Source organism: Notamacropus eugenii, chromosome 3 (assembly GCF_028372415.1).
Source record: "Notamacropus eugenii isolate mMacEug1 chromosome 3, mMacEug1.pri_v2, whole genome shotgun sequence".
Lineage (NCBI taxonomy): Eukaryota > Metazoa > Chordata > Mammalia > Diprotodontia > Macropodidae > Notamacropus > Notamacropus eugenii.
Genome location: NC_092874.1, coordinates 221,264,820 through 221,335,134, shown reverse-complemented (window position 1 = coordinate 221,335,134; position 70,315 = coordinate 221,264,820). Strand labels below are relative to the sequence as shown.

Below are 70,315 nucleotides of genomic sequence, written 5' to 3'. Positions count from 1 at the left end.
AGGTAACATCTTAAAGAATGGGTAGGATGTCAACACATAGAGAAGAGCAAGAAGGATATTCCAAGAACTGGAAACAGGGTTAGCAAAAACTTATAGGTAGGAAAGCAGAAGATGGAGTTCTCTTTTGCTGAAGAGTAGACTATGGAAGGGGGACTAATGTGAGAGAAAGCTGGCAGGCAGACTGGAGACAGAAGGTGGAAGGCCTTCCATGCTGGACCAAGAAGTCAACAATTTACTCCATAGACCATGGGGAGCCACTGCAATCTTTTGAGAAACGGAATCGTCATAGTAATAGCTAATGTTTATATGATGTTACTATGTGCCAGACTTTGTACCTTTAAGTACTTTACAATTATTGCCCCATCTGATCCTTACAGCAACCTGGAGGATGGGTGTTACTATTATCCTCATTTTATAGATGAGGAAACTGAGGCAAACAGAGGTTAAACAACTTGCCCAGGGTCACACAGCTAGTAAATGTCTGAGGCTGACTTTGAATTCAAGTCTTCCTGACTCTGGTTCCAGCTGTCTATCCACTGTGCCACCTAGCTGCCCTTAGACCTGTACAATGGTGCTTTAATTTGAATAGGGAAATATATTCCTGGCGTGCTAGGATTTGCCTCCAGTTTTGTCTTCTTATATTCTGACTTGGACATGCACATGGAGGCAGCTGGGTGGTACAATGGCTAGAGCACTGGGCCTGAAGTCAGGAAGATCTAGGTTCAGATCTGGTCTCAGATATTTATTAGCTGTGTGACCCTGGGCAAGTCACTTAGTCTCAGTTTCTTCATCTGTAAAATGGAGATAATAATAGCACCTGCCTCCCAGGTTTGTTGTGAGGATCAGAAGAGATAATAACATTTTAAAATGTAAAATACTTAACACAGTGCCTGGTACACAGTAAGTGCTACATATGTGTTAGCTAGTATTATTATAGTATAATAGTATTATAGTATAATAGCATATTATCAGAGTATATTATATATTATTATAGTATAATAATAATTATCATCAGCATTATTAAAGCTCTTAGCATAGTGCCTGGCACATAGTAAGTGCTATATAAATACCAGCTATTATTATTGTTATTTATTATTACTGTGATGATACTAAGGCACCAGTTCTACGGCTTATCCGTGTAACTATATTATCACTGTCTGGACAATATCTTCATCCACTTAGTTTTTCCTGTGTGGATAGCTTGATCAAATTCTTTTGAATGATTATGGATCTCATTTAGGAAACTCTACTGTGTTTAAGGTCTTGATATAATCAGTAAAATATTATCTACAACTGGGAGCATGGGAAAACCTCATTATATTCCCTTTGGTTTTTGTGCTGAACATCCTATATGACAGTGACAAACACTGTGTACCTTGCCTTGTGTTATGCCTTGATTGAGAAGTCGACCCAAGATGGAATAGAAAGAAGAGAATAAGCTGGGTTACATTTTGGAAACTGTACTGTTATTGTTGTTGAGGCAATCATGGTCAAGTGACTTGCTCAGGGTCACACACCTAGTAAGAGTCTGAGGCTGGATTTGAATGCAGGTCTTTCTGACTCCAAGGCTGAGGCTCTACCCCACTGTGCTACCTAGCTGCCCCTGTACAGTGGTTTTAATGACATACAATAAAGGCTAATCTTTTCAACACCAGTATTCTTCCTGTTATGACTTGTAGGTGTGGATAATAGAATGCCATAGTCTTTAAGGTATTAATAACTGTTCATCCAAAGGTCAATGGAGAGATTTAAAGTTCATATGAATGGGTCACACATAGAAATCAGCAAGTATTTAGTTAGCACTTACTACATACCAGGCATAAAATTAACAACAAACTGTGCACCAAGAGTGACATAAAGGAAACTACCGAGGAGATATATGACTGCAAAAATAGTGGGGTGAAGAGGGGTGGGGTAAGGTGAGGAAAGGCCACATCAGTCATATAATGAGAGGAAAGGATGGATAGTTTGTGCACCCATTTGGTACCAGCACAGTGTCAGGAGATGTAGAGGAAGCATGTTAAATGGTTCTCCTATGAGAGTTTCCCAGATACATGGGCAAGAGTAGAACAAGATGAGGAGGCAAGGATGAGTAGCAATCCTGCCATTTAAAGGAGAACTGGCATCAATCATATCATAGATCCATTGAAGTTAGCTTCCACTTGGAAATATCCATAGGGATAAACTGGTTCAAAGGAGTTGAGGTAAGCCTACACTCAGGAACCTTAGGGAAATGGTTTTCTTTCTAAGTCATGGGCTAGAAGAAGTCATGCAACCAGGTCAACTGGAAATGCTAAAAATTTATGACATTCAATCTCACTGAGTCCCAACCAATGCATAATAATCTTTGATTGATGCTACCATGAGTCGCATGGTGACTTTACCAAACTTTGTTCTCTTTCTTCAAACCAATCTCACTACTGTCTCTCAGCAGATAAACTCTCTGTTTACTTTATTAAGAAAATCAAAGCCTTCTATTGAGTACTCCCTTACCTATTCTACTTAACACCTTACACCCCTTCTATATCTTCCCTTGCCTTGCCCTTCTCCTTGGTTCTCTACTTGTCTCCTTGAATATATCTCCTTAAAGAGATTCTTTCTTTGATCATTCCTTCTCTCATCTCCAGTCTCTCCCTATTTACTGGCTCCTTTCCTATTGACTACTAACACAGTCTGGTTTCCCCATCCTTAAAAAAACAAAACCTTTCAAATAGAATTGGAAGAATAACAAAGTGGATGGGTGAAGGGGATCAATATCAAATTTCATTGTTAAGTCTGATAGCCCAAAAAAACTGACCTAAATTTGTAACTTCAAGAACAATTTCTCAATTGTTTGATTTGCTCAAATGATCAAAGAATATAATAAAGTTTTCAAAAGAAAAAATGAAAGTTTGACATTGAAACATCCTCCAAATCATTAATATTTTGCATTAATTGCAATCATTCTATGAATTGTAATCAATGCAATTAAAACACCTTATATTTCATCTTATGCCATGCAAATTGTCAGAGATTAAAAATATGGAAACATTCAGTCAATGCTGGAGGAGTTATGACAAGATAGGAACATGAGTGCTCTGTTGATGGAACTGTGAAATGGTCCAACCATTTTGAGTTTCAGTTTGAAATTATATGAGAAAAGTGACTAAACTATCCATAGCCTTTGATTCAGAAATGCCACTACTAGTTATATATCCTCAGAGGAGTCAAAACAGAAAGTAAGTTCCAATATGCCAAAATATTAATATCAATAGAGAATAGATGCCCCAAAATTAATAATAATAATAGAATTTATACAGTGCTTTATGAGTAGTATCTCATTTTATCCTTGTAAAAATCCTAGGAGGCAGATGCTAATATTATCCCCATTTTACAGATGAGGAAACAGACACAGAGAGAGATTAAGTGACTTGACCAAGATCACACAAATGTATGGTACAATTTGAAGTCAGGACTTCCTGAGTCCAGGATTCTATTCACTGTGCCACTGATGGGGGTGTAGCAGGAAAAAAAATAATGGTTTATGAATGTAATGGAATGTTATTGTGAGTGAGGAAATATGAGGAATTCAGAGAAATATGGGTAGATTTGTACAAATAGACTGAAGTAAAGGAATGATGGGAGTTGAAGGGGGAGGAAGTTAGCCAATAATGGCCCAGTTCTGGGTGGATGGGCATGAGGCCTGTTGCAAACCTAAATGGGGGGGGGGGGATTATATGAGCTAAGTATGTGATGACATGTGATGGAGGAGTCTTGTTTCTGATCCAAAGTATGAGCAGTGATGCTGTGATTATTTCCTGTCCACTTACTACCTGATGAAGAAAAGCCTTTTAATTGTCTGCTTGGCTTAACTTAGTGTATATACAAAAGAAGTTCAGCTGAGGAGCTTGACCTCTCTTTCCTTCCTGCTGCAAGGTGTAGGAATGATACATTAAGTGCTGACAGGTCCCTGGGAAGGTGTCCTTCCCTCCCACCAAGTCAGCTAGGGAGCCCATAAGCAAGTCTATGACTAGCATGGGGTTACTTCCTCCATCCAGTTTCTTTCTTTTGGACTTTTGAGATCCTAAAAAGTCAAAAAAGCCATCACATGCACAGTGTTGAAGTCCAGGAAGGAGCCAGCCTGAGCAGAATATATGACCTAGCCTAGCACTGCATTGACCCAGAAGTTGAATTATTTTTGTTTAACCACTTTTTCTTTATCACAAAGGATAATTCAATCTGGAGGAATGGATGAGAAATGAAAATGACACAAAAACAAAAGGCAACAATAAAATATTTGGATTTTGTAAGAGAATAAACGAAACACACACACATACCCAAACCCTTCAGTGGACCCTTTCATCATGTCAAGCTACTATTCCCTCTCTGTTTCTTTCACTTACAAACTCCATGAGTCATCTATAGCAATAATCACTCACTATCTTATCTTCCACTCACTTCTCAGCTCCTTGAAATGTAGCTGCACCACTCCACTGATACTGCTTTCTCAAAGGTTACCAAATGACCTCTTAACTGTTAAGTATTGGTGCTCATCTCCAATCTCTCTGCAGCTTTTGACACCACTGATAACCACCTCCTCTCTTGGTTTCCATGACACCATTTTTCCAGGTTCTCCTTCTTTAGTCTTCACTGCTAATTCTTTTTTTTCACTCTCATTCCTTAAATATGAATCTATCCCCCAATGCTCTCTGGAATCTGGCTCTCCAATAAATAGATATGTAGGTAGATAGCTAGAGGGATATATGATGGATAGATAGATAAAGAGATAGATGGATGGATGGATAGAGGAATAGATAGATAGATAGATAGAACAAAGTCTTCCCAGCTTTATTTTAAACTACTTCTCATCATGTACCCCATGTTCTAGTCAAACTGGACCACTAGCATTCCCATAACTCAGTATTTTATCTTCCACTGTGTTTTAAACTGCAACCTAGAATAGAAGCTCTGTCCTATCCCAAGGCTAGCTTCAATCTTAGGAGAAGCTCACAAATCACTCTTTAAAAAAAAAGAAACAAACAAACCTTTTCCCTATCTCCCAGGACTTCCTTTTGGAGCATCAAAATATGTCCAAATCTTTACAGAAAAAGTCAAGGACCCCTGAGGTCACAGACAAGTATTTTGGTTAACAACACATCAACACAGGACTGGTTTCATTGAACTAAGCTGAAACATAAAGACTAAAAAGGATTTGTATCTGAGTCCATAAACAGTCAAGAAAATTCTCTTTCTCTGACCTGTGAGTTTCTACTCTTTCTAGTGACCTACACATCCTGCAGACCCATGCTCTTATCTTAAGGTTCAGGATCTTTACCACTGTCACAAGGGGGAAGCGGTTTGGGTAGTTAGGGAGTCAAAAATCCATTCCCTACAGTGAATCCTTTTACTTCTAGGGGTCTATATGATCCTCTTGTAGCACTACCCTGGTGTGAAGGCTAAGGGAAAGAATCGGGGATCACTAAAGAGCTGACTCTTTTATCCTTAGATCCACCACAGTCCACATATTTCACAGCATTAGAGGAGAGTAAGAAATGGGTAATTATTCTACATTGTGGCTCTATCCCTTGCTATTTCTCCCTCTTGACCCTGGCTTGGTTCTAAAACAACTTCCCATGGTACAGGTCCTTGTAAATATCCAGAACCCCTCTTCTTTCTAGGAGTCATGGACCAAGAGTTCTTTTACTGGTCCATGAACTTCTTTGTGGTTTCTCCTTTTCTTGGACAACATGGTCCTCTAAAGGAAGCACCTTCTTTAAAGATGCAGAGGCTTCCAAAAAACTGGATCTATATGTCTACAAACTTTCTCCTCTAAACTTATTTTCTGCTCTCTAGCTTCCCTTTTCTAAAGTCCAAAGATTAGCTCAGGTGCCTAAAAACTTGCTGTGAATCAAATCACCCAGAACAAGGATAGTTCACATCCCAGGGCTGTACATAGGGTCAGAAAGATCTGGATTCAAATTCCCACTGAAATAGTTATGGGATTATGATCCTGGACAAGTTACCTCTGTCTCTCAGAATTATTGTAAGAATATCGTAAGGTAATATATAAACTGTTTTGCAAACCTTAAAGTACCATAGAAAATGTTTTATCAAGGAAGTATCAATATCAAAACAAAATCTCAAATCTAACATTAAGGGGGATGTTTATCCCTTGCATGAGGAAACATGCTCAATATAAGAATATCTTTTACCTTCCCCTCTCTTAATTATTTCCTTTAAGCTATTATTCTCTCTTTCTATTTCTTTAATTTCCAAACTCTTTGAGTCATCTATAGTCAACAATCACTCACTGCCTTATCACCCACTCAAATTGCTTTACATATATGGATATATATACGTATATATGTATATATATAATATACATGTGTGTATGTATGTATGTATGTATGTATTTGCATATTATTTCCCTCGTTATATTGTAAGCTCCTGAAGAACAAGGACTATCTTTTGACTCTTTTTGTATCCCCAGTGTTTACCAAAGTGCCTGGCACATAGTAGATACTTCATAAATGTTTACTGATTTGTTGGTTAACCTCATAATACCCCCATCTGCCAACTCTCACTCACAGGCTGGGGTCCTCTGCAAGATGACCACTCCAGGTTCAGGATCCTCTGTGGATCTGCACTTCTAAAATTGTAGCTCACAAGACCCCACCAATGCCTCTACCTTTAATAGTCATCCAGAAGGCATAATTAGTTCAAAGTAAATGCATCCTCTGAAATAGAATAGTAAGAGCAGTACTTACAAAACAGTCATCCCCCTTACCCTTCATAAACCTGAGGCACATTCTACCACAAATGCATATAGTATCTCAGTGGAAAAGGTGGGCACACACAGAGAATGCAATAGTAGAGAGGTAAACAGGTAGGAAACACAGGCAGCCAAGGCAACTCACACCTCTGGCTGGTACTGCAAGTCTCTGGTATCTTTTTTCCTCTAATGGTCCTCTGCTGGGAAGATCATTCTGATGGGCTCCCAGGGCCAGCTCCTTTCCACAGCTCAACCTGACTCTTCAGATAGATTCTGGGGGCCTGCTTTTGGCTGTATGCAGCATCTCCTCCTGGGAAAATTGCACTATTATAAGATGCTATTGCCCATGAATGAGGAAAGGAGAAAGAAATCCCCTTCTCTCCACCCCATATTTTAAAAGAGGTACAAGAAAAGAGTAGAATGCTTCCTTTTTGAGAGCTGTGATTTTCTTCCATACCTAGCTCTCTCTTCTCTACTGCCAAAACCGACTTTCTCAAATCTTGCTCTTGCTCATGTTTTTAAGGCCATCAGAGAAATGGCTAATCCTTCAGCCAATAAACAGCAACCCTATAATTCCATCAAGTTGATTGTAGAACTTCATTTTTCCTAAAGGAACACTTCTTTACACTGGCCCACCAAGTCAGAAAACTTACAAGATTCAGATGGGTCAATTTTACTTTTAGAATATCCTCCATGAATATCCTCAGGATGTCAACTCCTCCATGTTTTGTACCCTTTACAAATTAGTAATATAACCATTCAAAGTCCAAAAGGAGCAAAACCTTAAATCTTAACAACTCATTGTATCTGTTACCTGCCCGGTAATCCTGCAACTTCATTGAATGAATGGGGAGATTCAATTGATCACCCTTCCCTTCTAGGAGCTAAGTTCAGCTAGATTCCTCCTTGGGCACACTTGCTGTGGTTTATTCACAATAAGTTCTACCCCATTTCAGGAATGCATCCCTTCCTCATCTTAGCTTCTCAGAAATTTTGTCATCGTTCAAGGATTAATGAAGTCTTTCAGATCACCTCCCAAGTTATTAGTGATTTTCCCCTTCTCACAGTACTTTGGTTTTTTTCTCATCAATGTACATGTTTTATTTCCTCAATAGATTAATCCTAGAGGGCTAATATTATTGTATTTTGGTAGTGCTGTGCAACAGTAGGTGCTTAATAAATGTTTATTGAATTGGTTTTGGTAGATGTGAGCACAACACTGCCACGGAAGAATCATTAGCTCCAAAAAGACATTAACTAACCCAAATCCTTGCCTTAAAGTGGAGGCTTTGGTGAATTGAAAAACAAAAACAAAACCAAACCCAAAAAACCTTACTTGGTAAGCTAGCTGTTGTTTCTCATCCTGAAAGCTTCTGACAAACTCGAACAGCTTTTCCCACTCCTGAAAGGAGATACTGCCAAAACCAGGATTTCCCACCAGAAGCCAGATCTGGTAAGGTAGGATAAGGATAGACTCCATGATGCAGCTGAAGACAGGGAAGAAGGTAAACCAATACAAGAAGGAACCAAGTGTCTCTGTCATACACTGGAGAGTGGCAGCCATGTTGCAGAAGATGTTGTAGGCCACAGGCCCAGTGAAAGCCAGGTAAGCAAGTCCCAGGCGGTAGAGCCGAAGAGTGAGAGTCTCGACCCCCAAAGGGGCCTTGTAGCTCCGATGTCTCTGTGCTGTGATGCTGGCAACCAGGCTGATAGGCAGAATGGCTATGGGGTGGCCATAGAAAAGAGGAGAGGTCAAAAATGCTGCCCCTAAAGTACTCTTAAAGTCTGAAGTCTGGTTGCCCACAGTGGCCACTAACAGCACACCTAAAGCAACCGCTAATGGAAGACCTACAATATAGAAGCTGGTCATGAAGGAGAGGCTAATCAGGGCCACAAAGCCAAAATAGATGCCCACTAGGATCTGGGCAACAAAACGCAATGGACTTAGATTGGGTATCAGTTCTTCATGATTCTTCCTTTGTCTTCGGGCTTGGTTGGCTTGAGCCACAAAGCTGGGGAGCTTCCAGAACTCTAAGAGCCAACCCAACCCACCACCTCCCAAGGTAAGCATCCACAACAAGGCATGGCTATCACGCCCCAGGTATAGATGATGGAGCCCCAAAGGGCCCCCTATTGCCCAAAGAGCATAGGTTACCAGTAACCCCTTGGCCATTTGCTTAGGAAAGGGATCTCAGAAGCTTCACAGGTCCATTTGCAACTCATACAATTCAGAATTCAGTAATGGTTGAGCCCTTGAAAGAAAAATGGTACCATCTTAGTGGAAAGAAATCCTCAGCCTCTGAAGTAGAGAGTAGGAATGGTAGAGTTAAATGGCTAAGTCCAGGTTCTTTGTCATACCCACATCACTTTTCTCTCAACATTAGTCCCACCAAAGGCTAAGCCTAGAATTTCTTAAACCTTCCTAAATGTCATGCTGTCCTTCATTCCATCCTATTGTCTTTTAAACTTACCTTGTTTTACCAGTTCTTGTCTTTACCACCACCATATGTCAAATCTAAGAGCAGGGGCATTTTAAAATTCATTCAGTTCAGTAATGGAAGGCTTATGTGTAGAGAGGCACAAGTTTAAATGTCAGGCTCCAAAACTTAATTTTGTTAAATTATCCCTCTAAGCATACTTAAACACCCCCAAACACTTTCATCAGACATGTGAAAAATCTTTCAATGGTTTGCCCCAAACTCTAAACACCTTTAAAAGCCCTGACTCATAGCCTAAGTCTGTGGCTGCTCTCATCATATATGTTCTTCCTCTCCCCCCAGCTTCCGATACTTTTCCTCATTCTGGGCCCAGGCCAGCAGCATCAGACTGAGTCATAAAGATAAGCAACCTTGTTTATGTAGTGGCAGCTTTCACTTCAAATTCCATCATAGGGGGTAGGGAGAAAAGGTTCTTTCTAGGAGTTGGGGTCTCCCTGAAGGACATAGAAGCTTTTCCACTAAAGAAGCCTTGAAAACCAGCTATAATATGGCCACATTACTACCTCAACCCAATTCCGAAGAGCCATTCTGCCCACCTTCAGAAGCATTCTCCCTCCCCTGCCTCCATTCTAGGCTGCCCACTCTCTCAGGTCCAGTTATGACCTACCTAACACAGACTGAGAAAATCTCTAGGATGACAGGCCTGTGGGTGAAGTATCATTGCTCTTCCTACCCCATTCTACTAGATGTGTTAAAAGTGTAGTCCACTGAAAAAAGATTCAACAATCTCAGTTAAGTTTCTCTTCAGCTTACCCATCAGCTCCCTTAGGTTGAAGAAGCTACAGCCTATTCACTCTCCAGCTCTTCAAATTCTCTCATCTAGTTGGACTTTGTACATCTCAGCCCACTGATACAATGAGCAAAGGTCATCTAGGCCCAGCTTTTCCTGATTCTTCCTCCAACCTAATCTACCCCTCCTCCTTCTCCCCCCTTCTTTGAGAGCTCTCTTCTTTCCCTAAGCTTTCCTTCTGCCCTTCTTGTCACTCTTTTTTTTCAGGGTGTGTACTAACCAGTTGATGTAAGTAAACATTCATTGCTTTCTCTGACCATCCACCTACCTGCCTCAAGTCAGGGCTACCCTTTCCTCCTTTCCTCACTCCCTCTGCTCCAATTTCCTGTCACTACCTCAGTCAGTTAGTTTGATATAAAACAATGGTCTCCACAGTGCTGTGAATACACCTACACAGAGTGTGCAAGATGAACCATGGAGGTGTAGGAAGAAAATATTAGAAGTTCTATTTTAAAATAATAAAATATGCTTTATTAATAATTAACATGTACATTATCACTAGTTCCCTTAGCATAATGCCTGGCACATAGTAGGTACTTAATAAATATCTGATTGACTGATTGATTGTCCTCACTAAGCCTGAATGTCAGATGGTCATGTGCCACATATGGCAAATAAATTATCCCAAGGGAAGAGGAGTTCCACATGGTAGAACAGTTGACAGCGACACACTCATTCATTTGATTTCATTGTGTTTCATTTGTATAGTATTGTAGTTTAAGTGTGCCCAGTTAAGTGGATTTATTAATTATATTAGTCTTAACTAAGCTATCCCTCATAAAATGGATAAGTCGGTTAAAAAGATTCACACAAAGAAAGATAATACTAATTATTACAATACTAATATTGTAAAGTATAAATAAAGGTAAGAAATTGGCAGAGTTGGCACTTCTGTGCCAGATACATGGTAAAAACAATGATAATCTTAATCAGACTGACAGGAAGTCAGCTCCCAAAATTTTGTAATTATCATGAGAATATTATTTGAAATATGAATTTATATCCTGTTTTGTTCATGATGAACCTAAGTCAGGAGTTTTTAATCTTTTTTTGTATCATGTATTCCTTTGGCAGTCTGGTAAAGCCTATGGACTCCTTTTCAGAATCATATTTTTAAAGGCATAAAAAAAATCATAACATTACAAAAAAAAACCAATTACACTGAAATACAGTTATCAAAATTAAACAAACAAACAACTTCACAGACCCCAGGTAAAGAACCTCTGCCCTAATTGTACATTGAGCTATTATTTAATGTTAGTATGAAGCCATCACAGTTAGCAAGACATTTAAAAACTAAGCATTTGTTGCCAAAAAATGATGAGTCACCTATAAAAACTCTTGTAACTGCACACTTTAAAATTTAGAAACATAATTTTCTAGACTGTTTCAAAATCTTCCACAGGAAGAGTTTTCATGAATGTTGAATCTATTTATTAAAGATATAAAAATGCAACACCTATCAATTAATTTGCAAAGATTGATTAAAGTTAGGTAAGATTGGAATTTGACCAGTAAATTTCCAAAAACCTTTGGTGGTTGGAATTGCAAAATCTAGTAAGCACAGACAATGATGCCCTTCTTCCATTTGGCTACACATATTTTATGAGGCTTTTTTTTTAAAGCTATGACAACCTTTAAAACCAAGTATCGAAATAAACTGAATTCAGAACCAGATCTTTAAATTGCTGTATCACATGGTACTAAACTAAGATTTTAAAAAATAATGGAGTCTATGAAATTACATTGGTCTCACTAAAAATATTGTTTTAATAAAATATTATAGTGAGAACAAAGGGTTATTGTATACTAAATAAATAAAATAAAAAATTTTACTTCATTCTTTTAAATTTCTATTTTGTGTGTTAATATACACAATGTATTAGTATATGTATATGATTTCCTCAATTTCTTATCTCTTTTCAATAGGGTTTATAATAGCACCTATTTCACAAGGTTGTTGAAAGGATCAAATGAGATAACAAACCTATGCAAACATTAAAATACAAAATAAATTTTAGTAAATATTACTGATAATAATGTGCAATGAGAAACACATATTAGGTACGTGCTCAATTTTTTTTAATTGATAAGATTTTGAGGTAAAAAATATTTGGAGGCCACTGATTTGAGGACTTGAATATTCCTTAACTAATCTCCCCATTTGCTAAAAGAGGCCAGCAAAGAAGGGCTGAAACTGCCTCATGGCACAGGCTGCATGCAGAATGTCAGGTAGGTCATCTAGTTTCACCTGCACCAGGTCCCAGGGGTGCCTAGTGAATCAAGGTCATCACCCCAGCCAGACAGGAATGTGACTCAAGGGAGCAAGCAATCAAGAAGGAAGTGAGTCTGCCATGTTTAAAAAAAACATACATATACATAAGCATACAACCTCAGAGACATCCTCACCTCCTTACTGCTTCATCCCCTCCCCCAAAACAGTTGCTAAGTGTTGTTGTATCTCTGTCTATCATAACTCTCAAATATGTCCTCTTCTCACTCACAAGGCCACAGTTATAGTTCAGATTGTCATCACCTCTTATCTTAACAATTGCAATATCCTCTTCAATCCATCCCCTTCCTGGCCGCTTCTGTGATATTTTTAAAGCACTGGCCTGACCCTGATCCTTCCCTGCTCTAAAAACTCCAATACTTTCTTATTGCCTCTGGTAATAAAAACAAACTCCTCTTTTTAGCATTTAAAGTCCTTATCAATCTAGTTCCACTCAACCTTTCCAAGCTTATTACTCCATGATGGTCTAACTACGTTGGTCTACAAGCTTGTCCTTACATTCAATATTCCATCTCTCTTGCCTTTTCAAAGTTGTGCTCTCTTCCAGTCTACTGGAATGTCTTCCTCAATTCTGCCTCTCAGAATTCCTATAGATTTTTTTCAAAATTCAGTTTACATACTACCTTCTCCATGAAATTTCCTGATCAGTCAACAAGCATTTATTGAACACCTACACTGTACTGGTCACTGAGGATATAAAGTAAAAAATGAAACTTCCTCTGCCCTCCAGGAGCTTACGTTCAATAAGGGGAAAATATATATTTATATGAACATGAACATGAACACACACACACATATTACCTGTGGTTGGGTGTCCCTTTCTCAGAAAAGCTACTGTTTCAGACTCACAGATTCAATCCTGATGGATTCTGACCCCCAAGATCAGACTTTTCTCAAATTCTCTCATTGCTATTGTGCACACAATCATCTTTACAACACAGTTCCTGTCAGGGTTTCCCCCAAAAGAGACTAAGAAAGTCCATTCTAGTAAATGTATTCAATGTACAAAGTAGATATCAAGTATAGGACAGTTATTTATTCCTCCCACCACAAAAAAAGCTACTTAAAACATTAAAGATTCATAAGTGAGCATTAGCAAATGTTTAAAGCATAAAACAATAACTAATCACATTGAGCATACTCCCCTGGGACATAAAAGAATTTCAGGACAGTGGAATATTCCTTTCAACTTACAGGTGCTTGCTTGAGTAACTCACAAGGTCCACCTGGCCAGAGCCTGACAGGCTTTCTTAGTTGCAGCATCTTTCTGTTGGTGGCCATTTCCTCCTAGAAGTGATGTAGTCCCAGAAAGCACAGACCCATGGGCATCCAGTACTAACTGAGGAAGGCAGGGACCCTTAGGTTTATTAGTTAGCCACCAAGACTGGAAACCCATTTCTCAGAATCAACAGTCTGTAACCTAGGCGGGGGAAAAAACAACAACATAATAGATTCAATATCAAGCTCATCCAAGCAAGCACACATTATCCTGACTATGCTCTAGATTTTTAGTTACCATTACCGATGGGAGTGGGGGGAGAGAGAAGAAATCTCTCTCCTCCTCAGAAGTCCAAGCAACCTGCCCTAGTCCTCAGCAACGTGCTCAATAAAGAGAATAGCTTTTCTCTCTTTATATAACCTACTGAGTAGGCGGCTCTTTATAGATCATTTGACAACCACTTTCAATGCAACACTCCCCCACTACCCGCCCTCCCTTCCCCCTCTAGTTACAGGGACCATCGGACCAACCAGAAAGCTGATCCCCTTTTCCTCTATCAAAGGGCTAGAGCACATGCTCCATGGGATGTGCTCCAGTCCAACCCCTCTATGTAAGCAGAGCATATACAAAAATAAAGTTAACACAAGGTAATTTTAGAGAGGAATGGCTATGGGGGAGATCATAAAAGGCTTCTTGTGGTAGATGTCCTTTCAGCTGAGTTTTGAAGCAAAAGAGTGAGATGAGGCAGAAATAATGTCCAGAACGAGTAAGTGAAAAAGGCACTAAACCCCCAGATATTAATTCCTCCCTGAAATTACCTTGCATATTGACCTTATTTACATTTTGTATTGACTTATATGTGTACATGTTGTATACTCCATTTCTCCATATGATATGCTTAACAAATGCTTGTTGATTGATTGATCCAGTTTATAAATGCCCTTCAGCCGCCCGGCTCCAGCCCCATCCACCAGGGCAAAGCTGATGCCTCTAACCTTTTCACATGCCTCCCTGCTTCGTGTGCTCTTTTATTACTTCCTTTCTCCTTTAAGGATGCTTCTGCTGTTCATTTTAGCCTGATTTCACCTTGATAAAAATGCTGGAGGATAAGGAGCCGGGAGAAGGGCAGATCCTGACTCTCCCCACCCCTGCAGTACTGTGGGCCAGAAGTAGAACTGGCCCACGCAACCCCGAGTTGCCTGGTGAGGTTCCCCTGCTCTGCCGAGGCATACAGACAAGGGGAGGACTGGACCTACTTTCTTCCTCTGACCTTGCGTACAAGGATGGCTACAAGAAAAACAAAAACCAAACTGATACTCCTTGTGTTTTCTAGTCCCACCTATTATTTCCCCCCTCCCATAGCAGTCATTGCTTAGCCTCTAAACCTGTAATTCCCTACTCTCCCAAATCGACCCAGTCTAACCTCTTTTTCTCCACCCCTGAAGAGGGTCCGAGGTTCCCTGGGTGGGGGGGTGGGAGTGAGGAAGGCCTAGTTAGAGGTGGTAGGAAACATCAGAAGTAGCGGGAGGAGGTAGGGAGTCCGAGGTGTCGGGAGGGTGCGAGGCTAGGATGCTGAATAATGAATGAATCCTAATTGGGCAGCCGGCGGCGCAGCGCTGCTCTAAGCTCTGCAAACAACTCGGGCGGCGACGGCGGAAGTTGGGCAAACAAGCCCTCTCCTCACGCTCTGGAACCACAGCCTTGGCACTCACCAGAGCTGGTGGAGGGGGGACTGAGGGAGTGAAAGACGGGGCAGGACCGAAAGATCAGATTGGAGAGGGGGCTTTCACTAGAGTACCTGAGGCCTCTGCCTCAGGCATGGATTACTCGGTGAGACCCAAAGAGGCAGAGGCAGGCAGTCACTTGGACTTGAGGTCGCCTGGATCCTGTACTTCATGGCTGTAATCTGGATATTCACACCCTTAGTGGGACCAGGGAAGGGGGAAATGGGCAGGAGTTCGAGGGTAAGATTCTGTTTCACTCTACTCCTCGGGGTCCCTCCTTGCGGAATCTTTCCGCTCACGAAAGAACCTCTATCGAGGGAAAGTGAGCCTGGAGAACTGAGAGGCAAAGAAGACTGGGCAGTTCTATAAATCTTTGGGAAAGAAAAAAGGATCAGTCTCAGGAAAATCAGGAAAAGGAGAGGGGGTGAGCAGAGACTGAGGCAGTTGAGGGAGAAAGATAAATGCAGAAACAAGTGAAAGAGGATAGAAAGTGGGGGCTAGAAAAAAATAGAACTCTAGGAGGAGAGAAAAAGATAAGAAGGGAGGAGTGGAAATGAAAATTGGTGGGGGGGAGATGTAATTGGAAGAAAAACGATGAAAGATGAGGAAACAAGTGAGGAGATGGGAGATGAACCGTACAAGAAGAAATTAAAAGCGAGGAAGAGTCTGGGAGAGAGAAGGTGATCAGAATGAGAAAAGAGGGATGGAGGGGCAGAAGGGAGGAAACGACGCTGTGAAAAATAATTCTCTCTCTCTCTCTCTCTCTCTCTCTCTCTCTCTCTCTCTCTCTCTCTCTCTCTCTCTCTCTCTCTTTCTCTCTCCACCCGCATTCACTTTGTCACAATTATGGCCCCGTCACTAAGCCCGGATTGTTTTTCCCAAATTGTTCTATAAACAGGCACCTGAGGGAGGAGGGACGTGGATGACAGAAGAAGTAGGGAAGAGACTAGGAGCTACTTAGCTTAACAAGAGATATGGGATTTGAGGAAGGGACCTAGGCTCAGGCTTGAAGGTCTTGTCAGGGGGAGGAAAAAAATGAAGGGAGGACATTTCCAGAGTAGCCTTGCAGAGTGTATTCGGTAAGAATGCTGTCTTCTTCCTGTCACTGACTCTGCCTTTAAACTTCCTGGTTCATCTCCACCTTCCTAACCTCAATTTCCACAGTATATTGAATTACACTAGAAATAGTAGTAATAATGACTGGCATTTAGGTGCAGGCACTTTACAAATATTATCTCATTTTCTCACAACAACTCTGTGAAGAAGGTACTATAGTTTCAGTGAAGGAAACTGAGACAAATAGCAGTTAAGTGACTTGCTCAGATTACACAGTCTCTAAGGTTGAATTTGAACTGAGGTTTTTCTAACTCCAGGCCCAACCTAGCTCTATCCACTGCACCACCTAGTAGTCTGGGAAAGCGAAAGGCAGTACCATTAAAAGTGTAGTCTGGGAAGGGGAAAGGCAGTAACATTAAAAGTCCAGTTATCAGGAGGAGAATGGCAGTTTGGAAACAAACATTTGTGGAAAGGTTAAGGTTCCATATAAACCTTCCTGCAAACATACACCTCTCTTCTTTTTCCATTTTAGCCACTTATTTTGAGTTTCTATCTTTGTATGAATCATTGTCTCTCCTACTCCCCTACTTCAATTAATCATTCTATAAGCATTTATTAAGCATCTACTATGTGCTGGGCACTTGTCTCTGCTTCTCCCAACCTTCTCAAGCCCTACAGCTACCCAGTCTCTGTACTTTCTCCTCAAAAACTGGTCTAGACCTGCAAGAGAGGAAACAAGCAGAATTCTTTGCTCCTCTGTTTAGTCCTTACTGCAAAAGGAAATAGACCCTAAATGTTAGGGGGTCTGGGGGCATTTGGTTTCATCCACAGGTTCTCTCTGCAGTGGCTCAACTTGAGGGTCAGAGTTAGAATCCCTACTCCCCTTCTCCTTAAGTCATAAACCTCTGCAGAGAGCTGAGAAACTTCCCTGAACTGGTTTCAGAGGTGCAGGGTGACTCAGGATCTGAAGCCTTCTCCCATTCTCATTTTGTCTCTCTCCACTCATCTCTGGCTTCCTTTATGTCCTGAGATTATCTCGCTGGTTTCCACTGCTGTCTTTCTGGACCTTTCCTCTAAGTCGGCTGCTTCCTCTAAGAAAGCTGTTTTAGCCCCTTTGCCCCAGCAGTTCCTTTCTTTCACACCCTCCTGTATCTACATCCATTCACTAGTCCTCTATCCTCCCATCTCCCTTTCTCCCTCTCAAATCCACTCCGCCCCCCCACCTTCCACCCCAGAGCCCCAAGTCAGCCTGTCTGCTCAGTGACAGCCGAAACCGCTGCCTTCCCCCCACCCCTGCCACCCCCGGGAGCGGCCAAAGTCGAGGCCGCTGCTTGGCTGGCTTCGACACCGGCCTCCCAAGGGCGGCTCCAGGGGCAGCGGAGGGTGGAGGCTGTTGAAGCGAGACCAGAGCCGGAGCTCGAGAGTTGGCAGAACGAAGGAGAGAAGGCTGAAGGATGGGGGAGGGAGAAAGCGACCCTTCCATATGTTGCTCTTCCAGAATCTTGTTCTCTGTAGCTCCTTTTCTTTCTTCGGGTCTCGGGGTCTCTGCCTTTCTGTCTTTCTCTTCACTCTCTCTTCAGGATTTCTCTGATTCCCTCGACCAATTCCAGATTCTTTCCCCCGCCCCTTTTAATCCTCCCTCCACCCGGGCTCTGGTGATTTACACTCTGGCTTGGCTCTACGGCCTCTTCCCAATCAGGAATATCGACCCCGGGCGGGGCCCTCGGGTCTCATCGATCCCTCTAAGGCTCGGGATTTAAAAATGTCAAACTTGCCTTTTCCAAGCTGGGGGCAGGGGGCCCTGAAAAGAGAAGTGGGGAAGACATCTGAACATCCACCCAGGGCCTATGCCTAAAATGAGAATCGGCCACAGCATTGGCCACAGCCTTGACACTCTTTTCGCTGGGGTCCCCGGGTGGGAGATCCAGGTTATTACCAGAGACAGATTTAAGACAAGGAAAAGAGGCTCTGTATCTCCGGCTTTTCATTTTCCCTCCTCTTTGCCTCCTCCTCAATTACAATGAATCTCCCTTCTGGGTAGAAGGGCCTTCAAGAAGGGATACCTCAGGGATAAAAATTATAGTCTGGGAGCAGCAGAAATACAAATGCATAGACACATAGAAAGAGATGCAAACACAGGTGGATACAAGTTGAAATACACAGGCATAGAGATGAAAATACAGACGTAATAAAGGTACAAGAGGAAGACTGGAAATTTGGAAAGACACAATAGAGACCCAGAGTCGAATTTTTTTTTCAGGGCTTAAGAGATGAGCCCCAAGGGAAAAGAGGCCAAGAACAGAAAATTCTCACTCTGAGAAGGCAATTTACATAAGATCACAAGCATTTGATGCAATTGCTTGTATGACAGTATTTTTCCTAATGTTAATTTAATAAATCCAGAGAGAACTATTTCAAGTATAATCAGCATGAAACAAAACTTAAAGGGATCTTAGAAATTATTTAGTCCACCCACCCCATATTATAGATAAGGAAACTGAGGCCCAAAGAGGTTAAGTGTTTTCCCCAAGGTCATAAAGGTAGGAAGTGGCACAGCTGAGAGTAGAACCCAGGTCCTCTGACTCCAGAGTCAAAGATCATACTATACTGCCTCCCTCCACAAGGATCTATACAAACTTCTACCTTCAAACAACGTACTTAAAGGCCAAATTGACACTAGTCCAGACTGGCATACTCCTAGGCCCTTCTCACCTAAACCTCCCCTAATAAAGGGACCAGTGACAGGATTTAGCCAATCCCAGAAACAGACAGGAGTCACTCTCCAGAGACAGAATTTCTATCTAATCCAGGTACCTATACTCATGCCAGGCTGAACTCTTGCTCCACTTCTCCTTACAAGGTGACCCCATTCCTTCCACTCCCTGCATTAAGCTGTTGTGAACCAGAGCCTTCTCTGAGTCCTTAGTCTGTTTCTTGCTCATCAAAGGAGGGACCTGTCCTAGATAGTTCAATTCTAAGATGCCATGAATCCATCAATCCTTGACCCTTGTTGTCACTAGGGACTGTAACTGAGTCCCAACCTTATAACCAAGCCCTCTTCCTCAACACCCCCCCCCAAAGGGAAAGTGCCTCTTTAGTTCTCTGATCTGGGAGAATGGCCACTTTGGGTCCTAGATCTCTGGTTGTGTCCACAGGGATCCCCTCCTCTATATCTCTGAGAAACTTGGAGCAGAGGAGCTTTAGGGGGGGGAGGAGGATGAGGGAGCAGAGAATCAAGTTTACCTGATGGGCAGATGGATGGGAGGTATGGTCTAGCCCGGCACTCAGACGGTTAACAAGACCCTCCTTCTTCCCACACAACCCCCCCTCCCCCCCAAGCTGTCACCACTTGCGCTGCCATTTCCTCCAGAGCCAGAGACAGGGATCTGACAGCTGAGCAGTGAGGCCATCTACACTGAAGGACTGCGGCTCATATTGAAAGACACACCGACACACTTGGGGACACACATTTACAACGCCCCAATCACACATACACACGCAGGCGCTATCCCTGACACTCTTACATCGAAACACCTTGACCCCTACACACGAGTTTTACACACACACACACTGACCAATTACTCACACACAGGCACACCTCCCAGAACGAACCAAAATCATTGGGCCATACAACAGCTTGAATCAGAGCCACTTGTCCCACCTCTTTCCCACCTCAGTTCCTCCTCTATCCTCCAGAAGACCCCTCCAATTGCCTTTTAATGCCCAAATTTACTCTGACCATGATCTCTGAGAAGAGATGGGACTTGAAGCGGGGCCTAGATGGGAAAAGAGAAATGGATGGAAGGCGCTCCCGAGATAAGGAACAGAAACCTATCAGAAACCCACCCGAGGTGGAAAAATTGAGGTCCAGGGGCTCTAGTAGGAGAAACAGGGGGACAAATCTCAGGAGATGGGGCTGAAAAGGCCTTTCCATTAACGTAAGAAGTAGTCTTCCAAATCACCACCCCTCTGCACACACACAGTTCCCCATCTCCTACCACCGGCCTCACTCTAGGCACGTACGCCTCCTCGTCGGCCCCCCCCCCCCCCAGCTGTCAGTCGGAGTAATGAATGCGCGCTCAGGGCTCGGCCCCCCCCCCCCATCCCCGCCTCGTTCATCACTGCCAGGATCGCCCACCTCCCTCCGCCCGGTGATCAGGGACAGGACCAGGGAGCCCCCTCCCCAGGCCGCGGGTAATTGTCAGATTGAGATGTCGATTTGTCAGGTCGGGGAGGGGCAGAGTGGGGAAAAGCCGCAGTGAAACCCTGACTCTGCTCAGCTCCTCTAGGCTCCACTCCTTTCCAGTTCTACATCTATAACCCAAACTATGCTTGGAAAATCTTTCTTTGCCTCGGTTCAATTTGGTTTCACTTTATAGAATCGGGGGTGGAGTGGGGGAGTAACCCTAGGGCCGAAGTCCTATCTTCTCGTCTCAGAAGGCGGCCCCTGATGGCAGTCCCGCCTGCTTCCCGCAGGAGGCGCCCGGGGGCAGCGGTTCCCCCACTTCCACCCCCAGCGTCCCACCTCCTCCAACTCCTGGGGCCCAGGGCCAAAGTATTCTTCCCTCCTCCCCTCTCTCCAGCCTTCAGCAGGTCCCCGGACGGCCCCGAGTGAGTGACGGGCTGCGCGGTGATTATGCGGAGGAGGGAGCGGGGTGCGGGGGGGCCCGCGGGCGGCAGCGCTGACCCTTCACATTTCCTATCCTCCGGGACCCTCATCCATCCGAAGCTGCTCTTTGTCTGGCCGCCTAATTGCCGGCGGACAGGATGGATGGCTGGACCGACAGCCCTGGAATCCCTAATAAAGGCCGAGGCCGCCAGAGAGGGAGAGGAGGAGGAAGAGGGGAGAGATGGAAGGAGGAGGAACCCGGCGAGCCCTGGCTCTGGGGCTCTGAGCCGCCCGACTGACAGGGATGGATGGAGGATGGGGGGACCCCAGCCAGTGAAGAGAGCCTGGGGAGTCAAGAGTCTGTATCGGTACCAGGACCAGAGAAGGGCTGGGTTTATAACAGAGCAGGAAACAGGCCAGATCCCGGCAGCCTTTCCGACCAAGTAGAAATTAAAAAGGAGAAACGAACTGGGTTCTCATTCCCCTTTCAATCAATGCTTAGAGCCCAACGCCAAAGTATAGGTCCCCGGGACTGAATGCTGGAGACCTCTTGGAGAGAGGCCACAGCCCACAGGGCAGGAGGAGATCTATAGTGCCTGAAGGCATACCTCCAGGCTAATTGCTACTCCTTTCTGGGCAGTTGAGCCCATCTCTGGTCTCACTCTGATTTACTGCACCCACCCCACCTCCATCTATGCACTCTCATCTCCCTCTAATATATCCAATTCTATTTTCGGGGGTCAGAGATCACGAACAACATGGCAAGTTTAAGTCAATAGAGCTCCCATAACATATCCTCCCTCATTCCAGGGCTGATATATTCCATTTATGCCCTATCTTTCTAGCATTTCCCCCTTCCTCTCACCTGTCATTCTGGGATCTATTAATCAGTGAGCCTGGCAGCTGTCTGTGACTTGCACATTTCATTAACAGGAACTACTAGTGAAACGAGTGGGGAGGGATGTTTTGGATGATTTTGAGAAAGGAAAGAGTCAAGAAGTGGAGAGTAGAGAAGTGATGTAGGAATAGATAAGGGTTAGGGTCTTCTACTGCCTGGAGAAGGGAATTTACTTGATGTAAAGTCAGTATGCTTCAATACCAGATGGTTTTCTGGATTAGCCCTAATGGCTCCCTAGAGGAAATGGGAAACCTCTGCCGACACTAGTTTTCCATTCCAACCTGCTGCAACTTTCTCAGTCTTGATAGTACCTGGAGTCTAGAGAAGCTCAAGCCCAGGTGGCTACTGAGGAAAAGGATATTGAACCTCTCAAATGGATGGACCAACTCAGGAAACAATAGCATCCTGAAGATGCCATGCCGGCCAGGTCCCTCTAGAAGTGACACTCTGCGGGAAGGCTCTTCCAGGGTTTATGAGAATGCAGCTATTAAAAGGAACAATGCCTGCTAGGATTGTTGGGACCTCAGGCAATGAATATTTGTTTCTTACACTGGGATCTTTAAGATACATCATGTTGGCACCCCCAATATATCACAACTCTGGTTGTTCCCAGATTTGCCAGGGCCTTAGGCCAACCCTGGACATGAACCATATACCCCTGAACCTCCAAGATAGAAATCTCCCCTCTTTTTCTTTCTTCCCTCTTAGCTTTCTCTACCCCACACCTTTTGGTTCCTTTTAATTTATTTGGTCTTATTTTCTTTCCTTCATAGTCTTCTTCCCCTACTACTTTCTGTCCAGCTTTTCTCTTCAATTCTTTAACCCTCTAGAGCTAAACAATCTCTTTCCATCCTCCTCTTCTTCACCCCCCCAACTTACTTTTGCATATATACTAAACTCTGTCTTATTCTTTCCATTCCTGCTTTCTCCCATCTTCTCCTCATCCTTCCAACTCTTGTCTCTTTTCTCTTTAGGTTCAATCCCTTATTGCATCTTACTGCTTTATCACCCCTTTCCTCTTTGTTTTTCCCCTCAAATCGCCTCAGCTCTTCCTGTGGCTCTCTCCTGTTCCTATTCTTTCCTCGTTCTCCCACTGACTTCCTTACCTTCTCTGTTTCCGTTTTGAGGTGCCTTGGGTTTCCTCTTAAACTCTTCCCACTGAGTTTTGCAAGAATAAGTTGGAGCTGTGTGTTCCAAGAACAGGCCAAGGGACCATGACTGAGGGACCATGATTGACCCCAAAGGTGTCTTGTGGGCCTTTGCCATATGTCATCACTGTTCTTTGTTTTCTTCCTCTCCTTCTGTTCAGGGGTTAGAAGGAACAGAAAATAATCAAGAAATGATGACCTTAAAGGCAGACATCATAAAATTTTAAAATGAAAACTTCTTGAGAACAATAGGCTATACATATCTCATGCAAATCATATGCTAATAATATGCTAACCGAAAGCATAGGCTTCTTTACTGTGACACCTGGATGGAGCCCTGGGGAAAATATTTTAGTCAACCTCTGGGTTAAAGTAAGGGCTGGGATAATGTCATTTTAGGTGTAAGTAATAGAGTTAAAGTTATGGAGTTAGGGTTAGGAATTGATTTATAGTTAGTCTAGGGATTGAGTTGAGAATTGGAATTACTACAGTTATGGCTAGATTTAGAATGAGGAATAGAGCTGGGATTCACACTGGTTGGGGTAACTGTTGGAGTTCTACCTCAGACTGAAATAGGGAGAACTGGGAACCCATCTAGGACCTCCACCTTTGCTCCCTGACTCAGGCCCACTCTTCATTCCTGTTCATTCCTGCTCACCTCTTAAGCCCTTTCCCAAATCTTACCTGATTCTTCCTGTTCACCATTTATAAATCATCCCTTAGCCCTACTAGACTTCTTTTTGGCTGACTGGATCAGCTGACACAAAGTTCTCTCTCTCCTACTTTTGCATCCCTGCTCTTCATGCCCTTGTGAACCCAGACTCTTAACCTTGATGTCCCAGGGTCTGCTGTGGGGCCCTGGTCCTCCTAGCCCTGTCAAGTGACAGCTGCAGGGGAAGAAAGAAGTGCCTGGTGAGCTAGAGGTATCATTCCAGAGTAAGGGGGAAAGTGCAACAGAACATGAATAAATTCATGGAGCTGGCCCCCTAGCTCCCTTCGCAGTGCTCCTTGCCCCTCCCCCCCTGCATCCCTGCTGGGCTCCCACAGCTCCACAGCCAGCAGTTTTGCTCCCCACCTCCAGAGAAGCAAGAAGGTGAGAGAATGTCTGCACTGAGAAAGAAAGATTGAGAAAGAGGAGCTGAAGGGGGTTTATGAACAAGGGTTTGTGAAGGGACAGCAAGGGTGTAGGAAAGGCTAAGAAGAAAGCTTTGAGGATAAGAAAGGCTGAAAAGAGATGAGGCACAGGTTCTGTGGTGAGAGCAGACGCTAAGAAGGAGAAAGAAAAAGAGAGCAAAGGGGGGGAGAAAGAAAACCGGAGCGAAGGACAAAGACTGGGAACCAGTTCGGTCAGTGGGGGATGAACTCAGAAATTTGGGAGGAACATAGAGTAAGATAGAAAATGGAAGGTGAGTAAGACAGGGAAGAGAGAGAGAGACAAAGAGACAGAGAGAGAGAGAGGGAGGGAGGGAGGGAGAGACAAAGACAGAGACAGAAAGAGAGACAAAGAGACAGAGAGAGAGAGAGAGAGAGAGAGAGAGAGAGAGAGAGAGAGAGAAAGAGAGAGAGACAGAGAGAGAGAATAGGACAGAGGAACTGGGGTAGGGAAAACAGTATGTGCATGGACCTGCTCTCTCTCTGCTCTGATCCATCCATCATCCCAGCCTGGGGGATCTGCTTTGGAATTAGACATGCAAGGGACTGTCGAGGCCCTCAGCCTCCCCCACCCCAAGACAAATGGTGACAAAGACCTTGGAATAAAATTTGTATTTATAGTGCAAAGAGCCAGCTCCTCCCTTTCCTTCTCCTACCAATAGTCTCCATCCACCACCTGACCCTCTCAAGCTATCAAGCCCTCCCCTTAACTCTCCCCCCTCCTCCAGCCTTCCCTCCTTGTCTTACTAAGGGAAGGGATAGAGAAAGAAAGGGATCTGTCCCAAGAGGGCCAGGACCCACCCAAGAGCTCAGAAAGCAACATATTGTCCCACAAACCTTACCCCCTCAGCTGACTATTCAACCCAGGTGTAGCAATGTCGAAACATGTTGTGACTCCCCATGATTCAGGTCCTGCTTCAGTACCATCTTCTAAAACTTAAATCCTCTGACCTAACCTCTGACAGCAGTTTCCTGGCCCCATCATCCTGGCTCCCCAAGCATTTCTATTCCCTCTTCCCTCTCATTCTCCTATTTGAATTCCAAGAAGGCTGCTGACTCCATCCTCTGTCCTATAAACACCCAGCCCTTGCCATTCCTAGGAGTCTGGCAAATGTAAGAATGGTATCCTTCCTCTAGAACTGTCACCCCTTATTCTAAGAGGGAACTCTAAAGTTCCCTGCCCTAGTGATTGTTTCTCAAAAATCAAAGGCACACACCAATGAAAGGCAAAGTCTATCATTAAATCTACAGATTTATTTACATTTTTTTGCATAGCTAGTTTCCACATCTCCCCTCTCTATCAATTATAAATGGGGGGAAGGGGAGAAACTACACAAATATAAATAATTTTCCTTTTTTCAGATTAAAAGCAGGGCCAATTTCTCACTCTGTATGAAGTAGATGTGCCAAGCACCTGCTGGACCTGGGCCAGAGATAACTGGGGACTAGAGCGGTTATGGGTTTGGCTGGGGCCTGTGGAATGCACTAAGGTTAAAGACAGACCTTTTCTATCAAGTCCTTCTCCCATGCTGCAACACTGAGGAATTTCTCCTGATGCTCTGTGCCTCATTCAGTAGAATAAGACAGTCTACATATATACAAGACAAAAGGAGGCCATCCTCCCCCTCAATACTTTCACTCAGAAATAGACATTCATAGTAAAACACAAATGAAGGTACACAGTGGAACACAGTTGCATTTCCAAATAGCATCATGTAATTTCACAGTCACATGATGCAATCATTTACACTCATACAATAATCATGCATAAACACGGATACATATTAAATACATGCAATCACATGTATACAATTATGTAAACTCAGTCATATAAGCATATAACATGATACAGACCCGCAAGTCATACACAGTCATACCTATTCAGCTATACAAACAGTCTCACACAGACTCTCATAAGCAGTCACATTCGCTCTCCTCCCTTTGCAGAGAGTTGATATGTTACATTGGAGTCCGCACACGGACCTGGGTGTCTCTCTTCAGCTCGCCATTTACATTTCTCTAGATCTGTCAACCTGTCTCCGCTCCCTGAATCTCCCACTCTATCTCTGTCTCTCCCTCTCTGCGTTTCTCTCAGTGCCTTTTTTTTCTATCTCCCTGTTTCTTTGTGTCTGTCTCTGCAACAGTATTTTTTTCCCCTTAATTTCCTGGTGATTTCTTTTCTATAATTCTGCCTGCTTCATATTCATTTTCTGTCTGTTGCCTTTTTTTCAACGCAATTCAACAAGTATATATCGAACACCTGCCCTGCGTTAGCGCAGAGCCAGACGTTGTGTGGAGAATGTCTTTTCTTTCCCTCTTTCTTTCTTTTTTTTTTTTTTTTGCCCCTCCATTGTCTTTTTTCTCCCTTTTCTCTCTCTCCATCAAGTCTCTTAAGTATCTGCCTCTCTTTCCTGGTGTATCTATCCATATATCTCGGTTTCTCTGTCTTTTTCTTTCATATTGCCATTAGCTTCTCTCCAGGTGCTCTTGGCTACGTTTGTGGAGTCCTGGCCCTATGTTTTAGGGGGCGACGGAGTAACTGGGCCTCGGGTTAGAGCTATTTCCTGGGGTAGAGAAAAAGAGAAAAAGACCGAAGGGGAGGGCCAGTCCTCCGCCCCGCCCCCACCCTCCCCACTCTCAGCTGCAGGGGTCGCTCCGCCTCCGGCCGCTTATAGCGGCTCCCGCCGCGCGGCTGCTCACACAGCCGGCTCAGCCACCCCAGAAGGGTGGGAGGGAGGGAGAGAGCCAGAAGGAGAAAGAGAGTGAAAGAGAGGAGAGCGGGACTGGGGCCGCTGCCAGGGCTAGGGCCGGAGTGGGGTCAGCGCCATCCCAAGGCCAGAGAGCTGAGCCCTATGAAGAGTTCGCATAAGGTTCGTGCCTCCCGAAGCGCAGAGCCCGGGGCGCCCGGCCTGCGGGGAGAAGCCCCCGCCTGGTTTAGGACCGAGCCGTCAAGGGATTCGGGAACCCAGGAGTCCGGGATTCGTGAGAAACACACCGTTCGAGGAACCCGTGACCCAGGTATCTGGGATCCGTGAGAGTAGAGTATTCAGGGCGAATTAAGGACGCAGGGTCCCTAGGTCCGTGGGCACCGAGCCGTCGGGGGCTGCCCCGGTACCAAGTCGGTTGGCAGTTGCTTTAAGAGACACTTCTGGATCGCAACCACTGTTGCTGGAACCTGCAGGGGCAAGAGGCCAGACAAAACCGTCGGGTGGGATAGTTCCGGTCCAGGCTCTGATACTGCCCCAGACCCTATTGCTGTTGCTCGAGGAGAATCCAGGGTAGCAGTCGCCGCAACCATTGCGCCCAAGAGCGAGGAGGACCTTTTGGCCCTGGCCGCATCCCGCCTAAACCGCCGCAAGCGGGTGGTGGGCGCGGCCGTCGGGGTGGCCATGGTGCTGCTGCTACTTGTGGCCATCCCGCTGCTCGTGCACAGCTCCCGCGGGCCCGCGCACTACGAGATGCTGGGCCGCTGCCGCATGGTTTGCGACCCGCACGGGCCCCGGGGCCCAGATCCCGACGGGTCACCCGCTTCTGCGCCTCCATTTCCCCCAGGAGCCAAAGGTGAGACTGGCCGGAGGGGCAAGGCTGGGCTGCGTGGACCGCCTGGTCCACAGGGCCCTAGAGGTCCCCCAGGAGAACCCGGCAGGCAAGGTCCCCCTGGACCCCCAGGCCCAGGCCCCGGAGGCGCAGTGCCCGCTGCCTACTCTCCGCGGATAGCCTTCTACGCTGGGCTGCGTCGGCCTCATGAGGGCTACGAGGTACTGCGCTTCGACGACGTGGTGACCAACGTAGGCAACGCATACGAGGCGGCCAGTGGCAAGTTCACCTGTCCCATGCCGGGTGTATACTTCTTTGCCTACCACGTGCTGATGCGCGGCGGCGACGGCACCAGCATGTGGGCAGATCTGATGAAGAACGGGCAGGTGAGGGCCCCGTCCCCAGTCGACTGCCCAATGTCTCTGACTTGCCCGCCCCACCCCTATTTCCACCATCCTAGCTTGAAGCTCCTCAGGATAGACACTTCCAGTCTCCCTGCTTGAGATAGCTTCTCTCCCCATTCCTTTACTCCCCACCCCCCCAGCATACACACTCTACAGGCCTTGGACTGGATCCCAGGCAGAAGAGAGGGGTCTCCAGCCCGTTGAGTCTCTCTGCCCAATCCGGTTCTTGTCTTAGCGACTTTGGGCCGGGCCCCTTTTCCCTCATCTAGACTCCTTCCACCTCCCCTCCTCTTCTGCCGACCCCAAGACCCAACATCCCGCGAGGTGTCCGTGCAGTCTCCAACACTTTGCTTATTCAAAACTACCTGGGTTCTCATCTATCCGCATCTCCTTGGAGTCTCTTCGATTACAGCTCCAAGCTCCCGACCCTGTTCTCCCCTAGAGTTCCCGCAGACGTCCGTGGGCAGGCAGGTGGGCTCCAGTTTGCGTCTCGCACGAGATTCGGCTCTGATTTTGAAGAAAAAGTCTTGTTTTTCAAACGCAAACAACTTCACTCCACCACCTTACCCCGCCCCACCTCATCCCCTATCCTTTTTTGCCCAAATCTCCGAGGCTAGAGGTATACTCCCTTTCTTAATTTCCACTTTCGAGCTTCCCAGAGGCAGCAGCCCAAGGTGGGATAAAAGTGCAGAGTCTAGGAGGTGAAAAGGAAACGAGATTCGGAGGCAGAATAACAGGAATGAAGGAGAGAAATATACTGAGAAATATACCCCGACCGATCCGGGTGTCGGAGGTTCTGACTCCCCCGTCATCCCTCTCGTTCGAACGCTTTCGAATAGTCCCCAGACACACCTGCACCTGTTGGAACTCGCCCAGATCCGATCGAACCCTGGTATTACGTGGTTCATACCAAGGGGGTGAGTCCAAAAGGGCAGAGGAGGTGTGGGAAGTCCAAAGAGGAACCCCGTGGCCAGTACCTGTGGCTGCTACCTTTGATTTGGGGAAACGGGAGCTTAGGTTCCTTTTGCTCAGAATACCACGGGGGACAACGGTCAAGGACTAGGAGGTGAGGCGCTAGAGAATGTAGCTAAGGGAGTCCTGAGCTAGAGAGAGTAGGAGAGCCCTGCGCTGTGGTTCTAGGAGCAAGTCGCTAAGCTCTCTAAGCTGAGCTGGCTCCAGTGCACTCTGGATGGAGAGGATTTCTACGTGTTCCTCTAAACAGAGGGCCAAATAAAGGGAGATTGTAGAACTGCAGCAGTCGGGCAGTCGTATCCGGGGGGACGACCCCAGGCTATGCCTGATGGCTCCTGAGTTTGGGGTTCCCGTGTCTGCTTTTCCAGTTCTTATGTCTTCTTGTCTCTGTCCACGTATATTACTGTCCCACTGTCTTCATAGTTTTGTGGCTGAGCGTTTCCCTGTCTCAGGGTCTGTTTGTCCATGGTTTGTCCTGGTGTCCGTGTGTCTTTCCGTCCATTCATACCGACTGGAGACTGTTTCTTTGGGTCTCCCTTTTTCCCTGGGCTTCCAGCAGCTGACAGCTGAGGAAAAGTGTGTGTGTGCATGCGTGCGTGCATGTGTGTGTGTGTGTGTGTGTGTGTGTGTGTGTGTGTGTGTGTGTGTGTGTGTGTACCAGGACTGGGGCGGTGCCCATTCTGTATTCTGGGCGGATGGCTCTCAGGCTGCTGCCCAGGGGACGGTAAATAGTGATTAGAATAATGATGAATAATTAATGCATTAATAACCAGCCCCTGCGGGACTGGAAAAGAAATGCTAGGCGGGTGTGTAGGAAGGGGGAAGGAGTGGTTGACAATCAGACGCTTGAGGTGCTACGGTGGAGACGGAAAAGAGAGAGGAAAGGCGCTCCTGGTCTGTTTCACTAGGCTTTTAACCCTAGAAGCAGACTTTCAAATTTCGCGAGATCAGTCAGATGGAATATATTCTTTCCTGTCTGGTCCTAGCAGAGAAAGTGCTGGTTAGAGACCTGAAGCCCGAACTTCTAGCTCCTTAGGCCATCAGCTGAATCAATTCAAGAGAAAAGGAATTGACCAGGATAAGTTACAGGGAGGGGAGCCTGCCAACCCAATCAGATACTGCAGTGGCCCCCGGGACTTACGGGGTCCTGGGCACTTTCCCGCCTGCCCTTCCCCTCCCCCCAGCGTGGTTGACTTTGGGGAGTAGGAATGGGAGACAGTGCCTGGGCCTGAGTTCCCAGGGATCCACAGGAGGAAACTGAGACCCCCTTAGGTTGCCCACCGATCCGTCAGAAAACGAAGGGGGAGGGTGGGCCAAATGCCAGAAGCCCGGACTTCTGAGATTGTCCTCGACATCGGTCCCCTTACCCCAGGTCCGGGCCAGTGCCATAGCTCAGGATGCGGACCAGAACTACGACTACGCCAGCAACAGCGTCATCCTGCACCTGGACGTGGGGGATGAGGTGTTCATCAAGCTGGATGGCGGCAAGGTGCACGGCGGGAACACCAACAAGTACAGTACCTTCTCTGGCTTCATTATCTACCCGGACTGAGCCCTCTCCCGACCCCACCCTCTCTGAACCATCAGGGCTGAGTCCCATCCTCAGTCGTTCCATGCCCACATCTTATTCCTTATGCTTAATTAGACTGCCAAGTCACAGTCCCTGCTTTTCTATCCAACTCCAGATATAAACCAACAGACTGAAAGTTTCTAGGGGACCAGCTAAGCCTCGGGGTGGCAGAGGGGCATAATTTGGGGAGTGATCCTTGTGGAATGGAGGAGGACTGAATGAAGTATTGTCGCACAAAGGTAGGCTCTAGGATCAGTGATGTTAGGTGAGGCATAAAAAAAGGTCCTGGAGATGGTTTGGCCATGGTTGGGAGGGAGGTCAAGGGTCCAGAGCCTGATTTTCCCCCATAAAAAGGTAGGACAGGCAGAGAGAAAGGCAACCGATTAGACAAGGAGATAGTGATATACAACTAAGCACCAGCTACTGGACACCAGCATCTGGGGGCAGGAATGGGAATCCAGAGCAGAAGATCTGGACTCCATGGAGTGTTCCAAAGTTACAGCTAAGCCTTGGGCTGGGATGCTGGTTTTCTCTCCCCTCTCTACTTACTCCCCTGTTTCTGTAAGGTAGAGGCTGGAGATAGCTTCTCTTCAGTCTGTATGCAACTCAATTCAGCCTTGGTCAGTAAACTGAAGGAGCATTTTCTGGCATTTTAAACCCAAATTGTGCAGCCCCATCCCTATCATATCCCACAATTAGAATGAGCCCTAGGGTTACAGTTACTGTTTTCTCTTCTAATAAAAATAAGGTTTGGGACATGTATAGTTGAGTATGACTTGGGCTGAGAAGGAACAGTGAAAAGAAAGCTATACTGCCTGCTGTTCAGGACTCCAAACACCCCTACCACACCCTGAGTCCAAACCACTTTAGGGAAATGGGCACAGGGTTATGGGGTGAAAAAGGATGGAACCTTGGGGAAAATACTGAGCCCAGGAAAAAACTAGCTTTCGACACAGGCGTTAAGTCTCATCTTCTAGGAGGTGGGGTAAGGCCTTATGTTGGAGATAGCTGTTGACTTGGGAATGAGCAGGATATGATTCCAGTTCTTCCTCCAGAATAGTTCTTAACCTGGGGTCCATGGACTCCCAAAGAGTCCATGAACTTGGCTTAGAAAAAAATTAATTTTTATTTAAACCTAATTGCTTTTCTTTGTAATTTTATGTATTTTATACATCTTAAAAGCATTATTCTGAGATGGGATCTGTAGGCTTTACTGCCAGACTGCCAAAGGCATCAATAATACACAAAAAGTTTAAGAACCTTGCTGGAGGCTGATGCCTCTACATACCCATCTAATGTCAAAGGAAAATTCACAATAAAGGGAAGGTGCTAGTGGGATGGATGGGGTTTGGGGAGAGGGAATTTGCCCCCAGGGAGAACACCACTGACATCTAGAAGGGTAGATAATTTAAACATAACCAGATGCAGGGCAGAGACCCTAAGACTGCCTTCAACACACAGGATAGCCATGGGGGGAGAAAAGGAAGTCCTAAGAAATAAGTACAAAGGTCTTAAGAGAAGGTTGGTGGTGCCATCTGGTGGACAATTGATACAGTAGCAGCCTAAAGTTGCCTTTATACCTTTATGTCAAGGTTAAGGAGTCCCAACCTCAAACTACTACTCTTCCCTTTGCCCTAAAAAGAAGAAAAAAAGCGAAAACTACGATTATAAAATTTTATTGAAAGTTTTTTTTAAAGTCCATGTATAATAAATAAGGAGGAAAGACATCTAGGGAGGTTTGGAATAGTCCTAGGGAGCTGGAGAAGAGATTGGAACAAAATCCTAGAAAGAGAAGAGATCCTGTTAGTCTGGCTCCTCTTAAACTCAGGGTGAACCCCCCTCACACCAGGTCTTCTTTTCTCGGGTCTAACTGGGGAAAGGGCCTACAATGCTAGACAAGTTCCCCCACCCCCACCACCAAGTGAGGTTTACCATGGCCTCCTGCCTCTCCAGCCATGTGGCCACAGGATTCTTACAGATCCTCTGCGGGCCAGGAATGCCTTGTCCTGTATAGAACGCACATTCGTCATCCAGGCAGCCTTCATAGAGGAGTCTGATGGCTTTCAGCCATGCATTTAGTTGCTGGCATAGGGCTAGGACAGCAGGACCTAGGAGCAGGGGGTTGAATGAAATAAGCATGGAGAGAAGTAGGCAGAGATCTTTCTCACTATTCAATCTGAAGGTAAAATTGGTCACAAGCAAGATTGCACATGTTCTGGTATGAGATTTTCCCCTTTCTACGCCCTGAATGAAGAGTGGATGAGGTCAAGGTGAGACAGAGAAGAAAAGGTAAGGGCTCCCTCCTATTGAAGGGAGGGATTCCTCCCTTGGTATCCAGGGGAGACAGCCTTTGCCTACCCACCCCCTTTATATCTGGTTCCTTACCTATAGTTCCCATGGGACTCCTTAGGGAGTCAAGGGAATGGAGAGGAATGCTGCCACAGAGAGGACATTGAACAAAGGTCAGGTTGGTGGAAGCTGGGGTGCACATGCCAACGTTAGGTTGCTGTATGAGTTCTTGAATTCCTGGGCCCCCAGTGGAGATGGGTTCCCTGACATCGGGGTGCTGCTTAGGTCCTTGGAGGCTGGGAAGCGAAGAACCATGGTCTGAGGGTTCCGTGGTACAAGGAATCATAGCCAGCTTGGGCTCAGTTATTTTAAGGTGAGATATGCCACTCTGGTGGCCATCCTCTACCTTAGCCAACCCTTCTATCTCCTGTTGTAGTAGATGCTTCAAGATACTGATGCGCTGTAAATAAAACACACATATGGTCTTTAGACCGCTCAGTTCCTGTAACAATCTCCTGAAGGATGGGGCTACTACACCTACGTCCCTGAGACCCACCTCGTGTCTGCTCAGCTCCAGGGACATCCTGCTTGATGAGACTGCTGCCCCAACATCTCTGGGGTCCGCCTCTTGTCTGCTCAGGTCCAGGGACATCCTGTTGGATGAGGTCACTACCCCTATATCCCGGGGGCCTGCCTCATGTCTTCCCCGGTCCAGGGACATTCTGTTGAGAGGAGTTATGGGGGAGGGTTTCTCAGGCTCCTCCTCCAGACTTGCCCAGCTCTCTTCATACAACTGCTTGACAACAATCTGCTCCTGGGGGAAAGGTACAATTGGGAAGCCAAGCTGATGCAGAAAGAGGCAGTTAGGATCCTTGCAACATCCAAAACTCTAGGAAAATGACAGGGTCCTCTGTTAAAAGGGACCAAGGAGGAAGGGAGTGCATTTTTCTGAGGCAAAAAACTCCTAAGTAGCTCTCCCTCAGGTCCCATTTGTACTCAAATAATTGTGTTTGCTAAGAAAAGGCCTGAGAGCAGAGACAGAGGGCAAAACAAGATCCCCAAGATTTGCTTCTTCTGAGGAAGAACCAAAAGGCACTTTACCCAGAACTTTGGTAAGTAAGGAGTACATGTGAGAAAAGCTGGAAGGGGATCTTTGGAGTAAGTTCAGAGTCAGATAGAGGTTGGACTTCACGTCAGTAACAACTCCCATCCACTGCAGTGTACTGCTCCTCACCCAGGGCAAAAGCAGCCTCCTCAAGTCAAAACCATAGAGACAGGCTGATCACACATGACCAAGGAAATATCAACACACTGACCCACAAACTCGAGTCGGGAGGAAGATTTAGAACAAAGGCAGAGGGGATGCCAAACCACACAAGCCCCACTGCTTTGGTTCTCCAGGTCTCCATTCTTTCTGGCAGTATGCACACCACTTCCTGCTCCCTCTTACCTGCTGAACCCTGGGAGTTGAAGCAGGGGTGGCCTGAGGAGTCTTGGAGAAGACAGCCAAATGACGTACCACAGAATAGGAGGTCTGTGAAGAAATCAGAAAGTGACTGGAACTTGTTAGGCTGGACAACTCACACTTGGGTGACTTCTTTAATCCTAACCCCACGTATGTACAAACCAGAGCTTGTGGACGGGTGACAGGTACACGACTGGCCAGTCCAAAGGGCGAGGCATGGCCTACCTGGCCAGGAGTGAACTGAAGAGAAGAGGTCCAAGGGGAGGTAGGACTATCCTATGGGGGAAGAAGGCAAAGAAAAGTGGGACAGAAAACACCAATTTACCTTGCTGATACCTTACATTACCCTGAAGGTACTGTAGAAATGGTAAATAGAAATGGATTACTGCTAACTTATCCACTGGAGAGAGACTAGAAGGTTGGGGCAGAGATAGTTTCATTTTAGGAAGGTCTGGATCTGTTCTGTTTCAGACCAGACCTCTGAACCATGTAATACCCTTCTGAATATATTGATACTACCCTACCCACCTGTTCTTATCCTCAGTGCTACCTGCTACTGGGGGATTCTCTCAAAGGCTGGAACTTCCTATCTCCCCCATTCCCAAATATCCTCTATCTCCACTCTCTAAGGTCCTCTCTGGACGCTGATCTCACCATGGGGAGAGGGGCACCATGTATTCCTTTACGTTGTACCTGCTGAGCGAGACTGTGAGTTTCCAGTCTACTTTGGGAACCATTCAGCACTGTGGAGAAGGCAGGGATTTTCGGCTCTCCTGGGGGTTGGTGAGCTATATAAAGGATAACGCTCGTTCAAACATTTGTTATATGCAATATACTGTGCTAGATACCATGGAGGTGAAAGCAAATAAAACAAAGAAAGGTTAGATCATACACTCAAATGAGAATGATAAGTCTAACAGAGGGGCATAAAGTCCTATGAGGCCAGATAGTGGGAGAAATCACTTCTGGCTAGGGACTGGAGAATCAGGGAAGGCTTTGTAGGGTTGGTCCTATTTGAGCTGAATCTGGAAAGATGAGCAAGACATTAGGGGGGAGAACAGCACGATCAGAAGATTAACTGATTCAACAAATATTTACTGAACACCAACAACAGGTTCAACCCTGTGAGCTGAAAATGTCAATTTAACCAGCAGAACATAAGCTTCTTGAGAGCAGTGCTTTTTCATTTTGTCTTTCCATCCCCCTTCCCCCTAACTCCCCTCCTTGCCCTAGAGGTCTGGCATAGTGCTTTGCACATAGTAAGTGCTTAATAAATGCTAACTGGATTGGAATTGGTATTTAATGTATACCTGTGTTAAGGTTATGAGGCAACTAGGTGGTCAAATGGATAGAGTGCCAGGCCTGAAGTCAGAAAGACTCATCTTCCTGAGTTCAAATCTGGTCTCAGACACATATTAGTTGTGTGACCCTAGGCAAATCACTAAACCCCGTTTGCCTTAGTTTCCTCATCTGTAAAATGAGCTGGAGAAGGAAATGGCAAACCACTCCAGTATATTTGCCAAGAAACTCCTAAATGGGATCTGGAAGAGTCAGACATGACTGAAGAGTAACCTGTTAAGACTATGTATAGGCAAAATTTCAGAAGTAGCTTGCTAAATTGGGGACCGTTATTTTCCTGAGGGGTGGGGAGATGAGTGATAGTGATAATCACATCCACTTGGTAGGGTAGGAAACTTTCAGATGGTACCTATGGAAAACTGTACTTGAGGGCAGAAAGAATGTTAGTTAGAAAGAGGCATCCCCATGATCATGTACTCTCTAGTTTATACCTCTTGGCTCCAAGCTTTGATAATTCCATTCTACTTCTGTAATAAGTTATCTCATTTTCACCTCACCTGGTAGCCTTGTTCTTGCCCAGGACTGTCCTGAATCACTGCCCATCTGGGTCCTGATATCAGAGGGAACAGGAGTGTTGAATTATGCTCCACCTGTCAACTCAGGACTATCCCCCTGTGAAGTACAACTATTGACATAGTCCAGTGCACCCCAGGACCACTTGGAATGGTGGGGATTTCTGATGACACATCAGCAAGATCCTGGGTTACTAGTGATCCCTGCTCTGGAAGGTCAGGAAGGGTCTGAGGAAGCTAACACCATGGTGAAAGCTCTGTTATATTGAACTAGGTTTTTTATATTCCCCCTCCCTCAAGTTCTTCTGTTTATTTGAGTGTTAAGGCCAGGGGTAGCCTCATACGTTAGGTCATTTCTTTTCAGTGAGGTATCCGATCATGCCCCTGTACCTACTGTGGAACAAGCCCCTCTGAACCCAGACCCACTCCTTACTGGCTGATGATGTTTCTTTCTGTTGACTCTTGATTGCTATGACTGAATCTGGTATGACGTCCTGGGGTCTGGACCTAAAGCAGAATAGTAAAGGGTAAGAGTGCAATCCACCATCTACCTCTAAGTCTCATCTCAAACTCCACTGCAACTCTTCACACCCATTCCTTTCAGTACAACAATCCAACATTTACAAAGTCTTTACTATGCACAAAGTGCTGTGGATACAAAGGAAAAATAAAAACAGGCCTTGATCTTAAGAGTGGGTTTGGGGGCAGGTGAGAAGAAGGTTGTACAGAATATGGGCCTTAGCTGAAGGCTTTTAAAAGGCACCCATGAGGAAGGAAGATATTCCATGTAAGATGGATTGTAGGTACAGCAATCTTTACCACTATCCCTCTCTAGATGAACTGCATCTCCTTGAGGCCTTGCTGTCCCCCCACCCTCCATGACTACAGAGCCAGGAATAATTTTATTTTATCCTACTTACTACCTCTTACATCCTGAAGATCTAGCATAGTCCCTTGAACATAGAAGGTATTTAATACATGCTGATTGGAACCTGGTACCATTATTGAGTGCTTATTAAGGCTCCAGAGTAGGGGTTCTTAACTTGGGATCCATGAGCTATCAACAGGTCCATGAATAGATTTCAGGGGGTCCATGAACTTGGATGGGGAAAAATATTACACTTTTATTTCAATAGAACTGGGTTTTTTGGTAATCTTATGTATTTTATTTTAGACATTTTAAATCATTATTCTAAAAGGGGCTTCACCAGACTGCCAAAGGGATCTGTAACAAAGAAAAAGCTCAGGAACTTTTGCTTTGGAGCCTGAGACCTGATTGTTTTGGGCCACCAGAACTGTGGAAATTCCTTGAACTTGAAGATGTTGGGGAATGCATGATCTGGCCCACAGGCCCTATTTCAATCATGAAAACCCAGAAAACTGAACAGAATCCATTATGTCTGTAGAGATCTTAAGGACCCCAGAGAAAGGTTTCATAGTCTGAGAACAGAACCAGCTGCTGTTAACACAAGGCTAGAGACCTTTTTTTCTACCCAGATATCCCTTATTCCCTCTACTCACCTGTCTCCCACAGAGGGCACCTTTTTGATTTTGGTTTCCCCGGATCAACACTCTTTGGGCCAGACCACTCTGGCAGCTGTAACCACTACTAGTCACCTCCATACTTGACAGCATAGTGGCCAAATCTCCAGGGTCCACTGAAGGAAGAAAGGTGATAGAAAGGAGTGACAGTAAGTGAAAGGTAGAAGGGAGAAAGTATATTGCCTCTAGGTGAAACTAGTCCCACACTACCATCATAGGGATGCCCAAGGACAGAACCTCCAGGCACTTAGTCTTGCTTCTCTCCTAGTCGACTTCACTTTGGCCCCTTCTATTCCATCTAAGTCGTGGTTAACGGCCAAGAGAGCTGTATTTCTTGACCTTAAAGCAGTACCTGGCCTAGGTGGAGGATCAGCCTCCACATTTTGCCCCACAGAGGCAGGGCTGATGTCCTCCAGTGGGGCCCGGGGTCGAAGATTTCCCTTCCGGCCCGAAGTCTGCTGTTTCAGCTTGTGTCTAGGGCTGACTAGGTCTTTCTGGAGAAGCTGAGCACCAAACTTCTTCTGCATCATCATCCCCTAGGGGAAAGGAGAGAACAGAAATTTGGGGTTCAGTGTGAGCGCTGGGAAGAAATTGGAACCTCTCTGCACCTCCATTCCTTCCCTCCCCGCTCCACCCCAGCCCCCCGCAGGGGACCAGCCTGGCTCTAGCTCACCTTGGGATCCCGATTCTCTTGGCCGGAGGCTTGGTCCTCCCCACCAGAAAGAAGCAGGCATTTCCGGGCCAACACGGGAATCCTGCTGGGGGTGGAGAAGGCAGTTTGCAGGGGAGTGTCCATCAGATCCCCACTGGTAGTCGTCATGACCACTCCTGGGGTGGGGAAGGACCAAGGTCCCGGCCTTCTGCTCCCCCTTCCCCCTGTCCACAACACAGCCCAAAAGCCCGCACCAACGCCACGCTCCCTGCTCCTTCCCAGCCCAGCGGCCAACTAGGGCAACCCACTTCTTTTCAGTTTGTAAAATACTCATTCAGAGCTTCTGATTGGCCCGTCCGCTCCCTCGTACGGAGCGTGGACTGGAACCCTGGCGTCCAATCCACCGACAGTAGGCGTGCCCCGTCTGATGGGCAGGGAAGGGGGCGGAGCGCTCGTCTCTGCTCCCCCTCCCCTTTTCCTCCTTCCCCACTCTGAGAGGATGGGCGGCACCCCACCACAGATCCTGGGGTGGCAGGAGGGGAGGAGAAGGAGCTGCCTGGGCAGGGAGTCGAAGTGGGAAGAAAGCGGTAGGGATAAGTCCCCTGAGATCCCGCTGCCGGGAGAGGGGATGAGCCCTCGGGAGGTGGGGGGAGGGGGGGATATTGACAGGTCGGACCTGACGTCATCCCTGGCGGAGACATTTTGAAAGGTCGGTGGACTTCTGCGGGGGGCGGTGCGGGTATGCCACTCAGTCCCTCTCCTGCTCTTAAGCTTTCTACGGCTCCCCATGGCTCACCAAATAAAGTCCATCTGGTATCTCTTTTTAGTGAGACGCTTCATGACGTGGTATAAACACCTGGACTTTGACTCGGTGCGCGCTTGTAATCCACCTTCCCAAGGGAGCTCTCCAAACCTCAGTGCCCTCAGCTATAGCTATCCCATTTTGCACCCTCCCCCTCAAGGAAGGTGGTAATCAGGTGAATGGATTCGATTTATCCTGGCCTTCCAGCATGTTTCTCTCACAGTTTTCCCTCAGGAACTCTTTATTTACTCTGTCCCCTATCGCTTTCCATTAAAACCCTATCTTACCCTGCCCATCTCAAATACCACTTTGTTGAAGCCTTCCCTGAAGTTCCCATAGCTGCATCTTACATTGCCGCTCGTTCAGACCTCTCTTATACGCTTACGACCACGTATTATTTCTAGTTAGAGCAGCAGTCATTGCATTTGCAATATTGTTGGGTTTTTTAAAAATTTCTGTGAGGACCAGAAAGCCACACAAGTTTCCACAGTTTCCAAAAAAATTTGTGACTCTCCCAGTTCTGTCTAGGACTTAGAGAGGACAAGATAGCTGTATCGTCCCAAGTGCGTTCTGAATTTTGTTGTTTAGTCGAGTCTGACTCTTTGTGACCCTCTTTGGGGTTTTCTTGGTAGAGATAATGGAGTGGTTTGCCATTTCCTTCTCCAGCTCGTTTGACAGATGAGAAAACCGAAGCAGACATGGATAAGTGACTTACTTGCTCAGGATCATACCGCTAGTTATCTGAGGTCAGATTTAAATTCAAATCTTCCTGACTGCAATGCTCTATCCACTGTACCACCTAGCTGCCCTTGCATTCTGGATAAAATGATACTAGCATTCATGACATTTAACACAAATAGCTCTCTCTGTCCCTGTTTTATCTCCACTAGTAGACCATAACTCTTTACATATTCTTTGTAAAACTCTCCAACAATTCCTATCATAGTATGCATATAATATGCACTCAAATATTTGTTGAATGGATAAATGAATGATGGTTCCATTGAGGGTAGTTGGTTGAGCCCGTTGTCTGAAAAACCTGGGACAAGGTGACAACTTCACAACCTCAGGGAGGAAAAGGGTGGGAAAGAGTTGAGAGTTGAGGGGGAAAGGGCAGCTGAGGGAGGTCCATATTTTCACTTCTGCAGGGGGACTGTGTCTTGGAGAATCAATCAAGCAACATTTATTAAATGCCTATTAAGGGTGCTAGAGATACAAAGAAAGGCAAAAGAGCTCAAGGAGCTCACAAACTAGCAGGGAGAAGACAACATATAAAAAGAAGCTGAAAGGGGGGATGGGGAGAGGGTCCCTCATAGAAGGGAATAATGAGATGACTGCACTGGGCCCCCTCCTTAACTGGAGATCTGGGATGGGGTGGGGAAGAGCTGTCTACTGTCCACCTTCCAGACTGTCCAATAAGAGGGAGGGAGGGGTCCCAAGGCCAGAGGGTACTCAAGAGGAGTGAGTTTCCAAGTAGATTCAGTCATGCTGCAAGATGAATTACTGTGAAAACAGTAAGAACAGTGTAAGAGGAAAGGGACTGAGAAGTTAGACCACTTGTAAGTGATGAGAATAAGTAGCACCGGACTCTCCCTCCTCAAAGATCCTACAGGGCAGGGAAAACAAGTTGGGCTGTCCAAGAGAAGGGTTGCCCTCCTCAAAGATGCCCATGGATGGGGGCCATGGTTTGGAGTTTCTAGCAAAGGGCAGAGGTTTATTTTGGTGTCCTGTCCTTTTCTGAGAAGAGTCAGGGTCATTCTTTAGGTCTATAGAAAGTAATTGAAGAAGATTGATTAGATTCTCCTGTTCATGTTACTTTATACATTTATTGGCAATTTCCCTCTAAATGAGTGATTTTGAATAAACTAACCATTAAAGGGGGAGAAAGATTCAGGTCACATTTGTAAAACTTATAGATTTTAGAGGTTTATTGAAAGATATTTTTCGTAGCTAGGAGAGGTCTCAGGACTGATGGGGATGAGATCGTTTTCTGGTCTGTGTCTCAAGTTGTTTCTTCACCAGCTACCCCAAGACTGTAGGGGCTTTTCACTTCAGATCACCTGAAAAGAATTGGGATAATAGCTCCCCCAGGTGCTAGTGGGGAAGGGCTGGATATTAAGCCCTGGGGTCTCTGAGAAGTTTACCAGATGACTTTCTGGAACAGCAGAGTTCTGCTATCTCAAATCAGTTTGGTGATGGTGGTTTGAGTAGACTAGGTACCAACGCATCTCCCAAAATGGCTCACAAGTTTTTCCATATTTTACAAAAATGGCTCCATTTTTGTCCATATAAAAGATGATTAAATTTTTCTGGTTCCCAGGTATCCTATGGCAGCGATTGGTTAAATGGGATGGTGAGAGTGGGATGGGGATGCAACCTTCTTCTGACTCCTTAGGAGGCAAACTATGTTATCAACAGGAACTAGGTTGCTACAAAAATTTATTTTGCCGGCTGAGATGAGCATTATTACAACTTAAGAAAGAGGGAGGGATCTCCCTACAAACACAATAGTGATCTTTTCGTAGGTAAGTAGAAAACAAAGTACAGAGTTCTCATATCACCCAAATTCGACTTTACTAAAGAATTCTGAAAGAAATCTGCATTCCCAAAAAACACGCATGTTAACTTTGTTGTGATCTCTTTCCACTCCTGCCCCTCTAGGCAGCCTCACCACCCCCTACCCCCTACCAAAAAAAAAACCAAACTCATGGGAAAGATTACCTCACCTCCTTGAAGTGAGGTGAGAAAGGTAACATTTGCCCCACTCCACCCACCTGCCAGGTGTCTGGACACCCACAATGCATCCTCAGCATCAGCTAAAGAGGTGACCCACAGTTGGATTATTACATTACTTGGGATTTGGGGTTTGGTGGGTACTAGGCCCTAAGCACATGTGTCCCTGTGTACGACTGTCTTCCCCTGTCTTTGTCCACATCCAGCTCCAATGTGTCTGGTTTGCACCTCACCCCTACTTCGTCCCAGTTAGGCCAGGCCCTGCTCCGTGTTCCTCTTCCTGCTCTCCCTTCTCTGTCCTTGAATTGTATGCTGCCTCCTTCCCTCCAAGAAGTGGGGTTGTGTGTTGGGGTGGAGGTGCAGCCTTCTTTCAGGCAAATTCGCATGATGTAAAAATCATTTTTTTACACAGAGATCTGCAGAATGTCCACTGAGAACTTCCAGTATACTAAACAATTTTTCTTGCTATTAACTAACTTGACCCCCTGCTCTGGGAAATTGCCTTGGGGTTTGCTTCTAGAGGAAGGACAATAGAACCTTGACTTTAAGGAGTTACAGCTGTGCTTTTGGATTCTTTATATGAAAGAGCTGACTAGATTATGACTGTGGTGGAAGGATCTTTCACAAGTCTTCTAATATTTAGGAGAAAAAAGCCTCAGTTTACGAGTGCCCCTACCTATGTGTGTCTGTGTTCTCTAGTAAGCTGTTTTTACCTGTTTATATTCACAGAGTAACATGGGCATTTGTAGTGGCAAAAAAACGTAAACAGGAAACATCAGTGTTAAGAGTATATAGCTACTGAGAATAGACGTCATGGAAGGCATTGCCGAAGTTGACCTTTTGTTGTCCCTGGCACAGGGTTCTTTGATGGCATTCCCCTTCCCCATGTTGTAGTGGTGTGACCACATTAAAGGTCAGTCCTATGGCCCTTGAGAGCATTGTCTGGCCTGGTGATGACCCTAGAATCGAGTCAGCCTGGGGTGGGGATAGAGCACATGATCGATCGCTCTGCAGGGTTGTAGTAGTGAAGTAGTCTAAAGCCCTGTCCCACCATCCTATCCCATATCAGGCTCTGAGCCAAGGTTTCTTTTGATGGTAACTTTGTTTTATTTATGATAAAAGCAAAATGCAGAGATTTAGCAGAGATGGGGGAAGGGATCCTGGACGGCATATACTCCCAGGTTGCAGGGTAGGGGGAGTTCCCATTGGTGGGAAGGGGACGCAATTAGGATGGATGCTAGGCCACACATATGCAAAAGGGCCAGAAGAAGCCACACTCATGTTGTGGAAGGAGGAGGTCCTATGTCAGGAGAATTGGAGAATGCATCCACAGCACCAGCTAAAGGGGTGACCCACAGGTGGGTCATTACATTACTTGGGATTTGGGGTTTGGTGGGAACTAGGCCCCAAGCACCATGCAGGGTGTAGGGGCCAGTTCAGACCCCTGATATGGAAGTTTAGGGAGAGGGTAGTAGGCATCTTTGGTTCATTAAAGGCTTAGTAGCTGTGAGTGGAAGACTTATCTAGTTCACTCCGCTGTTCCTTATGGGATTCTGTCACCACCTGCTGGAAAGGATAGGTTTAGTGGGGGTTGAAGTCTGTTGGCCTCAAACCCTCCCCATTATGAAAACTGAGGTTTACCTTTCCCTAACATCTGTCCATCACCCCTACCTCCCTGTTGTGGCTCACAGAAATAAAGAACAAAGCTAAAGGCTTCCTGATGGCTCTCAGGTACTTCCCACTTACCTCCCCATCTCGAGTTTCGATGGTCTTGATCACAACCATCTTTCGGCTGTGGGTGTCCGAGGGAAGTTCAGGCTCAGGCACTTAGGAGAGGAGAATATGGGAGGGGAGAACAGGGAAAGGAGATACTCATCATAACAATAATTTACACGTTTTATATAGTTTCACAGCATTTTAAGGTTTATGGCATTTTGTAGATATACTCATTTGAGCCACATAAAAAGTCTGAAGTACTTGGTGCAAGTATAATTATTTCCATTTTACAAGTTAGGAAACTGAGGATTAGTCATGAGAGACCTAGGTTTGTACCTCAGTTTTGCTTCTGGCTAGTTATGTTACCCTGAGAAAGTCACTTAATCCCTTTCAGTTTCCTTAGTTTCCTCATCTGGAATCTAGAGTTTATAACACCTGTACTCCTTACCTCAGGGTATTATTAAGAAAGGGCTTTCTAAAGCTTAAAATATCATAGAAATAAGAGTTATTAAGTGACTGGCCCAAGATCATGTAGTCACTGGCTGAACTGGGACTTGAGCCTGAGGCCCTTCCAAATCAGAAGTTTGCTAATGAGTGGAGGCTGTGAAGGGCCCAGGTGTGGAGAGGAGAGACTCAGATCTCTTGCCTCCTTGGAGAAATACGGAATAGAAGTTATTCTGGGTTATAAAACAGAGCTGGGATAGGGGACTTAACAGGGATAGGTAGGAAAGACAGCATGGCGTAGTTGAGGGAGCCTGGGATTTGAAGTCAATGGATCTAGACTTGACTCCTTGTTCTATTCCTTATTGATCTTGGGCAAATTACTTCCTGTCTATGAGGGATTTCAGTCCCTTATGACTAAATCCTGTCATCCAATGAGGTAGGAAAATGAAGGCATCTAGAGGTGGAGAAGGTGGTCTGAGTGCAGCCAATGTGTGTGTCTATGTCTGCCACTCACCAGATGTTTTCACGCTGAAGGAGGCAAAGGAGTGAATTGGCACAGAGATCCTGGGGAAAGGGTGAGGGCAGTGTGATCAGAGATGGGGCATTCTTCCACCTGTCTAGTCTCTCAACATCTTCAACCCCTTCTTTTCTCTAGTCCTTTGGCAACTCCTCTCCATCTTCCCTCATTCCGTCCTTCCTTCCCTCTTTGCTTCCTTCCTTCCCTCCCATCTTCACTAACTACCATCCTCTACCCAAGCCTGCTCCCTCTTCCCATTCCCCCAGATTTTCCATCCTCCTTTTCCTTTCCTGCCGTGTCTATCCCCAGCTTCCCCACCTTACACTCCACTACTCCTACCTGCTCTCCTCTCCCTCCAGCAGCTTCCGGTAGGTGGCAATCTCAATGTCCAGGGCCATCTTGACGTTGAGCAGCTCCTGGTACTCACGAAGATGCCGAGCCATCTCCTCCTTCAGCTGTCGGAGTTCTTCCTCTAGTCTGGCAGCCCCAGCCTGATACCCCCCAGCCTCCAGGGCAAACTGCTCTTCCAGCTCTCGAAGTTGCCGAAGCAATGCCTCATTCTACCAAGGGTAGGAGGGTGGCTCTTTATTTGGCCGCTCCCTCCCATGGTTCCCTGTCACCCAAGTTTCAGGTAACTCCCCTGGAAGCCCCAGCATCTGGATGCACTTACAGTCCCCCGTAGCCCATCCACTTCACAGGTTAGACTCTGGATTTGCCTTCGGGACTCATTCATCTCCTGCTTGGCCTGGCGAAGGGCCTCATGATTCCTATTGGCTGCATCTGACAGGTCTGCGTACTGGGTAGAGGTGGGGGAGTCACAGTTAAGGATGTGGGTTCTAGCCCCCTTCCCCCTACCTTGCTCTTCCAACTTCCCTTACCCTCAATCCCTCTTCCCCTGCATCCCCCATCCTCCAGGTCCACACCTTAGACTTGTACCATTCTTCTGCCTCCTGCAAGTTCTTCACCGCTATGCTTTCATACTGAGTACGGATATCTCTGAGTGCTGCTGTCAGCTCTGGTTTCACGGTGGCCTCCACCTCCACCTGCACTTGTTGGCTTTCCAGGTTCACCTGTAGGTCTCTCAGTTCCTGCCACCCAAAGACCACACCCCATGTGGGTCTACCACACCATCCAGATGTACATTTCATGGACACTGGGTTTATACACCCATGTACCCGCACCAGATAGATACTACACCCAAGAGGTCAGAACTTCACCATTCTAGTAATAGGAAAGCCACCCAGGAATAGACAAAGGAACCCCTAAGTCTCAGGCATAGAGACAGATTCAGTCCCGTGTTGCCCACCCTTTCCCCTCTTCTTCCACACCCATAGCATGCCATGTAGAAACGGGGAAAGAAGAAGAAATAACAAAGATGAACAAGTAGGGGTGATTAGAAACTGGTCTCCCCAATAGAGGACAGAATTGTCTTTATCCCCTGGGCGTCTCCTGGGTCTGCTTACAGGGATACAATTCTGCTGCTCACCACCAGACGGCGCATGGGTGTGAGTGAGCACCACCTCTTCAATAGGGGCAGGAGGCAGCTCTCTATGAAGGCCCCTCCTTCCTAATAGACCTTCTTGAAAATTAGATCTTTTCCCTTCCCCTCCTGCCCCACCCTATTCCCATCAGCCACCCACCTCCTCATGGAGCTTTTTGAGAAATTCTATCTCATCCATCAAGGACTCAATCTTCCTTTCCAGCTCCAGGCGGGACAGCGTGGCATCATCCACATCCTGGGCAGGGGCAGGGACAGGTTGTTGAGAGGGCAGGGAGTTAGATTCAATAAGGGTATGAACCTGCTCCTGACTGCATTAGAGATCCCATCCACCTCCCCCTCACCAGTGATCGCTGACTCTTTATCAGAGAAGAATGTGCCCAGGAGGGGAGGTACCCATAGAGATGCCACCACCTGGGGATTGTGCATGAGGGATCCAGGATCCACTTTGGGGGCCATGCCCTGCTTACCTTCCGGAAAAGCACCAGATTATTTTCTGCATCCTCTCGTTTGTGTATCTCCTCCTCCAACCTGACAGGTACAACAGCAAGAGATGAGCCCAGGAAGCACTGCTCAGCCTCCCCCAAGACGTTTTCCTTTGATTCTCTTGGTTCCCACCTGATGAAACAAAAACTAGGGATTCTGGGTAGAAGCCACTCCAGACCACAAAATTAGAGGAATCAGGCACTATTAACTTGATCGCTCTAGGTACTCCTAAGTGTTCCCCTCAAGGGTCTGTGAAAGATTGTATATGGAGGGAGACAGGGATATCCCTGAGAAGGCACAGCAACGGAAGGGCCAGAATACAGGCAATATTATATCTAGCCTGGTGCTGTATCCCTGGATCCAGGGTGAGCCACACCCCAGTTCTGTGTCACCTGGGAGAGCGGCAGAGTGGATAAAGCCACCTGCTACAAATCCCATCTCCTCCCATGTCCCAATCCTCCCATCCCCATTTCCCCCCAACAGATGATTTCTATCCTATCAAGCTTCATGTTCCTTCCTCCCTCCCCACCTTCCCATTCCTTGGACCCCTTTTCTTCTCTGTGCAAGTTCCCCTGACCTTTGCTTGAGAGCAGCCAGATCCTCTGCCAGTCCATCCCTCTCCACCTGCACTCGATCACGATCTCGGCCCAGCAACTCCAGCTCCCGACGAAGCTCACGAAGCTCCTGTTGGCAGAGCTGGTCTGCCCGGGCAGGCTCCTGGCCTCGGACCTGGCTCAGCTCCCCCCGTAGGGCTGCATTCTGTTGCTCCAGGAACCGAACCTTCTCTATGAAGCTGGCGAAGCGGTCATTGAGCTCCTGAAGTTCCTGCTTTTCATTACTCCGTGTGGCCAGGAACTCCTGGTTCAGGGCCTCGGCCAGGGAGAAGTCTAGGCGTTCTGAGGGCAAGCGCAGGGTACCTACCCCAGCCCGGGGGCCCCGGAAGCTCCCCAGACGGACAGAGGAGCTGGGGGATGGAGAGGTCAGCAGGCGGCTCGAAAAGCGGGACCCTGAGGAGTAGGAGAAGGAGCCTGGGGACAGGGAGGGTGGTGCCCCAAAGGTGCGTCGGTATGAGGTGGAGCTGGAGCTAGTTCGAAGGCCTGATAGGTGACTCATGGTGGCTGAGGACTCTGGGTCCACACAGCCAGCCAGGGAGAGACTGCAGAGCAGCTGTGGGGGTTGGGGAGGAGATGCTGATGGATCCAGAGGCTGCTTTATAGCCCAGCCAGGCATGAGGGGGGGCCGGCTCCTCCCACTGGCCTGACTGCTGAGTCTGAGTGGAGGCTGTGTAGGAAGGGGGCTGCTCCATCTCATCTCCCTACTACCATCTCCAGTTCACTCACCTTCTGGCCCAGGGCCTGGCCCAGCATTTCTGACTTGGAGGTGGTGGGGAAAGCAGATTTGTCCACTTAGCCCTGGGATTCCAAAGAGACGCGACCCCAGAATAATTTCAGATGGAATTAATCTAAGTATTTATTGACTGGCTCTTTTGTGCCCAGCATTGTGCTGGGTGTTATAAGGTTTGATCCCTGCCTTCAAGGAAAAGTAAATTGCATGGGAAGGGGACAGATGTGAGGGGACCTGAAAATGTTGTGAAGTGTTCAAGGTGCAGGTGATTAACACAGAAATATAATAGATGAAGGAAGATCTATAGTGACAGAGTTACTGCCCCCTCTGCTTCATGGGTGACAGAGGAAAGATGTGAAAAAACAGCACCACACAGACCCCAGGACACCTGGGCCTTGCTTTGAGCGTGTAGGCACTGTTCCATCCCCCCTCCTTCCAGCCCCAAGTTAAGTCAGAATGAGGTGCAAGGGACCACAGTTATGCTCTGATGGTCCTTTGTTGTATGTGCAGAAAAGTGATCAGAAATGGGGGTGGGTAGGTGCCTCCCTGCTCCCCAGGGTCCTGTCAAAGGCTGCTGCCTGGCGCCAGTTTCCACTGCTAATGGATAAAAGGCTCTCCTCCAACCCCCACCTTTTCCAGCCCCCACCTTGGCCACTTGACTCTGGCCATAGCTGCTGGCCTGCACTCTCAGCCTTAAAGACACAGTCGCTTACAGAGCCGTGCCTGACCCACATCCAGCACTTATGACCTGAGACCTTGGAGGAGCGGGACAGTGGGAAGGGAAGAAGTAGGGGGAAGGAACATTTGGGCTGGCTCTGCACTGATGGAGGTTCATCGAAAAGGGCTGTTTCTCCATTGTATGGATTTATCAGGCTCTCCCCCCTCCCCAGATCTGAGCCCTTCTGTCACAGGCTTTACTGGAAAAGGAGGAGGTTCCAGAGATGGGAAGGGGTGGAGGAAGGAGTGAGGGGAAGGCTTGCTCAGCTATCTTATGAACAGGAGGGGTTCAGGCAGCTCCTGCCAACGTTCATCAAGAGAAAGAGAGGTTGAGATTGATTTTCAGTCTTGAACAGTCAATAGGAGAAGGCTGAACTGGACAGGGATAAAATGGGCAAAGACAGAGATCAGGAAGGGAGGAGGAACTGAGCAAGACTGAGGTAGAGTGAAGAAAAAAATGAGAGCACTAGAGATGTGTGTACACATCTCAACATATTCCCATGAGAGGTGTCCCAAAAGTCTAACTGTGATTTTAAGCTTTAAGAGCTAAAAACTGCACTAAGATTTTTGGGACACCCGTATATCTTTGTTATAAAACTTGCATATAGCTAGATACATGTATCAGCACCCAATCCACATGAACATTGTATATACATAGAATAACCCACATAAAGAAGGACCTGGATATAGTTCCTAGAACTGATCTTTTGGAGACAGGTAGCTTGATGTGTGAAAAAGAAGGCCGGATTTGAATTAAAGGACATGAGTTTGAATCCTGGGTCTGTCACCTATCTGCTTAACCTTGGCCAAATCACCTCTCCTTTCTGGACCTGAGTTTCTTCATCAAAAAATGATCAGGTCGGATTTGATGAATTCTAAGGTCCCTAACTGCTACAGCTCTAATCCTAAGAAACTAAGCCAAAGAAAAAGAGCATTGTGGGCTGGAAACAAATGATATCAGCTTAAATTTAGATAGTGCTTTCCACACAAAAGGGCAGCTAGGAGGTGCAATAGATAGAGTGCTGGGCCTGGACTCAGGAAGACCTGACTTCAAATCTGGCCTCAGACACTTAGTAGCTGTGTGACCCTGGGCAAGTCACTTACCTTGCTTCAGTTTCCTATAAAATGAGCTGGAGAAGGAAAAGGCAAACAACTTCAGTATCTTTGCCAAGAAAACCCCAAATGGAGTGACAAAGAATCAGATACAACTGAAATGACTCTACAACAAAATTCCCTACAAGAGGGAAGGAAATAGGCATTTATATAGCACTGCTATCTGCCAGCCACACGCCCCCATTTTACAGATGAAACTGAGGCAAATTGAGGTTGTGACTTGCCTAGGGTCACATAGCTAGTAAGTATCTGAGTGAGGATTTTAATTTAGATCTAACATGACTCCAAGCCCAGGGCTCTATTCACTGCATCAGCAGACTGTGAGTTCATTGAGGCAGGCAGTGAAAAAGTCTTCTCTGCATTTTATACATAAGGAGAATGGGACAAGAGAGGAGAAGTAACCTGTCCAGGGTCACACAGCTGATAGGGGATGGAGCTAGGAATCAAACAGATTTTCTGACTTTAAGTACCATGCTATACTTCATCTACACAGGAAACAAAGACCTAGATCCCAGTCCCAGCTCTGCCCCTAACTGGCATGAGTTCACCTGTCTTTGCCTCAGGGGTTGAAATAGATCATCTGCAAGGTCCCTTTAAGTTACAACATTGTATGTCTTCATTCTGGTGTGTGTGTGTGTGTGTGTGTGTGTGTGTGTGTGTGTGTGTGTGTGTGTGTGTGTGTAGACTTTGTTCATTGAGAGGTCAGCATTCCAAGGCTCAAGAGTTCAAGGTCAGCCAGCTTCGGTAAGATGCTTCTCTCTGCCCTCCTTTCTTTGCATTTCCTTCTTAGATCAGGCCAACGCCCAGCTCTGCTCAGCGCACCATCCTTTCCTCCCTCCCCTGCTCTCTCCCTCCCTCCCACCAAGTCCCCCACTCCCTCCCCTTTCTGCATTAGTCTCTCCCTGTACCGCTGTTAATGGACATCTCTCTATTACAGGGCTGGTTTTGTGGATAGAGAAATGGAAAGGGAGAGAGATGACCTCAGTCTTTTCATCCCTTTCCCCCAAACCTTCCATGAATGAAGAGTGGAGGGTAGAAAGGAAGAGAATCCTAATCTCTTCATCTTTCTGAGGTAGCCATCCTGTGAGGAGGGGGCCGGGAAATGCCATTACTATTCCTGCCACATTCCTGGGTCCATAGAAATGTCTGGTTTGGTGCTCCTCATTACTTAGGTGGGGCCTCAGTCACCAGAAAAGTGAATTCTTCCTAAGTCATTCAAGTTGGGAGTAACGTGTTTGAGGAAGGGGGAAACCAGATTGTTAATGACCTCAGCTGAAAGACTTCAAGGAGAGCTAGGCTGCTACCTACCCCATTTCTCCCTAGCCAGAACCCATTACCGGCACAAGAACCAGGGAGACACTGAGCTATGGGGGTGGAGAAGATGGACTATCCTTACCCTCCACCTCGTCTTTCCAACAGCTGTCAGCTCTTCAGGTAGGTACAACTACCTGGGGGGCATAGCAAAGGGGTAGTTTGGCCTTAGGGGCTGCCAGGATGGGGGAATGTGGAAAATGGGTTCTGTCCTTTTTTTTGAGGCCTGGGATGAAAGGCCTAGCGCCTCAGGAAATTCACAGTGTACAGGTGTTTATTAAATGCAAACTCTGTACCAGTCACTGTGCTAGATTCTGGGGACACAAAAACAATGAAAGAATCTCTACTCTGATGGAGTTTACATCCTAATGGAAGAGACAGATATATATGTGTGTGTGTGTGTGTGTGTGTGTGTGTATATGTGTTTATGTGTGTATATATATGTATACGTACATTGTGTATATGTGTATATGTATATGTGTGTGTATATGTATATATACACACATATATACGATAAGTATAAGGGATTAAATACATATAAGGTAGTTGGGGAAGGGAGGGCACTAGTTGTTGATGGTATATATGATGTATATGTGAGATGGATCTAGAAAAGCACCTTCCTCTTGAAGGAAGAGCTTTTTGTGAGGTACAGAGGAAAAAGGGGTTTATTCTAGGCATGAGGGATAGACAGTACAAAAGCATATAGCTAGGGGATGACTGGAGTGTTGTGTGTGAGGAACAGAAAGAGGGCTAGTTGTGTGTGAGGAACAGAAAGAGGGCTAGTTTGGCCAGATCATACTGAGGGGGTAGGGAAGTAATATTTTGTGGAGCTGTAGAGATAGTTTAAGGTCATGGTGTGAAGTGCTTTAAAAGCTAAGCAGTTATTATTCAGTCATATCCAAACCCCATTTGGGGTTTTCTTGGCAAAGAAACTGGAAGGGTTTGCCATTTCCTTCTCCAGTCATTTTGCAGATGGGGAAACTGAGGCAAATGGGGTTAAATGACTTGCTCAAGGCCACAGAGTTATTAAGATTTGAACTCAGGAAGATGAGTGTTCCCTACTCCAAGCCTGGCACTGTACCTCCTGTACCACCTAGCTGCCAAGCTAAGCAGAGGAGTTTCTGTTTTGTCCTAGAGGTAACAGGGAGCCACTGGAATTGATTGACCAAGGGAGTGACCTAGTTATATCCATGCTTAAGCAAAATCACTTTGGCAGCAGGGTGGAGGCTGGATCTGAGGCAGGAAAACCAATCAGAAGACTGCTGTAATAATCTAGGTGAGAACTGATGGAGCTGGCAAGGGTTCAAGAGAGCCAGAGTTATCAGTTAGTATCAATGAAACTCCTCCCTCACCCAAGAAATTGCAGGCTCAGTCCTTTGGGCTGAGAGCTTCCTGGGGTGAGCACGTCCATTTCCATTCTCCTGTGTGCTGGGAATCATCACCTCCCAGATCTGTATCTCCAGCCTTGATTTCTAACTTGTTTTCAGCTGCATGTAGGCCATCTCTTCATGTACAGTGCCAATAGAGCAAGACCAGAAGACCATCATCCTTTCCCAAACTGGCTTCCCTTTCACCCCTTTTCTGTCCATGACATCTCATCCAGTCTCCCAAGGTGAATAAAGTCATCTTTGACTTCTGTTTTCTGACAGGAGGAACAAGCATTTATTAAATATCTACTGTGAGCCAGGAACTGTACAGAATGCTTCACAAATGTTACCTGAATGAACAAGTAGCCATCCATTTGTTGAGAGGATAGGATGGAGGGGATGCCTGCTTGTTATGGGTTAGACTGGATGACCTCTGAAGTCCTTTTTTTGACTCTGGATGTCTACAACAATTCAAGTTATCATTGACTTCTGGTAATTTTTCCTTTCAATATCTCTCAGATTCATTTATTTTCCTTTTATTCATTTTCATTGTCATCATCCTAATTTTGCCCTTCATCTCAATTCTCAGTTAGTGTGCCAGCATTCTAGTTCTGGGGTCATTAATCTTTTACGGGAGGTGAGTCATATTCTGGGTAATATTCTCAGAATACAATTTTCTGAAAGCTAAATTATGCATATATGCATATGTAAGGAGAGAGAGAAAGAGAGAAAGGGAGAAAGGGAGAGGGAAAGAGAGAGAGAGACAGACAGACAGAGAGAGAGAGACAGAGAGACAGAGACAGAGAGAGAGAGAAAAATTTTAGCTGAGGAGAGTTAGTTACAATTATCACACTCTCTGGCCCCTATTGCTCTCTTCAGGTGTGATTTTCTCTTTAGTCACCACCCTCAGCTGTACCAGAGATGGAGTTAAGAATTTGCCAAGGGAGAGATAGTGGGAAGGAAAGTTGTGTAAGGCCACTGCTTTGAATAGGGCTAACTCCTATCTACTTAACCAAATCTCCTCCCATGAGAAAACTGCCAGCTTATCCTATATGTGGGAATATTCGATTCAATTTTTTCTTCTTTCCCTTTAGAGAGCTATGCCAATATATATTAGTAAATTCTGTTTTGTTCAGTTTAAGCCTTTAGTTGAGATACCTAGTGATTAAGTAGAGAATCTATTTCTCCCCTTCTATGTTCCCGGCTGACTATAGCTTTCCTTTCATCTGCATTTAATTCTCCAGGGATGCACATACAATGGATGTTATCTTAGAGAAATCAGCTTCCTTTGAAAATATTGGAAATTCTGAGAAGGAACACATTCTCAAAAAAATGAAGATTGGGGATTATGGGCTCACTCTGAGAGCTAGAGGGAAGGAGGGGATGAGGAATGAGGTAGCTTAATTCTTGACAGACAGGAGCAGAGAGCTGCATCATGCTACATCATGCTTCATTGAGCTTCCACCACCCCTAGAGCAACTACTTAAAGAAGCCTATTCATTGAATGGGTGTATCTCACTCAAAGTGAGAATGTGATACAACCTTAGCCTGAAAGGGCCAGGGTCTCACATTGCATCCTGGGCCATCTCCAGCCATCCTGATGAGTATCAGGCCACTGGACCCAGATGGCTCAGGAGAACAAAGTGAGGTTGGTGACCTTGCACAGTCCTCCCTCATTCAAATCAAAGTCAACTGAAGGTCTTGTCATCATCTTGATGTCACGGTCCTCTTCAAGAACGAAGGACAAACACAACAACAACATAGTTCAGCTATAGTCCTAATCGATGCCTCGCTCCTGATTGGAGCAGCTGTAGGGGTGTTGGTGCTGGACAGCTCCCAGTACAGACACTTCTTCTCCCAATGATTCTCCCATGCCTGCTAAGCCATGGCGGCTGTGACAGGACCACTACTCTTATCAGAGCCGTGAGCTCTCTTCTCATTGTGGCAATACAGAGTTTCCAAAGACCCTGACAACAATCCCTTAGCCAGCTTGCACACTTCTCATATCTTGTGACCAAGGCCTATTGGAGAGTGACTTGGACCAGCTCAGGGCCCTGGTTCTGCACACCCAACCACACAAGGCCATCCTCATGGAGGGCTGTAGAATTCTCTGAGGAGTTCTCATAGCTTTTCCTCATCAGTGCAATGAGGTCCAGTGGCAGCTAGGTGACTGAATCTGAAATCAGGAAGATTTGGGTACCAATCCAGCCTCAGATACTTACTAACTGTGTGACCCTGGACAAGTCACTTAACCATGTTTACTTCAGTTTTCTCATTTATAAAATGAACTGGAGGAGGAAATGACAAACCAGTATCTTTGCCAGGAAAACTCCAATTGAAGTCATAAAGAGTCAGACGTGATTGCCTGAAAAATAACAACCAATGAGTTTGTCAGATTAAATTACTGTCTCCTTAACAGGTAAAGAAACTTTGCCAGGAAGGCATGTAAGGCAAAACAAAGGGAGGTAAGAGAGGAAAGAAACTTGGTAGCAGCAGCAAGCCCTGGGGTGAAGAGGAGGAAGAATTGCTGAATTTAAATAAATATTAGAGAGGATCCCAAATAAAGGCACCCTACTATGACAAGTGGATAGGGCTAAGGTGACATTTGGGTGCCCCAGGTGCTGTAGAAGCAAAATGGACTTAATCAGCCATGGAGTATAATACATAATTTATCCACTAGATGGAGCTACATTCAAGCCATCAGACAAGTGGTTTAATCAGGGTATCTAGTGCCCATGTGTGGGTTTTTAACAAGGGTTGCAGTATCCCTACTGTTCAGCAGAGGTCACTTGTCTGCAGACTTAGACTATTACCCTCACCCCAGTTCGAAGCTGGTCAGGTAACGCCAGATTCAAAATATAGTGTTAAAAGAAAAAAAATGGAATATCGTCCTATTAAGGTACATCCCAACTTGAACTGGTCCCTGGTTTGGAGTTTCAGCATTATCTCTACTCTTGCAAATCTTGCCATTTCTATCTCCATAATATCTCTTGCATTCTATTGTTTTCCACTTAGCCAGCTACCACCTTAGTTCAGGCCCTCACCACTTCTGACCTAGATTCTTGAAACAGGTTCCTAAATGGTCTCCTTATGTCTCTTTTCACTCAAGTCCATCCTAGACACCAAAAAAGGCTTTGCTTAAGTGCAAGTATGACCATGTCACTCCTTTACTCAACTCTACTGGCTCCTAATATTTCTAAGATAAAATATAACACTCTCCCCCCAATTTAGCTCTTAAAATACTTCTTGGATATTACTCTCCCTCTCCTACTCTGTGATATAGCCAATGTAGCTTCATCATTCCTCACATAAGATACCCCATCTCTTATCACCACACCTTTGCACTGGCAATCCCTCAAGCCTGAAATTCACACTTTCTTTACCACCTCTATCCCTCTACTCCTTCAAGATGCAGTTCAACCACTACTTTCTGTATCATGCTTTTCTTGATGCCCACAACTAGTGTCCTCCGTACCCCAACTACTTTGTATTTATCCCTTATCTACTTATATGATTTCTTGTCTCTCCAGCTAGATTGTCGGTTCCATAGAAGTAGGGATTATTTCATTGTTTGTATTTTGATCTCTAGCACCTAGCACAGTGCTTGGAACATAGTAGGCAATTAGTAAATGATTGTTTGTTGATGGACCGATTGCACTTAGACTCCAGGTGGCTGCTGCTCTCTGGTCCTAGAGTGTTCTAATGAGTCTGCCCTTCTAAAGCTATAGCTCATGAGCCCTCATCGGTAGGTGGTCCATTTATTAATGTCAGCTGGTAGACACAAAGAGAACACATTTACTAAAGTGGCACAGCCAAAACTGTAGATGCCAAACATTCTGCCCTTCTGATGCTCCAGTGCCCCAGATCAGCCAGGAGAAGACTAAATTCAGACAAACATGACCTTTCCTCTTTGGTAGGGCTGCCTTTCTCCCCCACTGGCCACTTCCTCATTGGACAAGCATCGAAAAAACAAAGACCCATTTTCTTGGCCTTTACCCCATATTTCCACCCCATGGAGACTGTGAACAATTTTATAATTCCAGTTAATATGAAGATGGGAAGGGATATAGAGGAGCCCAGATCTCCCAGAGTTCATAGAAATTATTTGTAAAGAATCCCAAATAGAATAATGATAGAGAAAGCCAAAGAGAAAGAAGAATAGGTTCCTCTATCTAGTCCAAGTCTGCGCAAAAAGATAGCCCAAATCTAGCATTAGCTGGAGGTTGGGGGGCATCAAACAAGGGAAGCCAAAGGGAACTCCAGTAAATGGATCCGAAGTTTGTCAACACAAGGAGAAAGCTATGCCAGGAAAAATATGAGTAAACAGAACACCAAGATAATGTAGAAATTCTATGGGGATCAGAAGGATTCACAGACAAATGACACAATTTTTAAAGTGATGGAATTTATTATGTACTTTTTTAAAAAACCAAGTGGTATATAATAAGATTTGAAACTTCAGACACAATCTTCTTTATGTTCTGATGTATACATGCAGATGCTGTGTGTGTGTAAGTTCAGAATAAAAAAAATTTTTTTTTTAAATACTGTAAGAACGTTTACCACTGGAACAAATCCAGACAGATAGAATAATACCACAACAAGTGAGGCAAAGCTTCGGAGAAAAAATGTCCAGACCACAGAGACTACAAGAATAGCTAGAAGACATGAAACAAGAGAGAAAGAATGAAATTAGAGTTTATAAGGGCTCTAAAGGGAAAAAAGGAAGAATAGCTTAGAATAGAAGGTGGAAAACCTTAACCCAAACAGTGTACTGCTTGAAAAATCAGAACTCAATGACTCCATGAGATAAAAAGAAATAGTAAAACAAAATCAAAAGATTGAGAAAATAGAAGGTTTCTACTGCCAAAAACAACTGACCTGGAACACAGACCAAGGAGATATCATTTATGACGTCATACACCCTGATAACAAATAGGCTATGGGGTTCCCCTTCTAGATAAATTCATCACCACCATAGCTACACAGAAACAACTTCACCTTCCCTGGGTCATTAAAAAGTAATGCATCTCATAATTTCACTCCATGATCCCTCAAGTTCCTATTTGGAAGACTGTCCCAGGGGAGAGGGGGTCAATTGAGGGTGACAAGCTATTTCTCCAGGGTAAGGACCTTGAAGCCTGGGAGACTCCCTGTAGGGAATGATAGAAGGATGAACCTGAAAAGGAAAATTAAGACTTCCTGGAAACCAGAACCAAGACAGCCTTCTCTGTTCCTAGGATGTCATCAATCTGTTGACATGGTTTATGGGAGATGGAACACCTTATCAGTTCTGTTCCTCAAGCCTCTCTCCTATGCCGACTATAAGGCCAGCAACTCAGCCTACTGGGAGAACTTTCCAGGATCACCATTTTCCCAAGGTATTTCATTACCAAGTTAATGGACACTGAAGGCGAGTTTTACCTACTTCTCCTGCTGGACAGAGCTGCCCGTAGGCCAGGCTAATGAATGTCCCTTAGGAACTGGGTCCTGCCCAGGGGTGGTGCAGTTCATTAGGCAGGATGGGATGGTTCACTGAAGAGGAATCAGGAAACTTGATCTTTGGCTCTGGTAGAGTTGCCACCTGTTCACAAAGATTGATAACAACTAAGGGATATAGGTAAGTACAACCTTGAATGGACCATGTACATTTAACAAGAGAGGTCCCCTGTGCCATATTCATCTTGTTAGAGGGACCACCTTGCATAATACTCATACTCATACCAACTCATAATAAGAAACTCTGAACAGAGGATGACAGTATGATTCTGTGTCATTTATTAGCATCGAGAGTCTGGCAATAGGTAAGTAACTACTTCGCAAAAGTGGTATAATAATGGCTGCTTAGGAGAACTTGAAGATCCAGAATCCTAATAGTCAATCAGTCTAGCCACCCAGAGGTGATTGCCAAAGGCTCCACTCACTTTTAAGAGGTTTCCAAAAATATGGGCTCCACAGCATCCAAAGGGCCCGGGGCCTTGCCTGACTTTAGATTTTCCAGGGTTTTAACCTGTTCTTGACACTTAATTTGACAGAGGTAGGCTTACAAGTGACTTAGGAAGGACCATCAAGATCCCCCAAAAAGGAATGTGGATCCTCGAAAACTCCACCAGTCCAAAAAAACCCCACACTTTGTTTTTACATTGTGGAAAAATGAGTATCAGTAGTTTATTCTGTACTGTATTAAGATCTATATCCAGAATCATCTGGGTTCACTTTCTACTTGACTATCAAGGCTGGACCCTGGATTTTCCTACCCTTTGTCCCACGTATGGGCTACTGTCTCATCTGGGACCTGTGCCCCCATAGGACCTCATCCAACCTGATTAACCTCACCCAACCTGATTAACCTCACATCTTCAGTGTAGTGATGGATATCACTACATCCTGCCTTTAGGGAGTGCAACCTTTTTCAAGTTCTTGGCCACCAAAGTCTGGCTGCTTTAGGGAGAATTCAGGTAGCCCTGAGGAGGACGGTAAAGACATACCAAACTCTTTATTAGGTGAAAACAAACGATTACTGACTAATCTTAGCCACAGAAACAGAGGTGAGTGGGGGGAAGGGGGAAGCATTGGTAAACAGCATTGTAAGGCTTACCCTGGGCTTGGGCCTCTTGGGCCACTACATTAGCAAGGTTATGAACAGCTACAGAGAAGAGCATAACAACTTTGTTCAACTGTGGTAAGCTCCCAGGTGTCATTTCTCTCTAGCAATACACGTTTGTAAGGGGAGATGCTATAGCAAAATACTTTGATGTTAATTTCTATCACTAGGGAGGAAATACCTTTTATTCTTCCTTGGGAATCCAATTTTGTTTAGCATAAACAATGTAGAATGGCTTAGGTGATTTTGAGGTTTTCCATTTTGCCCTACTCACAATAACTAGAATAAGAAAGAGACTGCAGAAAGGGTGTAACCAAGTACAAACTCTCAGAAGCACTTAATGTCCATTCCCATGATATACTCATCCTGATTAAAGACCATGACTGTAACCTAGGTGGGGTTTTCCATTCACTTTCACCTTAGTAAGGATGCCTCTCTCCTTGGTGGTCTGCCTCCCAAACCTCCTGATGAAACTTGGGGGGCCGTTAGGTATCCACTGGGGATCATTTGCTGCTCTGTACATATATTTGACACCTCACTCCCTTTCTAGGATTCTGTGATTCAAGGTTAACTCAAGTCTCAGGGGAACCTCTGCATTCATCCTAGATGGATCTGACCCCAAAGTCTCCCAAATTTGAGTAGCTCAAGATTTCCAAATGTAGCAAAAATTTTAGGGACAGCCTAGAGATTGGACAGGACAGAAAGGCCCTTACTGTCGTGCTTGTCAGAGTACAGTTTTACTAGCACCCCTATCACCTGGTGATTGATTGTTTCTGGGTTGTTAAATCATTTTTCTCAGTCATGTCTGACTTTTTGTGAACTCATTTGGGGTTTTCTTAGCAAAGATACTGGAGTGGTTTGCCACTGCCTTCTTCAGTTAATTTGATAGATGAGAACAATGCAGTTCCTGCCTTCCTGCCTGCCTGCCTGCCTTCCTTCCTTCCTTCCTTCCTTCCTTCCTTCCTTCCTTCCTTCCTTCCTTTCTTCTTTCCTTCCTGCCTCCTCTCCCTCCTCTCCCTTTGGCTACTCTGCTCAAAGGAATATAAATTTTGATTGCTGAAACCTTGCAAGATATCTTGGGGTTCATGGGCTAGATTTCCTTCTTAAGGACTATGCCTTAAACCCATGGGTTTAAGGTTTCAGCCCAAGCATTATTCAGGTCCTTTCTGCTCAGAGTGAGTGTAAATAGTGATTGTTTCTGTGAGGGTCTTCCCTTCCCAGATTCTTTTTTTTTTTTTTTAACTAGGCCAAAGAGGCCATTCTTTGCCTCATTTCTTACAGAGGCTTAACCACTTAATGGACTTGCCTCAATCAGACTGAGACTTGGCAAATTAAAAAGGTCAAGGTCTCCCAATGCATCCAGGGCTATCTCCAGTCATCTTGATCTATATCTTGCCACTGGACCCAGAAGGCTTAGGAGGAGAGAGTGAGGCTGGTGACTGCATAGCCCGCCCTCATTTGCAAGTCATGGCATCACCTTGCTCATGTCATGGTCCTCTTGGAGAACAAACAACAACTTGTGAGTAAAAATAGGAGCAGCACCATGGAGGACCCAACTGGAACCAGCCAGTTGGGCAACACAGCTCTTTCTCTTTCTTTCTGTCTATCTTTCTTCCTTTGTTTCTTTCCTTCCTTCTTTCATGGTCTTCTCCAGGAATGAAGGAGAAATAGCAACAGTAATGTTGTCACTGGGCCCAGATGGCTCTGGAGGAGAGAGCAAGGCTGGTGACCTTGCACAGCCCTCCCTCACTTAAATTCAGATTCACTTGTAAGTCATGGCATCATTTTCCTGATGTCATAGTCCTCTTCAAGAACAAAGGACAAACAACATAGATAAGGAAAGTGAGTCAAACCAGGTTAAGTGACTTGCCCAGAGTCACCTAGCTAGTAAGTGTTTGAGGTCAGACTTGAGCTCTAGAAAATGAGTCTTTCTGACTCCAGGCCTGGCACTCCATTCACTTGGCCTCTTGGCTATTCCCATTTTCTACACGGGGTGACTCTCATCCAACCTCCTCACTGAAATTTCTACCAATCAGGATTGTCTTACTTTTGTCATTGGAGGTCCAAATGATGTAATGTCAGGCCAATTAGAAGGAAAACACCCCATAGATCCTGTCAGCTCTCACTCAAAGTCTTTGGTCATGGGAAGAGATCATTGACCCAATTTATTGGTTACTGCTAGCTGAACTAATGAAATTGATCAGCTTGGAAACGTCTCTCAGCTTACCTTAATTTTCAAATGTAACAGTGCCAATCTTCCTACCACCCTTCCAAAATTGACTGTATCCTTTGTCATCCTTGACAATTTGACAGTAACTCAGAGTTATTTTGATTTATATTTCTCTTATTAGTAGTAATTTGGGATATTCCTTACTTTATGTGGTTAATAGTTTCTGATTCTTCTTTTGAGAATTATTCATTCATATTCTTTGATATCCAATTGTTGTTTAAGAACAGTCTTGCCTAACCTGGCCTACTAGGAGCTGGAATCTCTAAGAAGCCCCCAAGCTACCAGTCTCTATTATATTATTGGGGGTTGATCAGGGGAGCCCCTGATTCATTTGATAAGTTCCCCCAATCAATGTGATAAGATGACAGGTGAACTTGGGTACTTAACCCCTTGCTGATGGAACACAGGGACACTCTGATTCGTCCCCAGAGAATGAAGCTAATGATTGGTGGCAGAATTAGGAAGTGACAGATTCTCATTAGGGACAGTTAGATGGTGTAGTGGATGAGCACTTGGCTGGGAATCAGGAAGATTCATCTCCCTGAGTTCAAAACTGACCTCAGACACTTACTAGCTGTGTGACCCTGGACAAATCACTAAACCCTGTTTGCCTCAGTTGCTCATATGTAAAATGAGCTGGAGAAGGAAATGGCAAACCATTCCAGTATCTTTGCTAAGAAAACCCCCAATAGGGTCACAAAGGGTTGGACAGGACTGAACAACAATGACTCTTACCTTTTCTCTATGGTCACTTTTATAAAGTAAACTGTAAAATGTCTCTGCCCCTTTGTTTTGCTGACTTTTATTTTCCTTGGACTTCCATACTTGAATAAATCAGAAAAGGGAGAGGTGGGGATTTCTCCATTCCCACCCTACCTTCAGGAGCAGAATATGGTGACTTGTAGGAGTGTGATAGCAGTGTATACTTCCAAATGACCTCAAGTTCTTGGACCTCTGAAACCTCACCATGCCTGTCTTTTCATTTTTCTAGGCCTAGGTCAGAGATGAACCAAAAGTCTTGAGAATAGACTTTTCATGGCCAAGATACAGTAGTGGCCAGAGCACTGATGGAGATCCTGAATGCCAGCATTGGGGCACCAGTTCTGGAGGAGGAGAGGAAATCCTCAGCTTCATGTTTCTTAAAGAAGAAAGAGGATCCTCAACAGAGAATTACTCTGCTGCTGAAGGACTGAAGATCTGCCATGGATGGGCAACTGATCTCACCCTTGGCCACCCTGCTGTTGTCATGAGTTGTTCAGGGGTCTATAGGTCTAAGACAGAGACTATCTGTTGAATAGTCCTCCAGAGTGTCTTCACACTTTGGGTGGCTTCTAATAGATTATTTGAATGCTTTATATTTCTCTCCTTGTTCATGGGATCCTACGAAGTCTTATCTCATGCCCTTCTTTATGCTAGGTGAAAAAAAGACTGCCTAGTACCCAATGCCAATATTTTACATTAACTAATTTGTACTAATTACAACCATAGCTCTAATCACTCTATTCTGCATCTGCTGCTCTGCCTGGTTTCAGCTCCATAGTACAAGATACTCCTATGCCAGGCACCAGTTTCCCCACGCTCTGCTTTCCTGTCTTCTTTTGTATGATGTCTCTCCCCCTTTAGATCGTAAGCTTCTGGGGGCAGGGACCATCTTTCCTTTCATTAGTTGTGTCCCCAGTGTTTAGCAGGCACTTATGAATGTTTATTGGATCAGATTGTAGGAATTACAGGCCCTATAACACATATTTGGATAAACTTGGACAGCAATAATACCTAAGTTTTATTTTAGGAATTTTCCTGGAGAATTTCAGGCAAGGAAGAAACTGACTCTTTGGGGTCAGTTCCAGGATCAAACCTGGTCTATGTGAGCCTAGGGTCCTGGGGGTGGAGGATGGGGGGGTTTGCCATAGGCCATGGGTGACCTCATTATCAGGTCAGTCCCTCATTTGGGGCTTTTGTGCTTTCCTGAAACAGACTTCTTCAGGACCTAGGCAAGACTTAGGAACAAGGGAAGTTGGGGAGGGCTTCTGAGGTGACTCAGAATATCTAAAAGCACAATATTCATAGGTCTTGGGCAGGAGAGAATAGAGTGGTATTTTGCTGCCACCCACTGTAAAGGTGTGAGAATGACAAGTTACTGTTTTAAGGAGGCATTCAAAACCAGGCTTAGCTTGAAAAAGACTTTGAAAATCTCAGAATTCAAATCTAACACATCTACAGTACATTTACCAAGTTAAAATGGCGCTGTGTTTACTGGAATCATATAATTTTAGGTGGAATCTTGAACATCATCTACTGCAATTTTCGCTGCTCCTTTTTTTGAATTGAGGTAACTGAGGCTCAAAGAGATTACATAATAAGTTATTGGTGTAATCAGGATAGAATGTAGGTCTGATTATTAATTCAGTGTTTTTTTCCCTACGCATATTTTCTCTTTGTTGTTGTTCAGTTGTGTCTTGCTCTTTGTGACCCTATGGACCATGATGCACCAGGCCCTTCTGTTTTTCACTATCTCTTGAAGTCTGTTTCAGTTCATGTTTCTGTGACACCATTTATCTATCTCACACCGTTTTCCTTTTGTCTTCAGTCTTTCCAAACATCAGGGTCTTTTCCAATGAGTTCCTTATTCTCATTATGTGGTCAGATTATTTAAGGTTCAGCTTTAGCATTTGCCCTTCCAGTGAGTAGCTTGAATTAATTTCTTTAAGCCTTTGCTGTCCAAAACACTCTTAAAAGTCTTCTCCAGAACCACAATTCAGAACTCCAAAACCAGAAGGCACTCAACTCTTTATAGTCTTAACTCCTCAGTCATACATTACTACTAGAAAGACCATAGCTTTGACTATACAGACCTTTGTTTGCAAGGTGGTGTCTCTGCTTTTTAGTATGCTGTCCAGATTTGCCATAGCTTTCCTTCCAAGAAGCAAGTTTCTTTTAATTTCATGCCTGCAGTCTCAATTTTCAGTGATCTTTGAGCCCAAGAATATAAAATCTAACACTACTTCCATTTTCTTCTCTTATTTGCCAAGAAGAGATGAGACCAGTAGCCAAGGGCTTAGTTTGGTTTTTTTTTTATGTTAAACTTCAATTCAGATTTTGTACTTTCAACCTCATCAAGAGGCTTCTTAATTCTTCACTTTCTCCTTAGCCTGAGGCAAAGTAAGCAGAGTGAACTATCTTCTGTGCTCAGACCTTTATCCTGAACTCCTAGCCCACATTTCTAAACCCTTACTGGACAGGACTTTTCAGGACTCCTAGATATACTCTGGGGTCCTCAAGATCAATATCTCATATTGCATCTGTTAACATCTTCTTTCACCAACAAAATAAAACAGCAACCAAAACCACCACTTGATTCCATTCTCGTATTTACCAGGGAAATGACAGAATGTTAGAAGAAGATACTCTAGAGATCACCCAGTCTGACAATCTCATTTTACAGATGAGTCATCCTTGAGTGCCCTCTTCTGATGCCCCACAGAGGCTGTGTGGTATAGTGGAGAAAGTCAGGAGGATTTGAATTTGATTCTTGTCTCTGCTACTTACTAGTTATGTGATAATGGGTAAATTGTAACCTCTCTGAACCTCAGTCCTTATGTGGCAAATGAATAATTTTTTTTTCCTTTCAAATCAATTTCATTGATTGCCATGTTGCAGTGAAAAGAACACTAGCTCTGGAGTTATGGTAGATTCAAATGGCATTTCTGCTGCTTATTAGCTGTGTGAAGTTGGGCAAGTCACAGTCTTCTCAGACCTCAGTTTCCCTCTCTGCGTAGGTGGCGTGGATGGTCTTCAAGGTCCCTTCTAGATCTACAAACCTGTAAGATGATAGCTGTAGTATCTAGAGTACAAGGATTTTCTACAAATCAATTGAGGTAATGTGTGTAAAGCACTTAACACAATTTAAAGGATTCTTTAAGTGCCTGTTGCTGTTAAGTCAGAGCCACTCTTCCTCCATAGATCCTCTGGAATTTGTCCCTTCCTTTTCATCTTCCCACTGCCACTAATTCATGTCCTCATCACAGTTTGATTCAACTATTACAGTAGCTTCCAAACTGGTCCATTGTGTTCAGGCTTTCTTTCCTCCAGCTCATTTTACATGAATAGCAGATTCATCCTCCTAGAAGCTTGGATACTGTACTTGGATCATAGAATCAGTATTCTCATTTAGTGGCCAGCTAGCCTAACCCATACCTGAAAGGTAATCCCTACTTACGGGGTGTGGTGCTCTTTTCATTAGCCAGTGGCTTAGTCTGGCTTCTGTGACTGCTTTGGAGGTACTACTGATGTATGAATTTTCTACCTGCGATGGATTGAGTCGTTATTGTTACAATTAATATTCTCATTTTTCTCATCTTTGAAGGATTTCAGATAGAAGCTGTCCCAGAATAAGTTACTATCCAGCTATTATTTTCTTATATTTAATCTTGAATACACTATGACACAAGGAGATAACATAACATAACTCCACACTTGAATAAAGTGTGAGGATGCAAGCCCATCTTTTACGGGCTTGCTAAAATATCCTTGAGATAAGTCCAGGAGTAGACAGGACAGTAAGGATTATGGGTGCTTCAACCTAATTAATCCCTCATGGTTTTTAATTCTTTTGTTACCCACCTCACTTTTCAGCTCCTTTTAGATGTTTTCTTCCCATATTAAAATATGAGCTCCCCAAGGGCACAGACCATTATGCTTTTCCTAGTATTTGTGTCTTCAATGCTGCTTAAAATGTCCTCTCTCTATAGAGACATAGAGATAATGCACTGGGAAGAGGGGCTGGTCTCAAATCCAGTGTAAACCTGGGAGAATCATTTACCTTCTGTCTGCTTAGATTTTCTCATCTGTAAAATGGTAATAATAACAGCACCTACCTCCCAGACTTGTTGTGAAGATACAAATGAGATAATATTTGCAAAACGTCTGTAAACCTTAAAGCATATTATAAATGCTAGCTATTATTATGTTATATTTTTAAAAGCATTTCATTCCACCTGGATTGGAGATCATGTGAATGTAGTATAACAGAATCTTTTAAAATATCCTTAAGTTTATATGAACTAATATTATATCTAGGTGATAATAGGCAACAGTTTGTTCTGGATAATGACCTGGTTCCAGCAGCATTCATCTGAGTTCTCAAAGATATTTTGAAGTTTGTGTTAGTACTATTGGGATTTGTCACCTGTCAGTCTTTGAAAGATAGAAAATTTCTGAAGTATCATTTTAGTCACCAGGTTAGGTCTTTTTTTTTTTTTCTTTTACCAGATTATGTCTTGCTATGTATTTGATAAATGCCACATTTTTTTGCAGTCTTCAGTAAAGGGGCAGTTATTATAGCTTCCTTGGACAATCCATATTAATCTCTAAATCTGGGTTCCTGAAGGATAATCCCTTTGTAGATACTGGTGGCTATGACCTACACCTGAACAGCCATTATAAATGCCTCCATTTCCATAAACAAATCTATACCACTCCATCTTTTGTTCAATCTTTCCTTTGTTAAAAACTTGTTGGCCAAGTTCATTTGAATGTTGCTCATGGAAACTCAACTCCATTCATAAGTCTTGGCCATTTTGTAGATTTCATTCAAATGCAAATCTCTTTGGGTTATATTAAACAAATCCAATGGTATGTACTTGTTGTCAGCTTTTATTATTGCCTGGTGAAGTGATGTCTGCTTGTTTCAGAAATATTTCTCTAGGTTTTTTTAGCCCATTTTATCATTAAAGTCAGAATCTGTCAGTCTTTTTCCTCTTTTTTAGCAAGGAAATGTTCATCTTTCTACAGCTACTTTTGATTGATGGGTGCAGTGCATCATCAATATTATGTGAGTTCTTGTCCAAATAACTCCCAAATCTGTTTTGTAGAGTTCTGAAATTATTGGTGTCAATAGTGTGTGTTTACCCAACACTGCTACCGCTCTGTATAGGTCCCCATCACCTCACATGTGGATTATCAATTCGATAGCCTACTGGTTGGTCTCCCTGTCCTCAATTCTTTCCCAACTCCAGTCCACCCTCCACTCAGTTAACCAATTAATCTTCCTGAAGTGCAGGTCTGACCATATCAACATCCCTCCCCCCTCCTCCCATTAAGCAAACTCTAGTGGCTCCCAATTAATTTAAGATCAAATATAAATCCAGTTTGGTGTTTAAACTCTTTATAACCTGTCCCCTTTCTACCTTTTTAGTCTTCTTATTTTTCACCCCCTCCAAGTACATTACAATCCAGTGACAGTAGTCTTCTTGCTGTTCTCCATACAAGACTCTCCATCCCTCAGCAATCTGCATTTTCACTGACTGTCTCCCAGATGCCGAACACTCTCCTGCCTCATCTCTATCACCTAACTTCTCTGGCTTCCTTCAAGTCCCAGCTAAAATCCTACCGTCTGCCTTTCCTGATCATCCTCAATGCTACTAAATTGATCTCCAGTTTATCCTAATTTGTACACAATTAGGTGTCTTGTTAGTACCTAATCGTTTGCACGTTGTCTCCCCCACTAGACTGTGAACTTCTTGCGAACAACAACTGGTTTTTGCCTTTCTTTGTATCCCCCAGAGTTTTGCACAGTACCTAACACATAGTAAGTGCTTGATAAATGTTTGTTGACTTAACATATTATTGATAATTATCCAGCTAGCATTTTTCCTGAGTTGGACTTCTTGTGACCACATGAATGACCAGAAAATGTCTATATCTTCCTTCTCTGTGGGTTCTCTTTTCTTTAATTGCTTTGCTTCTCAAACCTCTGTCGCAAACTTTTTGATTCATTTTCTATTGATTTTGTAATCTGGACTGCTTTGATAACTTTTGTTGTTTTGACCTTCTTGACTTCTGATTTCCATTTCTGATTAAGGGAATCTAGAATTTTTGGTATCCATTGTTTTCTGGAATATGCTTGGAATGATTCTTTTTTGTTTCCTTTAATTAGATATGACCTTCAAGTTTTCTACTGTAGATACCATTTAGATATTGATGTAATCCTTCAATGACTTTCTACAGATCTTCAATAGCTCTCTCAAGTGACTTCAGTCACAGTGGTGTTTCAAGCCTGATCTTTGCTTCTATGGTTATTAAGGTGGCAATAGTGACTCCATATATTGGGGGCAAAGCACTGGGCCTAGAGTCAGGAAAATCTGAGTTCAAATCCAGCCTCAGACGCTAGCTAGCTGTGTGACCCTGGGCAAGTCTCTTAACCCCCATTTTCTTCAGTTCCTCATCTGTAAAATGAGGACACACTGGAGAAGGAAATGGCAAACTACTCCTGTATCTTTGCCAAGAAAGCCCCATGGACTATGGGGTCACATAGAGTCAGACATGACTAAATGACTAACCAACAGAAGTACTATCCTGCAAGTCCTGAAATATTTCTGCTTCCTGTCAAATATTATGGGATAATGTTATCATTCATGTTTGCTATAACAAATTCCAGCTTTTGAAAATTAATGTTTTAGCATAATTGGTCTGCTATTTGAATCCATGTCACAGAACTCACAAAAGGCTATTGTGTTCCCTCTGGGCTACTCACATGGTTGAGTTCAGAACGGTTACTCTTCTTCCCTCAAGGTTCTATCATTTGATAACCCAGAATGGGTGGCATTTCTGACACTACTGTTTATGAGCCCCCATCCAGTGCACTCCCCCAATGCCTATCAGTCAGTCAACATCAATTAGTTTTTACTAGAAAGTATTTGCTGAGAAAGCATAGAAAAAAACATAAGTTATAAAAATTTTCCTCAAGCCAGGGACACGCAAAAAGTCCTCAGGGAAAAGTGGGCTTAAGTTTTAAGAATAAAGGTAGTCAAACACATGTGGAGACCACTTATGAGACTGAGGGGTACCATGTGACTCTTGACCTTGGGAACCTTTTTTCCCTTTTATTTACTGCTCACCAAGTTCATTTGGAGCACTGGACTAAGGATCAATAAGTCGCTCCCTTTCTTAGTTGAACTAATTTCTTGTAGGATATGATCTCTCATCTACTGGGTTATTCCCTACTGAGTTAGGTCAAGCAGGTCTTGGGCTGCTGTACTGGCCTCTTGCCAGACTTGGCTGCTCCTGCTTCCAGCTACAGAGGTCTGTGTTACTGACTGTGGTTGCTGAGTGGGACTACTGATGACTCTGTAGGCCATTAGAAGCTTCAAGGTCATAACCTGGTCCATTCCATTTCTCAATATTCATTTGCCTACAGTCAGAAAAGAAGAAACACAAAATAGATGCCATATTCCCATATACATAATGGTACATAATGGTTGGGTTGAAGGCATAAAATGGCATTCTGCTCTTTCCCTTTCATAAAAACTCATAGTAATCTTTCCTCACTTGAAAGTCTCCAAGAAAGAGACAAATGATCTGCTTGAAATTTTTTGTTGTGGTCTAAATTCCAGCTCTACCTCTATTAAGTCATCAGGTCTTTGGATTCCTAAATGGATCAGAAGACTTTTCATTATCACATGGTATGGATCCCTGAGACATTCATTGCCAGAAATAGGCTCTCCAAAGTTCCACATGCTGGATTGGAACCAGGCAATAAACATCCTATCATGATCCATATAACTCACTGGTAAGAACAAATCCAAATATGTTTTAAGTTCTGGGCCTTCATTGGCCAGTCTTTCCATCATAAGGAATTTCAAAAATTACGGTCTAAGTGTACCATCTCATTTTCAAAATCATCTGAGACTTGAGTGTTGTAAAAGAAAAATTATGTATTCTGTGTTGTAGGTAGAAGCCTACTAGAAATTTTTAAATTAATTTTAGACTATTCTTATTTAAATTTTAGATTATTCTAAATCTTCATTCCATCTCTTGATTCTACATTTTCACTGATTGTCCCTGATCCCTGGAATTCTATCCCACTTCATCTCTACCTTCTGACTTCAAGTCTCAACTGAAATCCTACCTTCTGCAAGAAACCTTTCCTGGTCTCCTTTAATACTGTGCTTTCCCTTTGATATGTACATATATATGTGATATATACAGATATATAC

General features: G+C 44.9%; 4 protein-coding genes across 10 annotated transcripts in view; 1 reads left to right on the top strand and 3 right to left on the bottom strand.

Moving 5' to 3' along the window:
- Nucleotides 1–10,109, bottom strand: part of DNAJC22 (DnaJ heat shock protein family (Hsp40) member C22) — an 18,861-nt gene extending 8,752 nt beyond the window's left edge. For 3 of the 5 annotated variants that reach the window (XM_072654594.1, XM_072654592.1, XM_072654593.1), the window contains exons 1-2: nt 10,003–10,103; nt 8,088–9,003 (exon numbers count right to left, since the gene is read on the bottom strand). In XM_072654594.1, the coding sequence (XP_072510695.1) occupies nt 8,088–8,924 (837 nt within the window). In that variant the 5' untranslated portion in view covers nt 8,925–9,003; nt 10,003–10,103. Of the gene's footprint in view, nt 1–6,896; nt 7,062–8,087; nt 9,004–10,002 lie in introns of all 5 variants that reach the window. The other 2 variants (XR_011977147.1, XM_072654596.1) reach the window with 2 other exon arrangements.
- A 17,111-nt stretch (nt 10,110–27,220) lies between these two features.
- C1QL4 (complement C1q like 4) lies at nt 27,221–31,383 on the top strand. The gene is made up of 2 exons (XM_072654584.1): nt 27,221–28,061; nt 30,424–31,383. The coding sequence occupies exons 1-2, from the start codon at nt 27,528–27,530 to the stop codon at nt 30,601–30,603; spliced, it is 714 nt and encodes a 237-aa protein (XP_072510685.1). The 5' UTR covers nt 27,221–27,527; the 3' UTR covers nt 30,604–31,383.
- Nucleotides 31,384–32,281: 898 nt separating this feature from the next.
- Nucleotides 32,282–38,830, bottom strand: TROAP (trophinin associated protein). Of its 2 annotated transcripts, XM_072654583.1 has the most exons (12): nt 38,462–38,830; nt 38,141–38,324; nt 37,768–37,904; nt 36,680–36,753; nt 36,232–36,284; nt 35,069–35,163; nt 34,538–34,651; nt 34,361–34,444; nt 33,467–33,724; nt 33,007–33,370; nt 32,554–32,729; nt 32,282–32,403 (listed from the first exon to the last, which is right to left on the bottom strand). In XM_072654583.1, exons 1-12 carry the CDS (start codon nt 38,606–38,608, stop codon nt 32,371–32,373), a joined length of 1,719 nt encoding a protein of 572 aa, XP_072510684.1. In that variant the 5' UTR covers nt 38,609–38,830; the 3' UTR covers nt 32,282–32,370. The 2 variants fall into 2 exon arrangements, with proteins under 2 accessions (XP_072510684.1, XP_072510683.1); XM_072654582.1 differs by having other exon boundaries at nt 34,361–34,651; nt 38,462–38,774.
- A 4,228-nt stretch (nt 38,831–43,058) lies between these two features.
- Nucleotides 43,059–47,814, bottom strand: PRPH (peripherin). 2 transcript variants are annotated; one of them, XM_072654579.1, is made up of 9 exons: nt 47,214–47,814; nt 46,621–46,681; nt 46,293–46,388; nt 45,576–45,740; nt 45,323–45,448; nt 44,992–45,212; nt 44,650–44,699; nt 43,722–43,801; nt 43,059–43,541 (listed from the first exon to the last, which is right to left on the bottom strand). In XM_072654579.1, the coding sequence occupies exons 1-9, from the start codon at nt 47,747–47,749 to the stop codon at nt 43,473–43,475; spliced, it is 1,404 nt and encodes a 467-aa protein (XP_072510680.1). In that variant the 5' UTR covers nt 47,750–47,814; the 3' UTR covers nt 43,059–43,472. The 2 variants fall into 2 exon arrangements, with proteins under 2 accessions (XP_072510680.1, XP_072510681.1); XM_072654580.1 differs by having other exon boundaries at nt 43,059–43,538.
- Between the last annotated feature and the right edge of the window lie 22,501 nt (nt 47,815–70,315).

Excerpts from the sequence above, each read along its gene's own strand:
- C1QL4 (XM_072654584.1), top strand. The coding sequence starts at position 27,528 with ATGGTGCTGCTGCTACTTGTGGCCATCCCGCTGCTCGTGCACAGCTCC. Across the intron at positions 28,062-30,423 it reads ATCTGATGAAGAACGGGCAG|GTCCGGGCCAGTGCCATAGC; the intron begins GTGAGGGCCCCG and ends CCCTTACCCCAG.
- TROAP (XM_072654582.1), bottom strand. The coding sequence starts at position 38,608 with ATGACGACTACCAGTGGGGATCTGATGGACACTCCCCTGCAAACTGCC. Across the intron at positions 36,285-36,679 it reads GAAAGAAACATCATCAGCCA|GACCCAGATGGGCAGTGATT; the intron begins GTAAGGAGTGGG and ends CTCTGATATCAG. Across the intron at positions 33,725-34,360 it reads CAACTCCCAGGGTTCAGCAG|GAGCAGATTGTTGTCAAGCA; the intron begins GTAAGAGGGAGC and ends CCTTTCCCCCAG.
- PRPH (XM_072654579.1), bottom strand. The coding sequence starts at position 47,749 with ATGAGTCACCTATCAGGCCTTCGAACTAGCTCCAGCTCCACCTCATAC. Across the intron at positions 44,700-44,991 it reads CTGGAGGGAGAGGAGAGCAG|GATCTCTGTGCCAATTCACT; the intron begins GTAGGAGTAGTG and ends CCCTTTCCCCAG. Across the intron at positions 43,542-43,721 it reads TCGAAACTCGAGATGGGGAG|CAGGTGGTGACAGAATCCCA; the intron begins GTAAGTGGGAAG and ends TATCCTTTCCAG.